The sequence below is a fragment of the Triticum urartu genome, chromosome 4 (genome assembly GCF_003073215.2).
Source record: "Triticum urartu cultivar G1812 chromosome 4, Tu2.1, whole genome shotgun sequence".
Lineage (NCBI taxonomy): Eukaryota > Viridiplantae > Streptophyta > Magnoliopsida > Poales > Poaceae > Triticum > Triticum urartu.
Window position 1 is genome coordinate 223,439,039 of NC_053025.1, and position 61,331 is coordinate 223,500,369.

Sequence of the window (61,331 nt, forward strand, 5' to 3'; positions counted from 1 at the left end):
GGCTTCTGACAGGAGACGGTTTAGGCGTTTACACACTACTTGTCCGACTGCAGGAAGCATTTCATAGTGCAAGGCGGCAAGTCCTCGGGCCAACTTGTCGAGCCCGGTGCCAAACGGCATAAAAAGGAGTAACATACTCGCAGTCATAATTTTTATCATACAGACAAAAGAGGGCAGTCCCCGAGCTCGCCTCGGGGGGCCCGAAGTCTTGGTACTTTAATACAAAAGGTAGTGTGGTACATACTGCATCAACTATAAAATCTTCGGAGGAGATTTGCATTCCATGGCCGCTCTATCTCCTTGCCGGAGTGGTCCCTCTTGCGTGCTTGGGGCTTCTGAGCATCGATCAGGTAGTAGGAATCGTTGCCCAGTACTTTTGCTGATGATGAAAGGGCCTTCCCAAGGCACCGACAGCTTGTGCTGGCCGGCTGTTCGCTGGATCAGCCGGAGCACAAGGTCGCCTTCTTGGAAAGATCTTGGCCTGACCTTCCTGTTGTGGTATCAGCGCAGGCTCTACTGGTAGATGCTGGACCGGCTGAGTGCCAACAGCCGGCCCTCTTCCAGCAGATCGACGTCGTCTTGTCGTGCTTCTTCTGCTTCCTCCTTGGTGTACATGGTGACTCGTGGGGAGTCGAACTCTATGTCCGTTGGGATGACGGCTTCGGCACCGTAGACGAGGAAGAAGGGCATGAAGCTGGTTGACTTGTTTGGAGTCGTGCACAGACTCCAGAGGACGGCTGGCAGCTCGTCGAGCCAATAGCCAGCCGAGCGCTCTAGAGGTTCGATCAACCGAGGCTTGATGCCGGACAGGATGAGGCCGTTTGCTCGCTCCACTTGGCCGTTTGACTGCGGATGGGCGATGGACGCTAGGTCCAGTTGGATGCTCTGTGTTGCGCAGAAACGGGCCAAGGCGCCTTTGGCGAAATTTGTGCCATTGTCGGTGATGATGCTATGTGGTATGCCGTACCGAATTGTGATATCGGAGATGAAAGTTACGGCAGTCGGACCGTTCAGCTTCTTGATTGGCTTTGCTTCTAGCCACTTGGTGAACTTGTCCACTGCGACAAGTAAGTGAGTTAAACCACCTCGTGCTGTTTTGAATGGTCCCACCATGTCTAGACCCCAAACTGTGAAAGGCCAGGCAATGGGGATGGTCTTGAGTGCAGAAGCTGGCTGGTGCGGCTTGGAGGTGAACTTCTGACACCCTTTGCATTTTTGGACCAGCTCCTTGGCCTCTTCCAAGGCAGTTAGCTAGAAGAAACCGTGTCGAAAGGCTTTGGCGACGAGTGCTCTTGAAGCCGCATGGTGGCCGCACTCGCCTTGATGGATGTTTTTGAGAATCGCTTGGCCTTGCTCTAGCTCTACGCAGCGCTGGTAGACACCAGTGACGCTGCGCTTGACCAGCTCTCTATTGACTATGGTGTAGGCTGCCGCCCGGCGTTGTATTTGCCGAGCTGAAGTTTCATCCATCGGCAGCTCTTTGTTCACCAGGAATTTGAGGATGGGCTGGGCCCATGAGGGTGCTGCTACTTCTTCGACTGCTAGAACTGCGATTTGGACGAGGGCGGTTGGGCTGGGAGGCGGGGGGGTGGAGTCAACAGCTGCTTGCTGGGTTGTTGAAGTCCCTAGGCCGACTGGCGTGGTCCTTGGACCGAGTTCTGGAGTTTTTGAGTCCGCCACCGCAGTCCTCGGGCCGGATTTGGCTGTGGCAGCTTTGGGGTTTTCCGCCAAAATCCTCGTTCCGGCTACCGGAGCTCTGGAGTCGGATCCTACGTCTTCGGGAGGAGCTGGCACAAAAATGGAGTCTGATTCTGGTGAAGGCTTGACAGACGGCTTGAGGAGGCGTTGAAGGGCGACACCAGATGGTATTGCTTGGCAGGTAGAGCCGATTCGTGCTAATGCATCTGCTTGGTCGTTGTCATTCCTTGGCACATGGAGGAACTTGCACCCTTCGAAATACCCGCTGAGTTGCTGCACGAGGAAACGGTAGCTCGCCATGTTTGCATCTTTCGCGTCCCAGTCGCTAGATGATTGCTGGACCACTAAGTCCGAGTCGCCATAACACAAGATCCGGTGGATGCCAAGCTCTTTGGCAAGCCGGAGCCCGTGAATGAGCGCCTCGTACTTGGCGACGTTATTGGAGGCGGCAAAGTGGATTTGCAGCGCATACTTGAGCTTGTCGCCTTTGGGAGAGGTGAGGACGACGCTGGCTCCCAAGCCAGTGCGCATCTTGGAGCCGTCGAAATGCATCCGCCAATGGGTGGAATCAGGTGCTGGAGGTAGGTACTGGGTCTCGGCCCAGTTGACGAGGAAGTCGGCCAGTACTTGTGACTTGATGGCGGTGCACGGCTGGTAGTGGATGGTGTAAGGACCCTGCTCTATGGCCCATTTGGCCACTCGGCCAGAAGCATCTCGGCTACCAATGATCTCGGCAAGTGGGGCCGTGCAGACCACCGTGATTGGATGCTCTTGAAAGTAAGGCTTCAATTTCTTGGCAGCAAAGTGTACGCCATAGCACATCTTCTGGTAGTGGGGGTAGTTCTGCTTGGAGGTCGACAGTACCTCGCTCAGGTGATATACCGGTCTCTGGACAGGCAGCGCCTTGCCTTCCTCCTTGCGCTCTACTACAATGACCGTGCTGACTACTCGGCTAGTGGCAGCGATGTACATGAGCATAGGTTCCTTGGGAGTCGGAGCCGCCAGGATGGATGGAGTAGTTCGCATCTTCTTCAACTGGTGAAAAGCTTCGTCCGCCTTATGCTTCCACTCGAAAAAAGTGGTCTTCTTCATGAGTTGGTACAAGGGGAGAGCTTTCTCGCCCAGCCGACTGATGAATCGGCTGATGGACGCTAAGCAGCCGGCGAACTTCTGCACATCCAGCAGTCGGCTAGGTACCTCCATTCTCTCAATGGCCTTGATTTTTACTGGGTTGCATTCTATGCTGCGTTCAGAGACTAGGAAGCCAAGGAGCTGGCCGGCTGGTACTCCGAAGACACACTTCTCGGGGTTGAGCTTGATCTGGAACCGGCGCAGGTTCTCAAAGGTCTCCTTGAGGTCTTCCAGCAGTGTCCCACGCTTTTCCGTCTTCACCACCACGTCGTCCACGTAAACGTGGGCGTTCCTGCCGAGCTGCTTGAGGAGGCACTTCTGCATGCAACGCTGAAAGGTGGCGCCGGCGTTCCTTAAGCCGAACGTCATGGTGAGGTAGCAGAAGACTCCAAACGGCGTGATGAAGGCGGTTTTCAGTATGTCGGCCGGGTTTAACTTGATCTGGTGATATCCTGAATATGCATCCAAAAAACTCAACAGCTCGCATCCGGCTGTGGAGTCTATCAGCTGATCGATTCTTGGTAAAGCAAATGGGTCCTTGGGGCAGGCCTTGTTGAGGCTCGTGTAGTGAATACACATTCACCACTGCTTGTTCTTCTTTAGTACCAGGACCGGATTTGCTAGCCATTCTGGAAAGAACACTTCCATAATGAAGCCGGCTGCTAGGAGTCGGGCTATCTCTTCTCCGACAACTCTTCTCTTCTCTTCTGATAAGCGGCGCAGGGGCTGTCTGACCGGCTTTGCATCAGATCGGACATGTAACTTGTGGTCGGTGAATTCCGTCGGTACACCTGGCATGTCCTTGGGGGACCATGCAAAGGTGTCTCGATTCTCACGGAAGAAATCAACGAGCTCGCCTTCCTATTTGCTGTCGAGGTTTGCACCTACGACGGCGTACCTCTCTGGGTGCTCCGGGTCCAATGGTATCTTCTTTGTCTCTTTCGCTGGCTTCAACGAACCCTCAGTCTCCGACTCTTTTGGGTTGGGTGACACCTCAGGCTGCTCGCCGGCCATCGCCACAACTCGCTCAAGGAGCCGCTTCTCAGCCGCGATTACCAAGGACTCGGCCAGCCGACTGCTCTCTGCTGCGCAAGCAGACGACTTCTGGTAGTCGCCAGCCATAGTCAGAATTCCCTTGGAACTGGGCATCTTCATCTTGAGGTAGGCGTAGTGGGGGACCGCCATGAACTTGGCCAAGGCAGGTCGGCCAAGCAGCGCATGGTATGGGCTCTCAAGATCCACCACCTCAAACCAAACGGGCTCTCTACGGAAGTGATCTTTGTCCCCAAAGAGGACGTCCATCAGGATCTTGCCGATTGGCGAGCAGGAAAGCCCAGGAACAATGCCGTGGAACACAGTTCAGCTGTTCTGAAGCTGTCTTTGCTTGATTCCTAACTTCTCCATGGTGTCCTTGTACAGGATATTGATGCTGCTGCCCCCGTCTATCAGAAATCGCGAGAAACGCGCGGCTCGTCTGTCCATAGCAAAGGTGGCGTTCAGTACCAAAGCATAGGAGCCCGGACTCGGCATCACTTCTGGGTAGTCAGCCCTGCTCCAGCTGATGGGCCTCTCAGACCAGTGCATGAACTCTGGCATCTCCGACGCTACCGCGTTCACCTCTTGTCGCTGCAGCCGCCTGCTGCGTCGATCATCAGCCACACTGGTGAACACCACATAGGCTCCATGCTCTTCAGGGTATTCGTCTTGTACTACGCCGACTGGCCTGACAGCCGGCTGCTGGGGCAGAGGTGGAGGCGGCTGCCCAGCAGGCGGGGGAGGCAGGAGGCCGTCTCCCTTGGTGATCCTGGTGAGCCAGTGGCACTTCCGGGTGGTGTGATTTGACGGCTTTGCACCACTGTGGAACTTGCAAGGTCCATCCAAGGTCTGCTCGTAGGAGAAGGCCGGCAACCAGTTTGGCTTGCCGCCTTTCTTTCGCTTGGGCGGGGGCTGCTCTTCTGGCTGCTGGGCTTCAACGATCGCGACCTGCCGGCTGCTGGAAGCCGCCTGCGTGGCCTTGCGCTTGTTGTCGCCCTGCTGTTGTCGCCGGCCGGCGTCTGCCGCCGGAGTTCTTGGAGCTTGAGGAGCCACTTTGCCAGTCGTGCTGATTTGAATTTCCGCCTTCATGGAGGAGTCGGCCGTGGCGTACTTGTCCGCTATGATCATCAGCTCGTCAAGGGTTTCTGGCTCATCGCAAAGGAGCTTGTGCTTGAGGAGGGTGCCTTCTCTGCACCCGGCCGTGAAGTACTCGATGGCCTGCACCTCGTGCACGCCCTCGCAGGAGTTTCGAAGCTCGGCCCAACGCGTGAGGTAATCGCGAGTCGACTCGTTGGGGCCTTGCACGCACAAGGAGAGCTGACGAGGCTTGGGAGGACGCTTGTACGTGCTGGTGAAGTTGCGGACGAACGCTTCGGTGAAGTCGACCCAGCTGTTGATGCTGCGGGGCTTTAGGCTGTTCAGCCATGTCCGGGCCGTGCCCTGGAGCATGAGCGGAACGTATTTTACGGCGACACGCTTGTTGCCGTTTGCTATGCTGACAGCCGTGGAGTAATCGACTAGCCAGTCTTCCGGCTTCACGGAGCCGGTATACTTGGGCGTGTCTCTTGGGAGCGTGAATCCTCTGGGAAAGGGCTCGTCCCGAATGCGGGGGCCGAAACAAGGCGGACCCAGCTCGTCTTCTTCTTCCAGTGCTAAGGATCGGTGGAGTCGGTCGATCCGATGGCGGGCGTCGTTCTCTCCAACTCCTTCTCGGCGGCCAAGGCGGTCACCGAGAGTCGGATGGTCAACAGGCGGCGGGGAGACTCGCCTCTCCTTGCGGGGAGGGGGAGGCGGACAGTCGTCCCGTCGTTCCACTGCCCTTGGGCGGCTGTCTCGGTCGCGCTCTATGGTAATGCGAGTCCGACTGTGGCTGACAGTCAGCTCCTTGTCTCTTCTTCCTCGGCCGCCGCCAGTCGGCGTCCGAGATGTCGCGCCTTGGTCTCGGTGAGGGTCGTCGTTGGGCCGTTGAGGCGCCTCCGCGCGGCAGCCGGCCTCGTTCTGCGCGGCGGCCGCGTCGAGAAGCCGTTGGACTCGCTCCATCATGAGGTGGCGTTCTTCACCCTCGAAATTGTCCAGCTCGTCCGCCGCTGCCTGGGCGGCTCGGATGTTCTCTGCTGGTGTAGCGTACACAGGGCGGCTTGCCCCAAACAGGTTGGCGATGGCTACGCCGCGCTGCCAGACCGCGCCAAGGCGGCTGGGCTCCGCCAGGGCCGGCGAGACGCCAACGGCGCGATCCATCTCCCGCTGGTAGGCTTCTGACAAGCGCCTCATGCTGGCCAGCTTCTTCGTGCCTTCAACGAGCTGAAGGCGGCGCGCCTCCAACGTCTCTGCGTCAACGTCTTCCGGAATGGGCGCAGTTAGGTCTTGCAGCGCCACGCCGAGTGAGTCAGGCGCTCCTCCGCCGGGGAACTCGTCATGACTGATGACTAGCACCTCAGTGATAGTGCTTCCGTCGCTCTCTGCGTGGGGGAGAAGTTCGTCGTAGACCACCACGTTGGTGGGGAACGCGTCGAGCGACGCGGTGTCGGAGTCGACCAGCATCGGGTCGGTGGAGCCTACGGACTCCAAGTCTACGGCAGGCTCGCCAGAAACGTGGAGTTGATCGAGGAGGCCCGCGAGGAGGTTCTCGGGGCCATCCGTGCCTGCGTTGGATGCAGGTTCGTCGGAGAGGCGGACCTCGCTGACGAGTTCGGCCAAGGAGCTGACCGCGCAGGCGATCTCAACGCCGCTTAGCGCGTCGGCGCAAACTCCATCGGGCGTGCCTGGCTGGCTGCGCTCACTAGGGAGGAAAAGGGTTCCCGTCCAGAACAGATCTCCAGACGGCGGTGCACCAGGCCCCACGGTGGGTGCCAAATGTCGGGGGTTTGGTGCGTCATATGCCAACGGATGGCTTATCATGGTGGGGGCGAGTAGAACGTCGCCGGTGCCTGGAAACGGGATGAGGCGAAGACATGCACGCCGGCGAATCTTACCCAACTTCGGGGCTCTCTGGGGAGATAATACCCCTACTGCTGCTCTGCGGGGTCTCCGCATGATCACTATGGTAAAGTGCTTACATAGTTGCTCCTTGAGCTGTTTTCTGGTGGTAGGAGAGGGCAAGACTAGCTCTCTCCCTCCTATATGATTTGGTCTAGAGCTAATGGGTTCCAACCCTTTGCATGGGTGCCCTGGGGGGTTTATATAGGCCTACCCCCCAGGGGTACAATGGTAATCTGGCTGGGCGCGGGCCCAGCCGTCAGTGTCTCTGGCCTCCGTCTTCTCTGCTGACCGCTGGGGCCCGCCGACTGCGGGCCCCGCTGACTGGCCGAGTACGAAGCCGACAGGCCGCGTCCGCCGCGGGCGGGTCTTGCCGGCTGCTGATTACTGTAGCCGTACTTCTGATGACGCGGGATCGATCATGAGGTCATGGCAACAGCCCCGCCGCCTGGCGGGCGATCACTGTTGCCACTCCCCATCTCATCTTCATTAATGGCGCGTGGGCCCCGGGGGAGGGCTCGGCCGACTCCCCCGGGCCGACTCCCGACGGGTCCGACTGGTGGTTCTCCCGCCGTCTCCCGGGGTCTCACTGACCGGTGGGCCCTGCTGCCTCCAGGCCGTACAAACAAGCCGTCGTGGGTGCAGGATTCGGCCCTGCGGTGCTGATGTCAGGGCCGACATGGCAACAGGGCCACGCCGCACGGAGATCTTCCGGGGTACGGCGTGTTGTGGCCATGCCTGCCCTTGGTGAGGGGCGGGGGTGGGCTTTGCTGTAGCCACGCCCCTGCCTCGTCCCCTTTGATGAGGTCATGGGGTTTGTTGGAGTCGCAGGCCGACTCCCCAAAGCCGGCTTCTCTGGAAGTCGTCCCTGGGACTCGGCCATGAGCGGGAGTCGTCCGCCTTGCCGTCGACTCCTCAGGAGGCAGCTCTTTGTCCTGGGGTCTTGAGGGGCGCACCTGCCCCAATGTCTTGAAAGGTTATGGGACTCGGGTTGGCCTACCTGTGGCCCATTACTCCGACAATCGGAAACCTTAATACATGTGTGAGTACATAGACAAACACTATATCCCAAGTGGACCTCTACTTGACTAGCTCTTTGATCAAAGATGGTTAAGGTTTCCTAACCATTGACATGAGTTGTCATTTGATAATGGGATCACATCATTAGGAGAATCATGTGATGGACAAGACCCATCCGTTAGCTTAGCATAATGATCGTCCAGTTTTATTGTTATTGCTTTCTTCATGTCAAATACATATTCCTTCGACTATGAGATTATGCAACTCCCGGATACCAGAGGAATGCCTTTTGTGTTATCAAACGTCACAACGTAACTGGGTGATTATAAAGATGCTCTACAGGTATCTTCGAAGGTGTTTGTGAGTTGGCATAGATTGAGATTAGGATTTGTCACTCCGAGTATGGAGAGGTATCTCTGGGCCCTCTCGGTAATACACATCATAAGCTTGCAAGCAAACGACTAAGGAGTTGGTCACGAGGTGATGTATTACAGAACGAGTAAAGAGACTTGCAGGTAACGAGATTGAACTAGGTATGAAGATACCGGCGATCGAATCTCGGGCAAGTAACATACCGATAGACAAAGTGAATAACGTATGTTGTCATAACTGTTCGACCGATAAAGATCTTCGTAGAATATGTAGGAGCCAATATGAGCATCCAGGTTCCGCTATTGGTTATTGACCAGAGAGGTGTCTTGGTCATGTCTACATAGTTCCCGAACCTGTAGGGTCCGCATGCTTAACATTCGATGATGATATTGTATTATATGAGTTATGTGATTTGGTGAATGAATGTTGTACTACCACAGTATTCGGACACCAAAAGTGTTCCCGAGTGTATCGGGTATTTATCGGAGTACCGGAGGGGTTACCGGAACCCCCGGGGGGAACATATGGGCCACATGGGCCATGGGAGGGGAGAACACTAGCCCACAAGGGGTGGCGCTATACCTGGCCATCCCTCGGGCCGGGCCGGGCTTTGGGCCGGGCCAACCAAAGCCCGACGCAAAAAAAACAGGCCCGAGCCCGGCCCGGCCCGGCCCGGCCAGACTGCCGGGCCTAAAAATCGGTCCCGAGCCCAGCCCATCATGCTAAAATCCCGTCAGGCCTCGGGCCACGGGCCGGGCCTCTTCCTTAAACGGCAAAAATGACGGGCCCGGGCCCGGCCTGGCCCGGCCATCGGGCTCAAAACCTAGGCCTGATCCCGGCCCGTGGACAAGGTCGGGCCGGGTCGGGCCGACCGGGCTAGGCTGCCCATGGCCAGGACTAGGTGGCGCGCCCCCCTTATGGCAGGAGGCCGAATTGGAGAAGGGGAAGAGGGGGTTCAACCCCCTTCCTTATCTTCTTCCCTCTTCCCTTTTTCCTTCCGGCAATCATGGCAGGGGGAGGCCGAATTGGGGAAGACCCCAAGTAGGATTCGGCCTACTTGGGGCGCACCCCTTGGCTGCTCCTCCCTCCCTCCACCTATATATATATATATATATATATATATATATATATATATATATATATATATATATATATATATATCTGTGTGTGTGTGGGGGGGGGGGCATCCCTAGCACACCCCAGACAATTGCCTAGCCGTGTGCGGCGCCCCCTTCCATCGTTTACACCCCCCTTCATATTGTCATAGTGCTTAGGCGAAGCCCTGCGGAGATCACTTCACCATCACCGTCATCACGCCGTCGTGTTAACGGAACTCATCTACTACCTCTACGTCTTGCTGGATCAAGAAGGCGAGGGACGTCACCGAGTTGAACATGTGCAGAACGCGGAGGTGCCATGTGTTCGGTACTTGATCGGTGGAAGCACGAAGAAGTTCGACTACATCAACCGCGTTGTGAAACACTTCCGCTTACGGTCTATGAGGGTACATAGACACACTCTCCCCCTCTTTGCTATGCATCTCCATGGATAGATCATTGCGTGTGCGTAGAATTTTTTTGTTTTCCATGCAATGATTCCCAACAGCTAGTGTGGTTATGGGTATCCCCAACCGCCCGTTTAGGGATAGACATTTTTCTGTTTGGTTGATGTGTGAGGTTAGCCATGTTTTGTTTGATTTGGATGATGAATCATGGTTGGGGATAGCCATTTCTAGAAGAAAAACAAGGATATCAAAGATATGTCCCCTCACTCCCCGGCCCCCTTTGCCCATTGAGCTGTTGTTGCACAAAATCAAACAAAGGATCAAATTTTTGGAGAGAAAAATCAAGGGGAGGTAGTACACACCAGTACACCACGCACACACAACATGGCATGCACAGACCACACACACCACACCTAGTGAGTACATCATGCATGCGCATACGACACACACCACGCCCCGCTGAGTACATCGCGCATGCCCTGCCGGAGAGAAACCGCCTCCATCCACAGGGCTCCGATGGCCGCGCGCGGTATTGACTTGTGTCTACCGCCTCCATGCCCTATGCTGGGTTAACATTGCAACCCCGATGCGATAGATGATCGATAGAGGAAGAAGAGATGGAACGACAAGTAAACAACGCAAGGAGAGACCCATACCGCCGTGTCTCACCTCTCAATTGTCGCGCTTCGATCTATAGCCACCACGGTAGAGAAAAGAGAGATGGAAAGCGGAAAGAGATAGGGTTGGCCTTTTGTTTGAGAGGTGAACAAAATAAAACCGAGAAAACGTTTCACGGCCTGCCTTTGCGTCGTGCATGCGCTCAGGATGCCCAAATCTATGAGATTTTCACGGACAAGTAGAGCCTCGTTTTACGGGAATATTACGAGTATCCGGCCATCCTTATTCCTACTCGCCCACCAACCAAATGACAGGTATCCATGCAAAAGTACGATTATCCCTATCCCAAACTGTGATAGCCCAGCATCTAAACACATCCCTATAGACTCTAGCTCAGAGACTCTCTACATGGATAAGCTCAGAGGTGGAGCTATGTGTACTCCAGGGGTCACTCCCCCCTCCCTGCGTGAAAAAAGATCATGAGTGTTTAGGTTCAAAAAAATTAGTCTTTGTCCATTCATCTTTGGCTAGTGGTAGGCGCCCGTCGACCGGCCCAAATTTGGGCCAGGCACCGCTCAATTGTCTGATTCCTTCATGTACAACTATTAGATTTGGCTTTCCCTTGAGTCATCTTCTTCCCGCATAGGTCGCAATAGAAAAAGGGAAATCCCCACGCTCCCCTGGCACGCCGCTTCCAGGCCCTCGCCATTGTGGTCGTAGCTCAGGAGCTCCGGTGAGATCTCCTCCGTGGCCAACCAAGCGATGTTGTACTTGCTAACAGCAAAAAAACGTAGTCATCGCCATGGATGTGGCTGCAGCAAAAAACTCGATCTACTTCCCCAACAAATCTTGCAACGCCCCCAACACCTTGGTTGAAAAACACCCCGCACTGACGCTGCACCTCGCCGCCATTTTTGGTTGCAGCTCTTATTTTCACGGGCGTGAAAGCAGCAAATGTTGACACCGATGGTAGCAAAATCGACAATGGTCGTAGCAAAAAAAACACATAGTTGTGGGTCTCAGTAACCTCATGAAAAAATGGATGTAACAAATCAACAAGGCGGTAGTAGCAAAAAATCAAAACGGTTGTAGCAAAAGTGATACAATGGTTCCAACACAAAAGTACATGGAAGCAAAAAATTGGTTAGTACCAGCAAAAGTCGAAGACAGTTGTAGCAAAAGAAATACACTGATTCCACCAGGGAAACAAGCATGGTAGCAAATTTTTTGGTTTGTTCCAATAAAACCCAAATACTTGGTACCAAAATCTGAAGTTGGTTCCAGCAAAATAAACACACACTTGGTTGCAACAAAAATAAACTGGCCGAGATCTCCAGCATTTTGTCGATGTACCTCCAACATCTTGAATGCATGCCACCACGGGGTCTCCCGCACTTGTATCCGTTGTCTCCGGCATCGGTGGGTGTTGGTTGCAACACTTGTCGCCGTCGCTAATCTCATGGAGAGGAGCATGCCGCCGCTGATGGACCCAAAAAAAGGAATGCACATGCCGAGCTATGTGGTTCTTCTCTCATGGCGAAGGAGAGGGGTAGAAAGAAAGAGATGAGAACATGTTGTGTGGACACGAAATGAGCAAAGAGGAAGGCCACGGGAATGAGGGGTGGACAACGCAGTAGAAATGATAAGATTGACCCTAAAGCGGTGCATGGGGCCCTGACATGCATTGTGATGTGTCTTGATCTAACGTGCAGTGCACGTCCGGCGTAACGCTTCGCCCGGCGGGCCGGCAGCAAATGTGTTTTTTAAAAGGCGTGGCCTACCCAGTTTTTTTGAGACATTCTTGCTAGACTTTATTCAAACTGCCACCATGTTTACAGGAATGAAACTAAGATCCCCGGGTTGGTCTAACCAAATATGGCGACCCAACCCGAGTGAAAGTGCATGTCTAGCGAGATTGTGAGCCTCCAAATTCGAGCTCCTAAACTCGTGGATTATATTACATGAAGAAAAAGCATAAGATCTAGCTATGATTTCATGTATAATAGCCGCATGGCCTGCCAACGACGACCCCTGCTTGATTTCTTCCACCACGCTCTTACAATCAGACGCAACGTAAATCTTCTGAACATATAAATCTTATGCCACTGCCAACGCTTCCCTCACTGCTAATGCCTCAAGTATGGTTGGGTTATGGATGTGCCTAAAAGTAATAGCCGACGCACCCAGAAAGACTCCATGTATATCCCTGCAAACGACTGCAACAGCCCCCACTGTCCCGTTTAAAACTGCTGCATCAGCATTCATTTTTACATGCTCCAAAGGCAGTGGTAACCACTGAGACAGTCTGCTACTCATGCTCAAGCGTGCCTGTTGGTTGGGCTTCACTAGTACCTGCAGGTCCCTCAAGTAAGCATTGATAAAAGTATGAGTCTGCAGCGGACTGCCAAAGATGTCCTCATGAACGGCTCTTCTCCTAGCTCTCCAGATCGCCCATAGTGTCACCACCAAGCGAGTGAACTCCTCTTCTGATAGTATTTCATGCAGTGTGAATATCAAACCTTTGGCGTTTAATTTCAGATTATTGCACATCTTCTCAACTAGTTCTTCTGAAGACAGTGACCAAATGCACCTGGCCATAACACAATCAACAAGTGTGTGCTTCCATCCATCATGAGTTGAACAAAAGGGACATGCAAACGTAGTTGACATGTGACGGTGATGCAATACATCCCCCATAGGGATTGATTCATTACACGGTCTCCAAACGAAATTCCTCAGCTTCGAAGGCACCTTGATATGCCATATTGCTACCCAGGCCTTCATCTCTCTATCAACAACAGACGTCCCCCCGGCGCCCTCAAGGAGATGCGCTTGCTGAAATTTCAGATTGTACAACATCTTGTAAGATGATTTCACAGAAAACTTGCCTTGGTGGTCCTCTCCCCAGGCCCAAAAATCATTGATCCTCCTCGTACATAGTGGTATCTTCAATATCTCCTCCACATCAATAGGAACAAAAACTCTTCTTAACTCATTCTCTCGCCAAGACGATGATGAGGCATCGATAAATTCCGAAACTAATAAAGGCGGCTGGGATACTAGTGACGTGATTGACCTTATTAGTCCCGAATGCGGCAACCAATTATGTTTCCAGATACTAGTACTCTCTCCCATTCCAATTCTTCTAATAATGCCCTTGGAGACCACATCACGACCATCCAATATCGCCCTCCAAATCTATGATGGTTGGGCTCCCAGTTCAGCCTCAAGAAGTGAAACCGATGGGTAGTATACTACCTTTAATATCCTTGCACTCAAGGTGGCTGGACCCTCAATCAACCTCCATGCTTGTCTGGCAAGGAGGGACAAGTTGAAAATCTCTATATCCCGAAAGCCGAGACCTCCCAAAGATTTGGGTTTAGTGCATATGTCCCAAGAGACCCAACAAGGCTTCTTCTTACCCTTTTTACTACCCCACCATAATTGTCGAATCATAGATGTCACGCTCTCACAAATGCCACATGGTAATGTGAAGCATGCCATAGAATAAACTGGGATTGCTTGAGCAACCGCTTTTATCAACACTTCCTTCCCTGCATATGGCAATAACTTTTCCATCCATCCCTTGATCTTTTCCCAAACTCTGTCTCTCAAGTATTTAAATGTACCATTCCTTGAGTGACCTACATCTGTCGGCATGCCCAAGTACCTCTCATTGAGTTGTTCATTGTGCACATTAAGGGAATTCTTTATACCTTCACGAACAGACTGAGGACATCCCTTACTGAAAAAGATGGACGATTTCTCATTGTTCACCCTCTGACCCGAAGCGTTACAGTAAGTAGTCAACAGGTTTGATACTTCAGCCGCCCCCTCATCACTCGCCTTAAAAAGCAGCAGACTATCATCAGCGAAGAGAAGATGGTTGACAACCGGAGCTGTCGGGGCCACCTGTACTCCCACAAATTGCGATGATTGAGTTCCAGATTTCAAAAGGCACGAGAGGCCCTCCGCTGCTATCAAGAAGAGGCAAGGGAAGATTGGATCTCCCTGTCGAATACCCCTGGTGGGTTTAAACTGTTCTAACTTTTCTCCTTTAAACAAAACTGAGAAAGACACTGACTTAATCATGCCCATCAAAATATCAATCCATGCCCGTGCAAAACCTAGTTTGGTCATGACATCCTCCAAATAATCCAATTCTAGCCTATCATAGGCTTTCATCATATCCAATTTTAGCGCACGGTGACTATTGGATTTGGCCTTGCTCCTCTTCATAAAGTGTAGACATTCATAAGCGCAAATGATATTATCCATAATTAATCTTCCTGGAACAAATGTTGATTTCTCTTGAGATATAATGTCTGGCAAAATCTGCTTTAATCTGTTTGCCACCACTTTTGACGCAATTTTATATAGAACATTGCACACGCTTATAGGCCTGGATTGAGTGAGAAGGGTTGGGTTCATTACCGTTGGTATTAAGACCAAAAAGTATCATTAATGCAATCCACACTTTCTTCTCCCTTGACAATTCGCAAGACCGCATTTGTCACCTCCTCTCCACAAACGTCCCAGTGCCTTTGATAAAAGTGAGCAGGAAACCCATCCGGCCCTGGGGCTTTGGTAGGGAACATCTGAAATAATGCTATTTTCACCTCCTCCCTCGTGTATGGAGCACACATAATCCCATTCATATTTGTCGTGACTTTGCGGGGTACATGTTCCAAAACAGCCTCCATCCCTGTTACACCCTCCGAGGTGTACAATTCTTTGTAAAAGTTTGAAACCAATTACTTTAGATCCGTTGGATCATCCACCATAATGCCCAAAGCACTTGAAAGTGACTTGATCATATTCTTCTTTCTCCTCAAGCTTGCTCTCATATGAAAAAAAATGGTGTTCTTATCACCCGATGTAAGCCATTCAATTCTCGACTGTTGATGCCACAATATCTCCTCCCTATGGTACAATTCAACAAGTCTCTCATGGACCTTCTGTTCCTGATGGGTTGGACTGACGCGCGCCGGATCATCTCGCAGCCTCCCCAATTCTTTCTTAAAATGTTTAAGTTTTGTCCTAACCGACCCAAAGGTGTCCCTGTCCCAAAGTTTCAGATTTTTCGAGAGGTTGGCTAGTTTTTGTTTAATATTCTCCATTCACAAGCTTGGTTGGCTAGCTGACCAAGAATCCTGAATCATATCTCATAGATTTTCATGCGTCTCCCATGCCACTTCATACCTGATGATCTTGCTTGCCCCTTTCAGTATTGATTGTGTACTGTTTAGTTCAAGCAAAATCTGGCAATGATCTAATGTAACTGCATCTAGATGGGTCAAACTCGCATTGGGGAATAGCGAGCACCACTCAGCCGACCCTAGAGCACAGTCCAGTCTAACTCTTGTATAAGATCCACCTGTTACTTTCTTCTCAAAAGCCCCAAACCTTCCTTTGAAACCTATGTCCATCAGCATGCAAACATCCACTACATCACGAAATGCTTGAATTTGTGCATTACTCCTCTGCCCAATTCCCACATGTTCATCTGGGCAAAGGACCTCGTCGAAATCACCTATGCACAGCCACAGAAGGTTGCTTGTGTTGCTGATGTTTTTGATGGTATCCCATGTCTGGTGCCGTAAGTGAGTTTGGGCCTCACCATAGACAACTGTCATTCTCCATAGATCACAACCTAGATCACTTACAGAAATATCCACATGATAGTCCGAGTACCCGAGAATATCAATCTTTATTGCATTATTCCAAAAAAGGCCAATGCCTCCACTTCTACCAACACTGTTTATAGCATAAGCATTATCAAAAACCCACTGAAGATGCTAAGTTTTCTACCCTTGCCTTGTCGATTTGTGTTTCTAAAATACAAAGCATGGTAGGGGCAAAGTTCTTCATGATATTGCGAAGCTCGCGAACTGTCGAGGCCTTGCCCGCGCCTCGGCAGTTCCAGCATATGTAACTCATTGTGCCCGGCGGCGCCCCCTCGGGAGCCCGCCGATTGAGTACTGGCAATAGTTGTCATGTCTTCCCCACCTTCCAAATCTTGCTGATTGGTCAGTTTTTTGGGGCTCTTGTTGGTCTTCCTTGGTGACACATACACTGGGGTAAGGGAGGAACCCCGTGTAGTACCATCCCAGTAGTAACAAGGGCACTGCTAGCTCCCGTAACGGACGCCATGGCAGTCCTTTCGGTGGCCGCTACATGATTCTCCTGCGACTGGCGCTTGTTGGGGATCCTGCTTGTTTCCCCCACCACCCCTATGTCTATCTCATTGTTCCCAGATACAGTTTCAGCAAGCAATCCCTTTCCTGATCATTTCTCAAGCATGGTTGTCCCCCCTTGTCCGGGCTGGCTATCTCCTCCATTACTGGACCAGTTTCAGTTTCCTCAACCCCCACCGGGAGATCATCCTTGTTTGCCTCCTTGCCTGGGAGTTTGCATCACCAGATTCAGTACGAGATGCTCCAGAAGTAGCATTCCTGGCCTGTTCATTCACCACACCTCCTCCTCTGGTAGGAACAAAACCACGGCCAAAACCGCCGCGGCTTCGGCCCCTGCCGCGAGATGAAAATGTTGGGGAACGTAGCAGAATTTTAAAATTTTCTACGCATCACCAAGATCAATCTATGGAGTCATCTAGCAACGAGGGAGAGAGGAGTGCATCTACATACCCTTGTAGATCGCGCGCGGAAGCGTTCAAGAGAACGGGGTTGATGGAGTCGTACTCGACGTGATCCAAATCACCGATGACCTAGTGCCGAACGGACGGCACCTCCGCGTTCAACACACGTATGATTGGGAAGACGTCTCCTCCAACTTGATCCAGCAAGGGGGAAGGAGAGGTTGATGAAGATCCAGCAGCACGACGGCGTGGTGGTGGATGCAGTAGGATCCCGGCAGGGCTTCGCCAAGCACAGACGGGGAGGAGAGGTGTTACGGAGGGAGAGGGAGGCGCCAATAGCAAGGGTGCGGCTGCCCTCCCTCCCCCCTCTTTATATAGGGGCCTTGGGGGGCGCCGGCCCTAGGAGATGGATCTCCAAGGGGGCGGCGGCCAAGGGGTGGCTCCCCCCCCAAGCTAAGTGGGGGGGCGCCCCCACCCCTAGGCCTCCCCTGCGCCACTAGGGGCTGGTTCCCCTCCCAATTCAGCCCATGGGGCCCTTCGGGATAGGTGGCCCCACCCGGTGGTCCCGGTACAATACCGGCGACCCCTGAAACCTTCCCGATGGCCGAAACTGAACTTTCTATATATAAATCTTTACCTCCGGACCATTCCGGAACTCCTCGTGACGCCCGAGATCTCATCCGGGACTCTGAACAACTTTCGGGTTACTGCATACTAATATCTCTACAACCCTAGCGTCACCGAACCTTAAGTGTGCAGACCCTACGGGTTCGGGAGACATGCAGACATGACCGAGACGACTCTCCGGTCAATAACCAACAGCGGGATCTGGATACCCATGTTGGCTCCCACATTCTCCACGATGATCTCATCGGATGAACCACGATGTCGAGGATTCAATCAATCCGTATACAATTCGCTTTGTCAATCGGTACGTTACTTGCCCGAGACTCGATCGTCGGTATCCCAATACCTCTTTCAATCTCGTTACCGGTAAGTCACTATACTCGTGCCGTAATGCATGATCCTGTGATCAACCACTTGGTCACATTGAGCTCATTATGATGATGCATTACCGAGTGGGCCTAGAGATACCTCTCCGTCATACGAAGTGACAAATCCCAGTCTCGATTCGTGCCAACCCAACAGACACTTTCGGAGATACCTGTAGTGTACCTTTATAGTCACCCAGTTACGTTGTGACGTTTGGCACACCCAAGGCACTCCTACGGTATCCGGGAGTTGCACAATATCATGGTCTAAGGAAATGATACTTGACATTCGAAAAAGCTACAGCAGACGAACTACACGATCTTTGAGCTATGCTTAGGATTGGGTCTTGTCCATCACATCATTCTCCTAATGATGTGATCCCGTTATCAATGACATCCAATGTCCATAGTCAGGAAACCATGACTATCTTTTGATCAACGAGCTAGTCAACTAGAGGCTCACTAGGGACGTGTTGTGGTCTATGTATTCACACATGTATTACGATTTCCGGATAACACAATTATAGCATGAACAATAGAAAATTATCATGAACAAAGAAATATAATAATAACCATTTTATTATTGCCTCTAGGGCATATTTCCAACAGAAAATCCCCGCCCCATAGGCTGCGAGTACATCACAGTTCGGCGTTGAGCTATCATCCATTTGCCCCACTTTTTATCTTCATCCTTCCACACACTGTTGCCACATTGCTCATGGCTATGACCCATGAAGCTGCACACCTGATAAAAGAACGGGATCTTTTCATACTTAACAACGAGCATGCGTCTGCCTTCTCCTTCCACAATAAGCAGGGTAAAGCGAGTCAAAGGTTTTGCAGTGATTATCCTCGCTCTTACCTTGACATAATCTCCTTCATAATAGAGGGTGGGGCGGATCTGCACCACGCGGACCTTGCCAATTCTGCGAGCTAACTCATCAACAATTGATTCATGGCGATACATATCAGGTATCTTATGTATTTTCGCCCAAACATACAGGCCATCCAGAGCCACCAATTCTGGGTCTGTCTTGCCATCATAGTCCTTAATGATCACCCCAAGCCCCCTGAAGAGCCATGGGCCTCCATGAACAACCCTTTTCTAGTCCCCAAGGCAAAAGAGCTGGAAGATGAACAAGTTCTCACCCGCCTCTCTGAACTTAGGTGTCTGGGCCAGCCCCCATATGAATTTCATGTTCTCAAAAAACGCAGAGGAGCTGAAGGATCTATTGGTGTTGACACGGGCTATCGCCATCCACCTGGCCTCCGCCTCAAACTTCTGGGCATCAGCCTTCCCAATGACCACATCATCCAACTCCTCCTCCAGCAGCTCCATATTCTTCATCATCTCCTCCAGATCAGTCTCTAACTTCTTCCCCGCCTGCAATGAAGGGCCTCCTTCCGCCGCCATGGCGGCGAGTTTCAGCAAAGCGCACCTGAGTCTCCAGTAATCCCCCTCACCGCCTCCAGTGGGGGCGATGATTCGGCAGCAATCACAAAAACCAGCTTCCCTCGCCGACGATCGCAATCGCCAGAGGCGGCGCTAGAAACCCTAAGCGTGAGGGTACTTGTATAGGCTACCCAGTTTTTTTCTTGAGACACACCTACCCAGCTTTAGGGAAAAACAAATCGATATCTAGGCCCAGCACTCACTAGATGGCTGGAATGGATGCAGCCCATGGCCCAGGAGCTCACTCCTCACACGCCACGCAGAAACGCAGCACTCGACGACTCAGCAGCCGCCGCCGCGGCGCCACCCACCGGCCACGGGGACTGCGGCACACATCAGCCGCCGCCCACGGCCGGACAGGCCACCGGCACACCGCACACAGCAGCAGGGCGAGTCGGAGTCGGCCAGCCTACGACTCCACGCGGCCACAAGTACACCCAGCTACCACCGGCAACACAGGCAACTCCCAAAAATGAGCTCCTTCTTGAATTTGATCCTATCGTACCCTCAATTTCTCCAATTCTCCTGAATGACTACAAGCTTCACATATAACTTCTTTGAATCATTCCCAATTTTCGTCCCCTATTTTTTTTTTACGGCGTTCTTCTTCCCCTAAATTTCACTTAGGTCATTATCTGTTCATGTCGTTACCAATATGCTAGCATAAACAATTCACTCAATTGTTGTTTACAGATTACAAATTGTAGTATATGTAGCTATGTGCAAGGCCAGTCAAAATTGTAGTGCCTGGCAAATTATCATATGCTCCCACGCGTCCTCTGTACAATGTAAGGGAGTAGTAAATTTTGGCATAACTTCTTTTGATCTGCTCACTTGATCTTGTAACAAATAAGAAGAGAAGGTATACTGATTAATGCGAATGATCTAGTTTGAATATTTTGTGTGTTCTTTAGCTTGGCCCGCCCAGCAATTTGTGTGATGCTCCACTACTGTCCGTGGGGTAACGGGGCTAGGCAATGGCACTGAAGGTGCTATGTTTATCTCCAATTAAAAACATTTCCATTACTGGAGCCCTGTCTAGATATTCCTGTGGTAGTGCTCCTTCGCCTCCATTCTCCCCAACTGTGCTAACCAGGGTGCCGAAGACCTCCCCACTCAGCCCAGCTTCCCCTCTGGAGCTGGCCGGCTCTCCAACCCATTCGCCGATGAAGAAGACCAGGACTTCCTCGACGTTGGTGGTGCCGCTGGAAATGCAAGCCATGTGAACGGAGAGCTGCCTGGCTACTAGAAGATGTCTTTCCGCCTAGCACTGGGTTTCATATGCTTTAATTTGGGTGATAGGCTTTGAATGTTCTAGTTGTCTGCTACTTTTAGCTACTTTAGCCTTTCTAGACGTTCTTTCTGTAGCTTCCGAATCCTCAAACCTTTGTTTGGAATTTGTGGTTTCACATATACCGGAATGGCTTTTTGAGCCTTCCGGATGATCTAAAAATTATAATGTAAAACGAGATTGGAAGGAAGTGAATGGTCAAGCATCATTGATTTCACTGATACAAAGGATATATATGCATGCCTGCGGGAATGCATCCAAAGGATGACATTTACATGTTAAGAGAGAGAGAAGGGATGCGACTTCTTGGGGTCGGACTTCGCTATCGACGTTTTACAATAGATATGTGCTAATTTATCCCTAACAATTAGATCATTGTGGCGGAAGCTTTCCTTCTAGGAAGGATGAGAATAGCGCTAGGGCCCTGCGGGGCTGATAAAAAGGGACCATGTGCCCCGCTCCTTTGACTGTTGCAAACACCAGGCCCTTGTACCCAACCACATAGCCAGCAACCTGCCATTTCAGGAAGGAACCAGTAAACAATTTTTAGCTTCATTCGCAGGTGCACATAGCCATGTAGCTATAGGAATTAGGAAATAATAATGTAATCTGAAGTTCTCTACTGTTCAGCGTTAGTCAGGTGATCAGCCGTGGATTCTTTACCTCATTGTTGACGCGCCATGGGCGCCAAGATGTTTCTGTGGGCAGGTCAAGAATGTCCAGTGCGTATTGGGTCGAGGTCACAGAACATACTGCATCCATATCACCACTGGTACACAAGGGTGCAGTTGATTAGGGATTAATAAGACATTAACAATTGATTGCTTCGGTACTTGAGAAACAGAATCCGGGGGCTATATATATAGGAGTACCTGTACAGCCATACCCTTGTGCCACTTGAAATGAGTTTCCTGATCGATGGCAGCACGGTCTCGGGTGAATCTTTCCAGTTATCGAATACAAGTTGACTGCTTGAGTGAGACATTGAAATCGATTAGAAACATATTCTAAGTCTAATACAAGTTGATTGCTTTCCGGTTATCGAATTTTCCTTGATATTCCTTTAGTACGAGGTTGCTTGATACCGAAGACTGAGAAAATTCCCAGCAGTAAAAAAGGTTTATGCATAATCTCAGATTGATGCACCTGCACAAGCAAAAGTATAGTCTGTATAGGCTGAAGAATCTTATGGAGATATGCCATTATGCCCTCTTTATTGTTCACTTTTTAATACCTACCATGGTCTGTGGTTCACAGAGTCTTAATCTTTGATGGCTAGCTTATATAGATTATAGGTACCTTTTTGGCAGTAAAGCAAATCAGAAGTGAGTGATGGGAGGCTTACAAGTACTTCTCTAGTGATGAAGTTCTTAGGGTCAGTCATATAAATAATTTGTGATTTGTACTTAAATGTATAGATTACCTTTTCAGATAGCCCTAAGAAAACAAAAGAATGGAATTATTTCTGGGAAATAATTGTGCCCAAAATTGGCTGCAAAATTTTGAAACCTACTTGGGTATTCCAATCTTTATACCTGCAATCCGTCCATGGGTAGTTCAACCCTGTGGTGTTTGCGTGTAGGGCTCTTTGGACCTCAGGACGATTTAGATAAGATGAAACATAGTGATTTGTGCAGGGATCACCGAACACCACCTTACATTACATTGGTCAGCCACAAATTCAGTATCCCAAGAGGCATATATGTAACAAATGAAATTTGACAAGTATGTGGATTAATGTGTTTAATTGTGTATACCGGGTCACTTGATCTGAGAGGACTGGAGGCATCACGGCATATTGGTGCATAGATGTTGTAGTCATCAACATTACCCTTCTCCTTTATGGCCAAGTTCATGGCATTATCACAATCTTTAGTATATGTCCCGTTGAAGCCACAGTTGGCCTGTACAGTTCTGTAGGTTTTTCCAGAAATCATAGCATGCATCCAGAAGTAGTCAAATGTCGCTCTTAGAGTCAAATTGTATTGCAAGTCTGCGTTGCCGATCTGACCAAATTTGAGAGTGGCATCATTGATTAGAATCTTACTGGCATTAGAAGCTTCAAAACAGTTATTGTTAAGCACTTACAGCAACACCTTTAAGCTTGACATTAGTCGCACCTCTGGCTCTGTTGTTAGAAATAATCAAATTAGCTAGCTCTGGTACATAGTGGCCAGCATAACTCTCGCCGGTTATGAAGAAATCACGGTCTCGGTACTCGGGAAATCTCTCCAGCCAATTGACAAGGAAGGTGTACGCATCATCTGTACTTCTTTTGTCACCAGTGTTGTGATAGTCTGATGTCGCGTTGGAGTATGAGTACCCAACACCGGCTGGGATCTCAACAAACAGCATATTTGCTACTGCATTTGTGGATGAAGGCTGATAAATTCATCTGGGTATAAATGTGACCTCTTTGTTAACAATTAACTGTGGGCAGGGCTGGAGTGAATTTACCTGTGTTCCAAGCATGTTTTTTCTTGTACAGTGTCTTGTTATCACTATGGACAGAGAAGGGTCCAAGTTCTAGCATGGCTCCAGCTCCAAAGGATGAACAACCAGGGCCTGCAAACCTCATTAGCAATAGTTCTCAAAGAAGGTTTGTAACATCATTCAATCTCAAGTGCACATCTGCATCGTTGCTGGTCTCACTCACATAGTTTTATGGTTAAATTATACTGCAAGTTTATGGATAAGCAGAGCACATATAACATACCTCCATTCATCCATAGGACTAGTGGTTTGTTGGAAGGATCTTGAGGAGCCTCAGCAAAATAGTAGAACAAAGCCCTTCCAGCATTTGCATCCACAGTGACATACCCTGCATATTGTGTGAATTCCGCTTCCTCCATCTGGCCTGGCATTGCTATAATCTTATCCCTCTTTCGCTGATAATCTTGTGAGCCACCATGGACTGAAGAACTAGAAGGGCTCTTGCTCGCAGATGCATGCTGTTTTGCTGGAACATATTTCCTGGATATTTCTAATTGATCAAACTCAATAGGGTGTTTGGGCTTGTTGCCAGTAGCTGTGTTTGCCACACAGAGGCAGAACAAGGACCAAAATACTACTAGTAGGCCTCTTTTCATCTTGATAGGAAGCGTGTGCATGTGTGTTTGGGGTCCTGTGCTGTGTTGCCATTGGCCAATCTTCATTTATAGCGGGACATTCTGTTTGCAGTATAGTTGTGGGAGTCCTCCAAGGAAACCATAATCTTGTTGATTCTTTGACCTTTCCCCCCTCCAAGTTGGCCCTCAAAGGCGCTTAATATTCTGTCTTTATCATGGCATCTATGTTTGTGTTGTCATTTGTCAATGGTGTTCTTGTTCAATTAAACTGATGGTTCCTTTTCGTCGACTGTGATATAACAAAATCAGCATGATTCCCGGAGGACATATTCCCAGCTCAGGCCAGATTGGGGGTGTTTCATCTATCACAATATGTATTAAGTGCATTGTCCACATCATGGTGGCAATGTCACCCTCTTTTTTTTTATCAACAATAGCACGAGTATGTCTGACCTTCACTGAAGGAGATCTCTCATACACCGTCATAAGCTTCTTGTACACTCAACTGTATCCTCAAGATTCCCGGGAAACCTTTACCTTTAGTTTACTTTTCTGATGTGTTGTGTATTCCGGCCCAACTAAAATTGAGTTTAAAAAGAAGGCTGTTTCATTGCATAATTGCCCCATAAAGCTGGAATACATAAATTTCTCATGTCATCCAATTCTGGCTTAGTGCAACTGGTCATCATCATACATACATTGTATTGCATATCATATTTATGTGTGACAAGGCTTCCCGGTCACTTTTCTTGGTGCGGATTACGGGTCCGCTGGCTTGGATCCCGTTTGCTCTGCGTTTGATTTGCCAACGATGATGATGGCGAACAACGTTGGGTTGCGGCATGGCTTGGTAGTCAGCTTTCTTGCTTGTCCGTCGGTTCCCTACTTCTATGTGCTCTGTTTCGCCTTGTTACCATTAACTCAGAACTTCCCTGTCATGAGGTCGACCAAGTGGTGACGATGACACATGAAGGGTGGTCCAGTTTCAGCGGATCTGGTCAGCGCAGGCCTTGCACATTTCTCCTGTGAGGCTCATCCTCAAAATCAGAGTTGTCTTCTCGCTGGCGTGTTGGTTGGCTGCTGTGGCTTTTTGATTTGTGGAGCTTTTGTGGTTAGCTATTCTTTTGTGGTCACCTATGGTGAAGTCGGAGTTGCCGAACAGTGCGCGTTGAGTTTGTGCAAGTGTGGCCATGTCTGTCGGTGGTGTCCTGGGTAGACGGTTGTAATCTGCTTTGTGCTTGGTTTTTATTTAATTAACTGGGCAACTCTCTTCGACATAATTAGTAGATTGACAGAATCTGGAGAGTAAGAGTGACTCGAGCACTGTAGACATGGACTGGCACCTTATGAATTATGTTACCATGTACTAGAATGTTGATTCCTTCTCATGCATGTTTCTTAAGAACTGCTGTTTGCAGTTTGATATGACTTATGGATACACCATGGAATTGTTTGCGCATATTCCATTTTGTTCTTTAGGTATGACTTTCAAGCAAGTTACCCTTTCGGTCTGGAACTTTTCTGTGATAAAGTAGATGCTAAACTTAAGCAGTGAGTATAGCACAATACTTTCACCAACGGTTACTGATAACATTGGCTGTTCACAACAGCCCTGTCTGGCCTGAGATATTTCTTTTGGGGAAATACACTCTTTTAGGTAATATAAGAAAAAGTCTGCTTGGTCATGGTTACTTTCTCTTTCCAAATATTTTTTCAGTTTTGTCCGTTTGTCGTCTTTGAATTGGGGCATCATACTACCATTTTGTTAGTGTGCTTCATCTCTTTTTCCCTTCTTTTTGTTTTGTTTTTCTAGTAGGTCGTTATGCACTCAGGGATGCCACTTTGGGGCTAGAGTTGAAAGACGAGTTCTTGGGCAGGAAGCATAAACTTTGGCAGAGAATCCCACCTTTTACTAGTGTACATATATGAAGAATTTCCCCAAAGACAACTCATACTGACAAAGAAGTTAGTGAGAGCAAGGAAGATGTGCATGCCACAAGGACTACAAAGGGAGCAAAGAATATTTCTTTCTGCTGGTGCTCTGGTTCCTTGCAAAATCAAATTTTTTTTAGCATTTTGAATAAAGAACAACTCTTATGCTCAAGTCAAGTTTTACTTGGTACAGAAAGCGTTCACGATCATGAACGGTGGTCATGCAAAAAGGATTATCCAATTCTCAGTGGGGCATTTCAGCATCCGTGTATGTTTGTTTGACTTCTGCGGGATGATTTAAATTGTGCAGGAACATTCCTAGCTTGTTGCGCAAAATAAGGCGCCTTCTAGTGTTGGATGGGCTGGGCGATTGGGATGGCGATGTGCAGAGAACGTCAGATAATTGTCTTGTCGTCAATTGAAAGGCACAACAGCTAAGGAGGTCCTTCGAACACAACGAAGTATGTAAATCTAGTCAGCAAATGTTCGGCATGGTGGTTTAGGGAGATAATTGCACGTTCTACAAAGAGAGCTTACTTTTCAACTTGTTTTTATGAGATAACCTTGCATTTCATCCAACTGAATATTCTGCAATTACCGAAAAAGGCTTTCGCCTCGCTTTATAAATAAAGCAACCACGAAGCACAAAGTATCAAGGTAACAACAGAACACACCACACATCAACACAACGCCACCGCAGACAAGGTCCAACACTCACACACACAAACACAAATAGACCCAAGTTCCTCTGTGGGCACAGCACAACAAGCCCAACATAGATGCACGACGAAACACCCCTAGACGGCGGTGGCGGAGGCGTGAAGACGACGATCTAATCTGGTTCCGGTGGTGGCGGGGGAAGCGGTGGCGCCAACCGGAGAGCCATTGCAATTACAAATGGTGAATTGTTGTATGTTCCTGTTATTCCTCTGTTTAGGCCTTCTTTAGTTTGGAGGAATCTTGTAGGATTTTTAGAGGATAGGATTTTTATAGGAAAAATTCCTATGAAGCCCTTTGGTTTGTAGGAATGGATTCCTATTCCTATATAGGATAGGAATCAATCCTTCACATTTTAAAGAAAAAAACATTAGCCTAGACTCAATGGAAAAAATCCTATCCTATGAATCAAGTGACATCTCTTTCCCTATAGGAAGTGAGATGCATGCCACCTTATTTCCTATAATTTTCCTATTCCTATGATATTCCTATGAAGTACCACTCTTTTGAGAGCAGTGATTCGGTGCGCAGGCTCATCTGCACCTGCGATAAAGAAAAAAAACTCAAAACAAATATTCAAAATATTCAAAATATTTTTTGCATGGTAGATAATTTGGTGCGTGAGGTGTGTCCTAAATTTCACATCATTTGGACATCTGAGTAGCTTTCGACAAAAAAGACAAATTTTGGGTCTGTAAAAAAGTTTACTTGTTCATGTATTGTTAACGCACTCTTTTGCGTTAATGCGGAACTTAAAAAGATCTCAGCATCCTAATCAGACGCACATTTTGTACAAAAGTAGCAAAATTTGGAATAAGCAGATTTGCTTTAGTTTAAATATATTGGTAGGAATAGGCGACTACAGTCTGCAAAGTCATGTTTGGACCTTTCTAAAACTGCAACATGTTTGAGTCTACAATTTCATGTGTTTCCGGACCAAGCTGAGGGGGCTTTGCTGTTGGGTATGAAGATTAACTAATCCAAGAGCGAGGTTGTAACCCTGGCGGTGCAACACACTGATGTCGTTTGGGTCATGATTTTGCTCAATTGTTGGCTCATCAACTCCCCTATCACATACCCGGCCTCCCAGCCTCCGACAAATATCTCATCAGCTTTGACTGGGACCCAACTGTATGTAAGTTATCAAGTGTGGCAAAGGCAAGATTATGTCTTCTGAGCGAGACTTACACTTGCCAATGCTTATGTATAAGCTAATCCCTCTTTCTCCATGGGGCTATTTCTGTTGGGAGATGAGACCCATCGTCAGCTTGCCAAAGTTCTTGTGCACTTATTTTGGGAAGCGAGACGCCTCCAAACAGAAGTATCTCATGGTCAAATGGCAGACTTATGTAAACCTAAATGCAAGGGCGGCTTGAGGATTACAAATTCGAGGAAGATGAACCTATCATTGCTTAAGAAACGGATATGGAAGACTTTGAAAAACGAAGATAGTCTATGGGCTCAGATCCTCAAGGCGAAGTACTTCCCCAACTCAATTGTCTGTGCAGCGAAAAAGAGTGGTTCTCAATTATGGAAAGGAATCCACAAATGACCTATACATTTTCCTTGTGAGTGCTAAGTTTGAAGTGGGTAACGGCGCCAACACCAAATTTTGGTTATCCAAGTGGGCGCTTAACCTTCGCTTGTTTTCCAAATACCAAGATCTCTTTTCTCGTTGGCTCAGATCCCGACATCATGGTTCAAAATGTGTTTCTAAATGGCAACCCCAACATTACTTTCAAATGAAATCTTGCCTCCATAGTGAGATCATCGTGGGAGACGCTTCTTTGGGATTTGGGGCCCTGTCAATTGTCTAACAACAGGGATGTCATTACTTGGAATCTTGAAGCTTTGGGTAACTTCTCAGTCAAATCGACTTATGTGAAACTATTTCCCAGGTCTTGGATCTGCTTTGCTAAAGCATTGTGGGCTACTACTGTTCCTCTCAACATTTGGGTCTTCCTCTAGCAGGATGCCAGAGATCGTCTCCCCACCGTTATCAACCTTCAAAAGCGCCACACCCTTGGGAACGACATGTGTGCCCTGCGTGAAGATCTTGAAGACGGCAACCACATCTTCCATTGTGCTCCAGCTAGATTCTTACGGAGTTGCGTTTGAGAGTGCTTCAGTTAACGACATTCTATTGTTACTAGCTAGTAGTCACGGGAAACATCGTAGCCTAGCCTACCGTGCTTTTGTGGCTTTAATCCGAGCCTTGTGGACTTGCCGTAACAAAACTGTGATGAGAGGCAAAATTCCAAGCCAACCTGTTGACTATATCTTCAAATAGTCTCTGTTTGTTTAGCAGTGCAGCCCGTTGGGCAAAAAGAAGGATATTGCGTAAGCTAGGACAGTCTTGTCCAAGATCAAGGGCTTCCACGTGATCAGTAGAAACAACGCCGCCTGACTTGTGCTCCTCTAGATTTCTATTTGATGCTTACTTGTTTTGAGCTGTCATGTTTACCTTTGGTTGTTCTGTAATATGAACTTTATTTGTATGACGTTGGCGTTATTTGTTTTATTAGTTTAAAGTCGGGTACATATTGTGCCTTTTATCTAAAATGATGTTTGAGTGGACGAAAAAAAATTTGCGGAACTAAATGCAAAGGAACCTACAGAAAAGTTCCTAAAAATCCAATATTGTGAATACAATGACCTCCGATAGGAAAAATTCCAAGGATTCGGGCACTTCAAAACCCTTTGAAATCCCTTTTGAGTTAGAGGATCCCTTAGTTTAGAAGAGTAGGGTCATCATCAAGATGAAATACCAATGACAATATAATGGCAGATATACATGGACTCTCTCTCTCTCTCTCTCTCTCTCTCTCTCTCTCTCTCTCTCTCTCTCTCTCTCTCTCTCGTCCCTTGTGTCGCCTCCTCCAGGGCGACCGGGGGCGCAAAACCTTACCCCATCTACCGCCAACCCCTCCGCCCTCCCCTCTCCCCTTGTCATCCCCACACAGGTGGCCATCAAGAAAGCCGTGCGCTGCCGGTGAAGGGGGTGGCAGGGATCTAGTGTCCCGCGACCGTGGCTGTCTAGAGGCGCAGTGCACGACGTCTGCTCCTCTCGGTGGCACTCTGGTTGAATCGTGAGGATGGCAGACTCGATGAGGTCAGGGCAAGCAACCCTGATCAAGACCACCATTATCATCAAGTTTGAAGGTGGTGTGTCTTTATTGCCTAGAGGGTGGAAGAAGGATCGATGTTTTATCTTATAAGGCATTGTTGAATAATATACTCCCTCCGATCCAAATTCATTGATGCAACCTCTATATAAGGCTGAGTCAATTAATTAGAATTAGAGGGAGTAACAAAAATGATTGTGTGCATCACTCGATGCAGAGGCGGGGGGTTCAACCTTCTTTTCAAAGAAAAAAAGGAATATATAATGACTGAGGCCGAGGGCGTTCCCCTGTTTTTGGAAAAAAGGACACATATAATAAATACTAAATAAGTTTTATATGTTATACATAGGTTTCTTGCTCTACATATGTATACATGGATATGGATAAGTATTAAGTACTACACTGCAACAGATCGATCATATGGTGAGATCAAGAGTGCTTGCCCTGATTGCATATTGCACTTTCCCTATCTTATCCACATTGACATCTAGACCTAGTGCATGATCACTAGCACTACTCCCCTTTCGATCAAGAGTAATAGGACTAGGAGAGAGTAGGGATAGATACAGTCTAGTAGCAGTGCTCTTCAATTCTTCATTGACATCAACCTGATCGTCATCATCTTCTTCTGCTTGTTTCCCCCATCTCGTGCAGCCTCTCTTGCTCTTCATCTCTAGCCGCTGTCCACCACCGATATCGAGCGAGAGATCCAGGTTTATATCACGACCATGGATCTGATCATCGTTGTCCTCCGTCGTAGCAGCTTGCAGCGGCCGTCTTTCATAGTGGTAGCGATTCATGGCGTGATAATCATTTCTCGATGAAGAGGATTCTTGGACTATCAAAGCTGGGTTATAGCCAGATACATGTTGAGCACGTGCTCTAAGGAGAGCCTCGTCATGATGAGCTGCTGCTGATGATGAATAGTATGGTTTTGATCCAAGTAAACGGTGGCCATGGAGCCAGTATGGTTCATGCCAGCTCCCCCTCGATGGAGGACATGGTCTAGTGCCAAACCTAGTTCGCCATCCAAGGAGATTAATTAGTCAGTACTCAGAACTAACAAATTAGGATTATTGAATAACTTTGCTAGTCGTTTTATCTCATAATGCAGAGGACGAGGAAAATAAATTTATCCCCAATTATCCAAAATATATAGTCAATCGCTTAACAAAAAACTTGAATGTGTAGAGGGCAATTTAGTAGATCCAATGAACTACCTAGAGAGCATTGTACCGGCACCACTGACACGATGATGGAAGGGGAGATAAGCATAGTTATAGACTTGTCCTCCCTGTTGCAAGTGACCTATGATGACTGCACATAAGAGTCGACCAGATCAGGGCAAAATATACTGAATCCAAAGGAGGGCTGTGAAATTCATGAGTTCGTGGACATACCCTGGCCGGAATCGTCAATCTTCTTGCTTCTGTACATCTGAAGGCCCATCGTCAATTAATTGCAGAATTAGCATTGCGCATGCAAAGGGGAATCAGTGAAATATGAACGCACAGCAAAAGACGACGATGCAAAAATAAGAAGTAAAGTGATGCGTACCTGGAGATGGCTCTTGACATGGCCTATGCTAAGCCCTCTAACGTTCATCAACTGAAGGACCAGCTTAGGAGTTGCAACTGCACAAAGATGAACATCAAGTTAACATGTCGATGGATGCATATATAGCTAGGATTGTGGAAAATGAGAGTAGGCTTACGATCTTGGCCGCCGAGCCTTTCCACGGCGCGGACGAAGCAGTGGTGGAGCTCTGGCGTCCAGCGGAGGCGGGGATTCTTGGAACGAACATAGGGGCGCACTGACGACGACGAGTCGCCGGCCCTGGTCATGTCCTGGCCGCCTTCCTCCTCCACCGTGCTGTCATCGTTGCTTGCGGCTGAGCTCCCTTCATTGCCCATGTTGCTTGTCCCCATCGTTTAGCCGATGGTGATCTCGCTAGCTACTTGATGATCGAGGCGCTTGAGACCTGATTTGAGGCTGTTGTTGTTGTGTTGCATCGATCTCATCTCATTATCATTTAATCAACTCTGGTGGAAGATATAGATCAGGCCAAATTAAAGGAGGTCGCCATTGAATTCTATCTATCTGCATGTGAAGCTAGCTGGCGCGTGGGAGACAACAGAAGTGAGCTCATGCATACTCCTACATTATATGTGGACTTTGGAAGGAAGCATACTAATGCATGGGAGATCCAAATTAAAAGTGAGGTGGTGAAAGATTGAGTTAAGTGTAACCTTTACACTTTACAGTACATGTACTAGTCCTGTATACCTAAGGAGAGAAGGACAGTTAAGTGCTGGAAGCAAGCTCGTTTTTTTACTGTTGAAATTAATTAAAGTTAGTCCAAAGTCGCCCGTTCTGACTAGCTATCACTTTGGTGTGTGTGGCTTTCACTTTCTCTAGTTGGTTTGGAAAAGAGAGATCTAAGGCCAGCACTGAACACTAACTAAAAAGTCCAGCTAGGTCCTTGCACACGCAATGAATCTTAAGTACACGCGTGCATGAGATTGCATGAGTTTTCACGTAATACACTAGTGTGCAATCGGTGGGTCCTAGAAGAAGCGCGGTACATCACAAGCGCACGTTTCATTATGTTTGTGCAAAAGCAGATCAGTGCCGACCTTTTAAAAAAATAGTCCTTGAATACTCAACATCCATATTGGCATCCCTCACTGCCTGGTGGGCCCACTACTAAACTTTTGTTCTTTTGTACAGTAGACATCACAGGGTAGACATCATTATAGGTCAATCGTTTGCTTAGTAGTAACAGTAATCATGATTTCTTCTTGTAAGACACATTAACTAAATTTCTGGTTGAATGTTATATGTTAGCACTTTAACTTTTTGGTACATTGTGCAATTAAAGGTTACCTGAGTTTCAAGAAAAAGTTGTGCTTCTTTTTTTTAAGAAGAATTTATTCTTCTCTTTTGACTCCTATTCTTCTGTCCTGGCTAAAAGAATTAACATCTGCCATGAAATACTACTATTTGGTCGTGCAAATAAATGTTCCTTGACTGTGGTGAGTTTTTGGTTCTCTCTCTTTGCATAGCTATAGATACTTCTGTATGCAATTTGAACAGAGTCACCTTGCGGCACTTCTGTATTTTTTTTTACTGATCGTTCTACGTTCAGTTGTGTATTCATTGTACTGGCGTTTGTTTTCCTTGATGTTAATCAAATCTAAGATGCTTTTTGGGTGTTTTATTAAACAAAAGATCAGATTGATCTTTTTTTAACATGAGACAGGTCCAATGCTTTATTTACTAGACGATGGTGCTAGTTGAAAGCTCATATAAGGACCTGAAGAAGAAAAATACAACTAAGTACATGACTTTTGCAAATACCCCAACCAAGAAATAAGATTGCAATTGGGCCCAAAAGCAGATCTACAAAGATGGAATCACATCATCGCCGAGGATGAACCACTTGGGAAGGTGTAACCTCCATAGCATCCATCCAACAGCAGATTTGTCGGAAGAAGACATCAAGGACTCTTTATCAGACTTGAACTGCCTTGCTTTGGTAACTAGACCGGAGGATGAAGAAGGTCATGATACGTCTCAAACATATCTATAATTTTTAATTGTTTCATGCTATTATAATATTACATTTGTATACTTTTTATAGCATTTTATATTATTATTTTTGACTAACCTATTAATCTAGTACCTAGTGCTAATTGTTGTTTTCTGCATGTTTTTGGCTTTGTAGAAAATTAATATTTAATATGATTTTTTCCGGGACACGAAGGTTTAAAAAAGCACCGGAGGATGAGGAGACCCATAAGGCCTCCACACGGGCATGGGGCCTGACACGGGCACCGGAGGATGAGCATCGCCTTTCGTCCATTCTTCCATCTATAAATTTCATATTTCGCGAAACCCTTTGCAAGATTTTTCTTTGTTTTTTCTGCCGCCACGAGTTTCTGTTCCGAGGAGATCCATTCTGGAGGTTTGTTCCGGCACTTTGCCGGAGGGAGAATCCGCCACAGAAGGTGATGGTGTCCTGGACTAAGGGGTACTCACCACGTCGTCACCCAACCATGTCGTCCTCGCGCTCGCGGCCATGCGCGATAGGCGCCACTGGTACTCGTGCTCATGGCCATGCAAAGCTGGCACCGCTGCTCCTCGTGCTCGCGCCCTTGCACCTCAGGTGGTGCTCCCGTCACGAGGATTGATCAGCACTGGAGCACCGGCTACCGGAGCAGCAGCTGTGGTGATTCTCCCGTGTGCCCGTGGTGGTGCCCTTGTCACCGGTGCAGCGATGTGCTATATAAACGGTTTTTAACCCCTTTTCACGACAGAGTTTTAAACCATCGCCTTGGTTGTGTGTGGGTCTTTCCTACATGATCTAGAAACCGTCGGCGATAGAGAGTAGGAATGCATACGTTCTGCAAAACTAAGCATATGCTATGCCTGCATCTATCCAAAACCTGAGTCATCACACAACTGTTTGTTTGTGATATATCAAATGTCCTAAATGCTCCATCCTTGCTACTTGTGTGGGTTGACATTATCATCACATGCGTTATTCTGTGATGCAACGCTTACTATGTGCATCTCATCACAAACAATTCACGATTGTAAAGCGTATACTATAAAGAGACTATCACACACATTTACTTATCATGCACCATATGCAATTGGATGTAAGAGTGCATACATTTGTCCCTATAAAACTGTATGTGAAGTTTCACACGTTGCTCTATCCATAAACGTTTGTGATATATAAAATGTCCCAAACAAATTATCCGTAGTACCCGTGTCGGACAAAGGTCTACCGTACGCATTCTTCTGTCGATGCGGAATTCTAGCGGCAACAACTTAGGTTAAACATCAGCTTGGGAGGTCATCTACAGCGTTCTTCCAACAAGCAAACTTGTGTAATTGCGGATGCACTTCTTCGCGAGCTAAACGCGAAAACAGACAGGCCATTCAAGTTCAACGGTGTCATGCATCAATTATCACGGTGAGGTATCAAGCTCGACACCACATTTTCCAAAGGATCTGAACTGAGCTCTAACAAGTCGGTGCATACGAAAATCAGTAATATTGCTTTAAACCCCAGCTCAGTTTACAGTATAACTATATAAAGTAACTCACTGGAAAGATGGGACACGAGATGATGTCAATTCAGAGGGAATCCTTTCAACGGAAGTAGACAGATACGAGTGGGATGTCAACGTCATTGTCATCATCATCCTCGCAGGCCACCACAACATCCAGATGGCGCCGATACGATGGCACCTCCATCTTGGCCACCTCCCTGGCAACGTCGACCACCTTCCTGTCCAACCGCTCCTTGTGCCTGGGGAACATGGAGTTGTACAGCAGCGACGTGCCGCACGATATGCTGTATGCGTTCAACCCCTTCTCCTTGAGCCACTCCAGGAGCTCCCGTAACGTGATGTTGCCTGTTACGGTCCACCGGTCCCAGACCGTCCAGGACAAGTCCTTGTGCTTGATGGTCTTGGGTGGGACCGGCTCGGCAATGGAGAAGAGGGGGATTGCCAGGTTTGCAAACGTGTTGCGGTAGTCTTCAACCTTGTGCCTGCCGGCAAGGACTTTGTAAAGCTCTAGACAGACAAGGCCAGTGGCCATTGCGGTTGCTGTGGCAATGGCAGGGATAATCCTGCCGGCTATGAATTTAGCCTTCAGTTTGTCCACTTCAGGAATGCTGTAATTCCTCGCCCTCATGTTGGCAAAACCAGCTATCACGTCCATATGGAAATTGGTGTCATCATCCTGCACATACAGAAAAGCATATCAGTAATTCTCAAACTTGTATGCAAAATTGCAAATCTGGATTACATTTCTGTTCATTCTAGAGGGTAGATATTTAGCATAAGTTCCATCGTATACAAGTGCAGGCAAACACTACTTCCGAGGAAGAATTAGAGACGAATAACACTGACCTTCTCAAACTGTATTGGGTTCATGTGGAACCCCGGTGGCAGTGTTTTGGAGATTTGTTCTAGCTTCGTGATAAGCTCCTCAATGACACCAGCATCATCAACAGATGCAGACGATATACTAGTTGCCTTCTCATCTGTAACTATCTTAACCCCCTGTTTTGGTTGGAATTCAGGAACAATCACCTTGTCAACAGCTTCAGCAGCCACTTTGTTTGGAGTTTTGGCCCAGTCAGGTATGGGTATTCCAAATGTCTCTGCCCTTAGTATCGAAGCAGCTAAAATAAAGTTAAGCTGACTTGGATCCGTCGACGAGAATTCAAGAGGTCGTGGAAACCGCTTTGGTGCAGACCAGAATGGAGCACCAGAGCTAGTCATCGAGTCTTCTGGGAAAGTATACGTCAGCTGCTTCACACGGTTGGAGAAATAATCCTCAAACCTAAGTTACACCATCAATAAAAAATAGTGTAGTGAGTAACATGAAACCTATGAAGCATAGTCAAAAGCAAATACTTTTGTCTGCAATAGTTTTGTACAGTTCAACCATATTAAAACGAAGCAGGTATACAAAGAGTATGGACAAACAGGGTTAAAACTTACTTAAGACGGGCCCAGGTAATACAATCTTGGAATGTCTCACACTTGTCTCCATGAAGGCATTCAATAACACGTTCAAGCTGATCCCTAGCTTGTGCATCACCAGCAGTTCGTGCTGCAGCTACATATGCGCTAGGATTTGACAGGAAACCATTTACTTCAGTGGGAGTCTTCTCAAGTAAACCCTCAAATTCAGACCTAGCCCAGGTCAGGCAGTGATCAATATTATGAGGAAATGAATGTACAGTGCACATAGGTGCCTGCTTTTCAGGTGGATCTCTGGACGCCCCATAGTTCTCTGTCAAGTGAGGTATGACCATTTGTGTATTGCATTTAGCACCAAGAGTTCCAGATTCTAGAAGTGGCTTCTGGAAATATACACATCGGGAGTCTATGTACATTCTTGCAGTCACATTGTCAAGGGCATTGACAACAGCATCAAGGTTTTCCCAAAAGGCATCATTAAAGACATTTTCGGTCTCAGGGCTTGCCCTGTTCTGAAGGGCCTCGACATGAAGCTTAGGGTTAATTGCCATGGCAGCCGTAGCAGCAACAGTCGACTTGGGCTGCCCAATGTTCCAGTCACGGAAAAGGAACTGGCGACTGAGATTGCTCTTTTCAATAACATCATCATCTGTCACAGTCAGCTTTCCATTCTGGCTGCAAGAAATGCCCATCAGTGCCAGGTTCTTCAGAAATTCACACCCGAGCGCCCCAGAGCCGACCATAAAGATTTTTGCCTGCTCCAGTTTGTTTTGAAGCTTAGATCCAAACACACTGATCTGTGCATCATATCTTGTGTTCTCTGGCTTCAAATCACCAGGCTCCAAAGGCTCAACAGGGAGAGACTCGACAGAATCGAAATAGAAGAACTGTGAAATCAAGACGACTAACATTACATATCTCTGAAACAAATTGGAATGGATATTGAATAAAAGAGACGGCAAATTCTAACCTGATAAAGCGGATGAAATTTCCCCGAGCATGCTTTCACAACCTCCTGACCTACAATACCACCAAACATTGCAGCCATAGGATTCAGAACAGCCCTGGAACCACTTGCGAAATGTTGCAGGAGCTTTTTGTCAATTTCTTCGAGTTTCCCATCACCCAGAGATTCATTAATGCTAATAGCTAAATCTATCAGCCTTTGCACGTCATCAGTAGAACCAGCGACAGGGAATCGTCTCAATTCATTCCGGAACTTATCCAAAGCTTGGAAAGCCAAATGCAAGAGAGGGGGGCGGTCAAACTTAGAGAAATCACTCATAAGAAATTCTCCTGGTTCTTTCATGGCCTCTTTCAAGGGTTTAAATTTAAGAACCTTTGGTGGCTTGACCTGTGTGACAATCCCACCTCTGACGTATGTGCCAAATGAGGAAGTGTCTTCTTCCAGAAAGAAAGAGTAAGGCCTGGCGTTCTTAACCTTTCTTGGCTTTCCATCATTCAGCTCAGTCATTCCATGAACTTCAGAGAATACAACTAAGTCACCATCCTGGAACTCCAGTCGCTCATCATCGACACAGGAGACTAGCGCTGGGTTGTCATTACTGATCGATGCCACAATTCCTGTATGTGGTTCCTCTCCATCGACATCCAAAACAGTAAACTCAGGACCAAAATCACAAAAGACACTGCCAAAAAGACCACGGACTTCAGACTTAATGAAAGCAATGGGTGGCTGATGGTTGTGGCAGTAATCATCAAACTCAACTGCCTTTTCTAAGGTGATATCAGTAAAGACTACAGCCTGTAAGATCATACGGAAATGATTATTCCGAGAAGAAATAATAAATAGAATTGTAATAAACAAGAATACATAATTTGTATAATACTCCTCAAAAGCTAAAACCATGTAAACTTGTATGCAAAGCAAAAACCACACTGTCAAAAGCAAGAAAATGGGAACAAAACTCATTGCGGGCCATGCTAGCATCAAATATATGTCCACAAAATCAAAGCAAACAGATAACATGTCTACAGAAATGCTAAAAAAATATAGTTGTGTACTTGTTCATCTTTTGGGGGTTTTTTCTCTCTCTTGCTTTTTGGTCTACATATTTTTCTGTTGGGTTTCATATCTAGCTACACTACCAAAACTTGCTGGGACAAAAGGCTGCTGCTGTTTACATTTCTGCTGGGGTTCCATATGCTGCTGCTGCTGCTCGTCTTCTCACCAGTTTGCGCGGTTTTGATTGATATATGGCTGTGGTGAAGATATTACTAAGAAAAGTTGATTGCATTTCTATGTCACATGCAACATTGTATAGGTTGTAATCATGGTGGGTTTCAGGACAAGGGCGTACAGCCTTTGCTGTCTGGGTTGCTATGGCAGAAAATGCAGCTAGGGCAGCACCTTAGGGTTGGAGTCTGATCTCCCTTTTGATATGTGGACTGCATTATAACAGTAGTACCTCTTTTTATAGAGGTCGTATAGGTTAGGAAAAGGTTGAACAAAGTCATCTGGAGAAAGCAAAAGACTAACCAACTAGGAAACAGATCAACTCTAATCAAAAGAATCTGGAGACATAACAGTATAACAAAGCTGCCTAGGAGCCTAATCCACCTGCCCTAGTGGCGCCTTGAAACGACGCACATAGGGAGGCTCTACATGGAATTATACGATACACGTTGGCAAATACAAAACACAGACGAAGCGTGCCATTTCAGACCAAAACCACACAACTAAAGTAGCAAGGAAGAAGACACAGAAACCCAAGGGTATATGAATGTGAATTACTTTTAAGCTATTCCAAGTTCCAACTCACATGGACACTCTGTTGTTACAACTCACATGGACAGAAAGTACATGCAGAATACCGACATAAACTTAAATGGAAAGCGCACAGGAGTAGGAAAAAACAGCAAGGAGATCACACATCAATTTTCTGCTCACATACCTGGAACTTAGAAAGGTGCTCCTTGGTCAAATCACCAGTTAGAGTGGAGATGACAACTGCATTGTTAAGATCTTGTAGCTTCAGAACACAAGCTTGAGCACGGTTTTGCCCAACATCCTTCTCTGAGAGGAAAAAGTTGCTTGACAAGTCCCATAGCTCCACATTACCATCATCATGCAAAGTTACAGACTTGACACCCGCAAGCACAAGGTTCTTTGCTGCAACACATGGATATTATAAGTAAATTATTTGTAAGACAAACAATTTTAACATCTAATGACTTAGATACTGGAAAGCCAATTCAAATTTCAGAACGAGAACTTAAACAGTAACAAGACTAGTGCAGAAACACAGCGAGACAAAAAAAAATCGGTTGATGGTTTGCAGACAATACAGAAACACAGCGAGACAAAAAAAATCTGTTGATGGTTTGCAGACAATCATAAGGCAGAATAAGATGAGCACATCTAGGACCAGGAGTGTTCTAGGACTCAAATAATAAAATCAGTCCCTCCAGATGAGGCATATCACTTGGTTTGATGGGTCAAACTACGAACGCAACCAGTAGAGGCAGAGCTGAGATAAGAACGCTGTACAGGACATCCTGGCGCATCCCATATCAGCTCACAATAGCAACCGAGGATTAACACTATTAGTACTCTACTTAAAAACATAATAATATATCCAATCGAGATAGAAGTGACAACTCATAGTGCTGCCCACGGTATAAGTTGAGAATTGAAATTGTGGAAAGAAATTAAAGAAGGGGGGACTGAGCAGTTGTTACCGATTTCGGCGCCGAGGCCCTGGAGCCCGGAGACGAGGACGTTGGAGGCGAAGAGACGCTTCATGGTCTCGCGGCCGTACACGGCGAGCTGGCGGCTGTGGAGGTCCTCGTCGATCTCCGTGGGCCTGGCCATGGCGTCGTCGGCGGCAGCGGGGCGGGTTTTCTTCTGCAAGTTATCGACCTCGCTGGCGACGACCTCCCGCTTCCGAGGAAGCATATAGTGCGCGACGCCGCCGATGAGCCCAGCCGCCGCCGCGAAAAGCAGGCAGTAGTAGTAGGCGGCCGGCGGGAGCTGCCGCGACAGATCCAGCGTGCGAGGAGGGGCCTGCAACTGGCCGCGGGCAGCTCGTCGTGAGGCGGGGAGAGCGAGGGGGAGGAGGATCGGAGAGAGGGGGGATTGGGCGGAAGCACGGAGCTCACCAAGGATTCGTGGAGTGCAAGGAGAGCCTCTAGGGTTATACGAGGAAGATGAGAGAATTAGGAGGTCGACTCAACTATACAAACGTTGGCGATGTTCGCCTATCTGGGGGTGGGGGTGGCTTGACAGGTGGGGCACGGGGCTTGTGGGCCCGCTTGGCAGTGGAACTGGAAGTGTACGTGTGCTGGACTGCTGCTTTCCTTCTAGGCAGAGAGAGAATCTGGTTCTTGCTTTATTTATTTATTTTAGGAAATCGTTTGTTACAAACTTCCATGTCATCCGAATTGATCTCAACGTTCCTACAATCAATAGTTCGTGCAAGATTTATACCGAATCTCAAAGCCAAGGTCTCTTATGTGAGAGAGTCATAACAAATCTCAACTTTTTCATTTGTTGCAGTTATGAACTTTCCATTTGTGGTCTCGGCTGATAGCCCCCCCCCCCCCCCCCCCCCCCCCCCCCCCCCCCCCCCCCCCCCCCCCCCCCCCCACACACACACACACACCTCCCCTTCCCTTTGAGCAAATAACAAATCCAGCATCAACATATAACTTCATGTAGCCAGACTGCGGTTTTATCCATGCAGAGGATCGAGCTTTAGCCTTTGGCACGCAAGCAATGCTAGAAGTTCGCCACACACCGCAAGGCTAATCTATGAAGAACTTTGGATGTCTTCTCCATGATAAACTTTTATGTGATCAAACCATAGATACCGTGTCGTGGTAGCCACTTATTCTCTCAATTTTGGCATGCCTAGGATTTGAACTTCATTGTCCGCCATGCGCAACAAATGCTCCAGTATGGCTTCGCCAGCTAAGTCAATTGAACATGCTCTTTTGATAACATCATACAAACCTAGATGTCGTCAAACATTCACCAACCATGAACATTCAAAAAGAAAATGTCTAATATTGTCTAGACCAAAATTACAATCAGAACAGTGCGCTTTAACCTTTATGTGTTACCTGCTGAAATAGCTCGACAAGGTATATTACTGTGTAATGCCCTCTAAATAAATATTATGATTTTTGTTGGGCATAAATCCCAAACTGAATTCTCGTTCATTAGGAGCTAGTGATCTTGTTGGGGCTTGAATCTTATGTCCAAATTGGCTATACCATTCCAAATCCCAGGCTGAGTGAACCGGGAAAAATACCGATCTTTGTAGGAGTCCAAGCAGTAAAATCCATCATTTCATGTAAAGGGAGAGGAATGGCTAGTACCCTTTGACCATTAACTTGACAAAAAGTTTGATTTACCAATTGTGTGTCCCAATCTCCTGTCGAGGGATCAATAAAATCACATACACGAGAGAGAATATTATTTCCTTTAGTTGTTAACGCTTTTTCGAAGGCGATTGGGGACACAAGTCCTACCAAATTTAACCATCTCACTAACGCTGATCCTCCATATATGACCATGCATCAGCGTGTCTACCCTTGCCACAATGCTCTGTGAGATGTCTGATGCTTTCTTCTTATTTAATGTAGCACTCATAAGGTCCCTTTCCGAGAAACATTTAGCCTTTAGAGTAGTTTCACATAATGAGTCTGGATTGTCAATGAGGCGCCCACTACTGAAATCAGGATCTTTACCGTCAGCTGGCTCTTTGCCGTCAGCTAGCTGATGGCAAAGAAGGTATTTGCCATAAGGTTAAATGAAACTGACGGCAAAGATATTATTTGCCGTCAGCCGGCTCTTTGCCGTCCGCTAGCTGACGGCATAGATGCACGGCAAAGAGGAAGGGTGGCCCACTAGCGACAGCCACCTAACGGCCACTTTCTTTCTCGTCCGCTGGCAGACGGCAAAGTTTTTTGATGTCTGCCAGCAGACGGCAAAGAACCGTGCCCTAACTAAAAATCAAACATGCCCGCGCCCGACCCCTCTCTCTGTCCCCTCTCTCCGCCCCCACGCCAACCCCGTTGCCCCGCACCCGCGCCGCCGCCGCCCCGCGCCACCCACATCGCCGCTCCGCCCCGGCGACCCCCTCTACGACCCCGCGCAAACCCCGTCGTCGCACCGCCGCCGCCCCGGCGACCCCCTCCTCCGCCCCGCGCCACCCCGACCTCGACCTCGACCGCTCCTCGCCCTCAATTAAGTTTGTCATGGCAGAAGTACTTATCTCTTATTTTGTTGCTGATTGAAGCCATGGCAGAAGTTGTGTGCTGCTAATGTAAAGGAATCACTGGGAAACAGAACAAGAAACAGATAGGTTAAGGCTTGAGAGAAAATTAAGAGATAAGTACTTGGAGATTATAGTATTGTCGTGTGTTGTTTTAATAAGGGTCCAATTTGACACGGTAAAAAAACAGTTATATATGATTTTTATTTCATGAGCACCTTGATTGGTCTAGGACATCGAGGTCTCAAGTCAATACGATCCATCATTACCATGTGAGAGCTTTGCCTTCAGCAGCTAACCATGTGATAGCAACTTAGCAAGTGTGCTCATAGAAAAATGCACCCAATGTCTCCACTTGCAGTTAATTAACCTGTGCCCATCTTCAGACCAAGATTAAGATATTTCTGGCACTTGTAGCAAGAAATAGTTATTTATTGATGCAAATATCGTTGTTTCAGTGTCCAATGGTTTTTGGGTTCCAGGAAATTATTTACGTTCCAGGAAATCAGTTAAAGCATATCTATTAGCAAAATTTCCACTAACTAACTGCCCAAAGTAGAGTGCCAGCACTAGTGCTTGTTATTCTCTCTTCAAACTTGTTTCTCAGTTTTGTAACACATATCTGAGCAATATCAGCCCCTTGCATATTATAGTTAAATTAAAACCAAATGTTACTCCAAGTAACTGCAACTTGTTAATTTGGTTTACATTTTCAGTTTTGTTTCATGTATAAAGAAATCCCTAGTTTTGAAGGGTTCAAGTTATTGCCACATATGTCCACAAGTGCATTGCTTTTTGAATGTGAAATGATAACTTCGTGTAGTTGATTATCTTCTGCTCAAAACTTCTGCTGCTATAATGTTGTAAGGGTAGTAATTGGTCTCTTCTGCTGCTTATCAGAGATGGGGGGAGGCCACCACCGCAGGCTGCGCTCTGCCACACTGGAGTACGAGTTGGATGTTGGGGAACGTAGTAATTTCAAAAAAATTCCTACGCACACGCAGGATCATGGTGATGCATAGCAACGAGAGGGGAGAGTGTTGTCTACATACCCTTATAGACCGTTCGCGGAAGCGTTATATCAACGCGGTTGATGTAGTCGTACGTCTTCATGATCCGACCGATCCAAGTACCGAAAGCACGGCACCTCCGAGTTCTGCACACGTTCGGCTTGGTGACGTCCTCGCCTTGTCGATCCAACAAGAGGGGCGAAGTAGTAGATGAGTTCCGGCAGCGCGACGCGCGTGGTGACAGTGTTGGTGAATAACAATCTTCGTAGGGCTTCGCCTAAGCACTACGAAAACTATGATGGAGGATAAACTAGAGGGGACGGGGTTGCCGGCACACGGCTTGGTGTTTCTTGATGTGTCTTTGGTGCTAGCCCCGCCCCTGTATTTATATGTTGAGCCCTGCGGTCGAAACTTGGAGCAAAAGCCTCCTCAAAGTCGGTTTTGCCCAAAAGGTAAGAGTCCCACTCGGACTCCAGGACCAAACGCCACAATCCTTGGCGTCTGGCCCAGACGCCATGGGCCTCGGCATTTGGCCCAGGGCCAGACGCCAGGGTCTCCGGTGTTTGGCCCCCTGGCCTCCGCAAAACTCCCTTTGCACCGACTTACAGCCCCATGGGCCTGACCCCTTGGCCAAACCATATCATCCAATATATGAATCTTTAACTCCGGACCATTCCGGAGCTCCTCGTCATGTCCGTGATCTCATCCGGGACTCCGAACAACATTCGGTCACCAACATACATAACTCATATAATACTATATCGTCAACGAACGTTAAGCGTGCGGACCCTACGGGTTCGAGAACTATGTAGACATGACTGAGACACCTCTCTGGTCAATAACCAATAGCGGGACTTGGATGCCCATATTGTCTCCTACATATTCTACAAAGATCTTTATCGGTCAGACCGCATAAAAACATACGTTGTTCCCTTTGTCATCGGTATGTTACTTGCCCGAGATTCAATCGTTGGTATCTCCATACCTAGTTCAATCTCGTTACCGCCAAGTCTCTTTACTCGTTCCGTAATACATCATCCCGCAACTAACTCATTAGTTGCAATGCTTGCAAGGCTTATAGTGATGTGCATTACCGAGTGGGCCCAGAGATACCTCTTCGACAATCGGAGTGACAAATCCTAATCTCGAAATACGCCAACCCAACAAGTATCTTCGGAGACACCTGTAGAGCACCTTTATAATCACCTAGTTACGTTGTGACGTTTGGTGGCACACAAAGTGTTCCTCCGGTAAACGGGATTTGCATAATCTCATAGTCATAGGAACATGTATAAGTCATGAAGAAAGCAATAGCAACAAACTAAACGATCAAGTGCTAAGCTAACGGAATGGGTCAAGTCAATCACATCATTCTCCTAATGATGTGATCCCATTAATCAAATGACAACTCATGTCTATGGTTAGGAAACTTAACCATCTTTGATCAACGAGCTGGTCAAGTAGAGGCATACTAGTGACACTCTGTTTGTCTATGTATTCACACATGTATTATGTTTCCGGTTAATACAATTCTAGCATGAATAATAAACATTTATCATGAAATAAGGAAATAAATAATAACTTTATTATTGCCTCTAGGGCATATTTCCTTCAGTCTCCCACTTGCACTAGAGTCAATAATCTAGTTCACATCTCCATGTGATTTAACACTAATAGTTCACATCACCATGTGATTAACACCCATAGTTCACATCGTCATGTGACCAACACCCAAAGGGTTTACTAGATTCAACAATCTAGTTCACATCGCTATGTGATTAACACCCAAAGAGTACTAAGGTGTGATCATGTTTTGCTTGTGAGAGAAGTTTAGTCTACGGGTCTACCACATTCAGATCCGTATGTATTTTGCAAATTTCTATGTCAACAATGCTCTGCACGGAGCTACTCTAGCTAATTGCTCCCACTTTGAATATGTATCTAGATCGAGATTTAGAGTCATCTAGATCGGTGTCAAAGCTTGAATCGACGTAACTCTTTACGACGAACCTTTTGTCACCTCCATAATCGAGAAACATATCCTTATTCCACTAAGGATAATTTTGACCGCTGTCCAGTGATCTACTCCTAGATCACTATTGTACTCCCTTGCCAAAAACAGTGTAGGGTATACAATAGATCTGGTGGCATACTTTATAGAATCTATGGCTGAGGCATAGGGAATGACTTCCATTCTCTTTCTATCTTCTGCCGTGGTCGGGTTTTGAGCCTTACTCAATTTCACACCTTGTAACACAGGCAAGAACTCTTTCTTTGACTGTTCCATTTTGAACTACTTCAAAATCTTGTCAAGGTATGTACTCATTAAAAAACTTATCAAGCGTCTTGATCTATCTCTATAGATCTTGATGCTTAATATGTAAGCAGCTTCACCAAGGTTTTTCTTTGAAAAACTCCTTTCAAACACTCCTTTATGCTTTGCAGAATAATTCTACATTATTTCCGATCAACAATATGTCATTCACATATACTTATCAGAAATGCTGTAGTGCTCCCACTCACTTTCTTGTAAATACAGGCTTCACCGCAAGTCTGTATAAAACTATATGCTTTGATCAACTTATCAAAGCGTATATTCCAACTCCGAGATGCTTGCACCAGTCCATAGATGGATCGCTGGAGCTTGCATATTTTGTTAGCACCTTTAGGATTGACAAAACCTTCTGGTTGCATCATATACAACTCTTTCTTTAATAAATCCATTAAGGAATGCAGTTTTGTTTATCCATTTGCCAGATTTCATAAAATGCGGCAATTGCTAACATGATTCGGACAGACTTAAGCATAGATACGAGTGAGAAACTCTCATCATAGTCAACACCTTGAACTTGTCGAAAATGTTTTTGCGACAATTCTAGCTTTGTAGATAGTAACACTACTATTAGCGTCCGTCTTCCTCTTGAAGATCCATTTAATCTCAATGGCTCGCCAATCATTGGGCAAGTCAATCAAAGTCCATACTTTGTTCTCATACATGGATCTCATCTCAGATTTCATGGCCTCAAGCCATTTCGTGGAATCTGGGCTCATCATCGCTTCCTCATAGTTCGTAGGTTCGTCATAGTCAAGTAACATGACCTCCAGAACAGGATTACCGTACCACTCTGGTGTGGATCTCACTCTGGTTTACCTACGAGGTTCGGTAGTAACTTGATATGAAGTTACATGATCATCATCATTAGCTTCCTCACTAATTGGTGTAGTAGTCACAGGAACAGATTTCTGTGATGAACTACTTTCCAATAAGGGAGCAGGTATAGTTACCTCATCAAGTTCTACTTTCCTCCCACTCACTTCTTTCGAGAGAAACTCCTTCTCTAGAAAGGATCCATTCTCAGCAATGAATATCTTGCCTTCGGATTTGTGATAGAAGGTGTACCCAACATTTTGTTTTGGGTATCCTATGAAGACGCACTTCTCCGATTTGGGTTTGAGCTTATCAGGTTGAAACTTTTTCACATAAGTGTTGCAACCTCAAACTTTAAGAAACGACAGCTTAGGTTTCTTGCCAAACCATAGTTCATACGGTGTCGTCTCAATAGATTTAGATGGTGCCCTATTTAATATGAATGTAGTTGTCTCTAATGCATAACCCCAAAACGATAGTGGTATATCGGTAAGAGACATCATAGATCACACCATATCTAATAAAGTACGGTTACGACGTTCGGACACACCATTACACTGTGGTGTTCCAGATGGCGTGAGTAGTGAAACTATTTCACATTGTTTTAACTGAAGGCCAAACTCGTAACTCAAATATTTTACTTCCGCGATCATATCGTAGAAACTTTTATTTTTGTTACGATGATTCTCCACTTTACTCTGAAATTCTTTGAACTTTTCAAATTTTTCAGACTTGTGTTTCATCAAGTAGATATACTCATATCTGTTCAAATCATCTGTGAAGATCAGAAAATAATGATACCTGCCGCGAGCCTCAATATTCATTAGACCACACACATCAGTATGTATGATTTCCAACAAATTTATTGCTCGTTCCATTGTTCCGGAGAACGGAGTCTTGTCATCTCGCCCATGAGGCATGGTTCGCAAGCATCAACTGATTCCAAAAGCCCATCAGTATGGATCTTCATGCGCTTTACACCAATATAACCTAAACGGCAGTGCCACAAATAAGTTGCACTATCATTATTAACTTTGCATCTTTTGGCTTCAATATTATGAAAATGTGTATCACCACAATCGAGATCCAACAAACCATTTTCATTGGGTGTATGACCATAGAAGGTTTTATTCATGTAAATAGAACAACAATTATTCTCTAACTTACATGAATAACCGTATTGCAATAAACATGATCCAATCATATGTTAGATAGAAAAAGTAGCGATATATGCTGTATTCAAACTTCTATCCTTTCTCCCTCTCGTGTAGTTCTCTGTTTCTTCTTGTGTAATCCTGGAGAGTCCTAGTGACCTCCCAAAACTTGTAACCCACGACATATTGTCAATATAAACAGCGGCCCGAGACCAAAGGGTTCAACGCTTCCTCCAATCTTTACATGGTCATCACAGCCAATCCTCATCGCATCTAGCAATCCATGAGAAAGCCTTCAACCCCGAGAGGAAAACCAATCTAGCCACCGCAGGTCGAAGCCATGGCAGGAACCGATGCATCCACCGCCGCCGCCTCTACCTTCTCCACCCTTAGCACATCCACCGCAAGCACCCTGACTACCCAATTCGCCGGTTCCTCCTATGCCTCTTCTTCCACCTCCAGCAACAGCGCTAGCTCCCTCGGGTCGCCTCCGTCAGAGAAGCCGACGAGGACGAATTTCCTTCTCTGGAAGGCCATCGTGCTACCCCAGATCAAGGGGGCACAGATGGAGCACTTCCTGGATGCCACAAAGACGGCGCCCTCTGCCACCATCACCATCAACAAAGATGGGAAGGAAGAGCAGGTCTTCAACTACGCCAGGACGATCTGGTACGCCCAGCAGCAGCAACTACAAGGTTATCTCACGGGGTCTCTATCACGTGAGGTGCTTGCACAGGTCGTAACTCTCCAGACGTCGGCCGAGGTGTGGAACACCATCCACGCCTTCTTCGCTGCGCAAACACAGTCGCAGATCGTCAATACTCGCATCGCTCTTGCAAACCTCCAGAAGGGCAACATGGGGATGCCCGAGTATGTCGCCAAGATCAAAGCTCTGACGGATGAAATTGCCTGCATCGGATCCCCGCTTGGCGAAGGCGAGATCGTCTCCTTCGTCCTGAAGGGCTTGGACATGGAGTACAATGAAGTCGTCTCGGCTCTCTCTGCCCGCGTCAAGCCCGTCACCGTCACTGAGCTCTACAATCAGCTTCTTAGTTTTGAAGCCTGCATCAATCTGCTCCAACAGGGAAATCTGTGTCAATCTTCGGCAAACGCTCTGACTCATGGTCGTGGCTATGGTGGTCGAGGCCGCGGTCACCAAGGTCAGCAAGGGCGCGGCCGAGGCGGAAACAACAGCGGCTATGGGCGTGGCGCTCCAACAACAACAACAATGGTGCACGCTCCAACAACAACAACAACAATGGAGGCCGATCTGGTGGGCGGCCTCGACCCTACTGTCAACTCTACAAGAAGCCTGGTCATGAAGTACTTGAGTGCTGGCATAGGTATGATGAGGACTTTGTGCCTGAAGAGCGCCATGTCCTTGCTGCCCTGAGAGAACAAGCAGGAGAAGGAGAAACCGTGTGGTACGCTGACTCTGGTGCAACCGATCATATCACAAGTGAGCTTGAGAAACTTGCAACTCGTGAATGATACTACGGCAACGATCAAGTGAACACTGCTGAAACCGGTGGAGGTATGTATATACATCATATTGGTCGTGCTTTCATTAATTCCCCTACCTCTAAACGTGACCTTATTCTTGAAGATGTTCTTCATGTTCCTCAAGCTAACAAAAATCTTGCATCTATGTCTCGCTTATCAGCTGATAATAATGTCTTTTTTGAAACTCATCCAAAATATTTTTTCATCAAGGATCGGGCAACGAGGGAACTTCTTCATCACGGTAGATGCATCGGTGGTCTCTACCTCATTACATCAAAGTTTCTTAGCCGCAAGCATCATCGTCAAGTTTACTCCGTCGTTAAGCCCTCCTTGGCAAGATGGCATCAAAGATTAGGACATCCGTCTTCTATTATAGTTGAGCAAGTAGTTAATAAAGACAATCTTCCATTGTCAGGTAGAGAAAATAGTGAGTTTGTTTGTGAAGCTTGTCAATGTGCCAAGAGTCACCAACTTCCCTATCCGAAGTCTAGTAGTGTTTCTCATGCTCCTTTAGAGCTTATATTTAGTGATGTATGGGGTCATGCAAGATATTCTTTTGGAAGAAAGAAATATTATGTTAGTTCCATTGATGATTTCAACAAGTTTACTTGGATATATCTTCTTAAACACAAATCTGAAGTCTTTTCTGTTTTTCAAGAATTTCAAAAGCTCGTTGAACGTCACTTTGACAGAAAAATTCTTGCCGTCCAAAGTGATTGGTGCGGGGAGTATGAAAAACTCAACTCTTTCTTTCGAAGTATAGGCATTGAACATCATGTTTCTTGTCCTCATGCTCATCAACAGAACGGTTCTGCCGAGCGCAAACACCGTCACATTGTCGAAGTGGGGTTGTCACTACTTGCTCATGCGTCTATGCCTCTCAAATATTGGGATGAGGCTTTTATTGCTGCCACATATCTCATAAATCGGCTTCCTAGTAGAGTCATTGGAAATTCCACTCCTTTAGAGCGCCTGTATCATCAAAAACCTGATTACAACTCCCTAAAAATATTTGGGTGTGCTTGTTACCCAAATCTTCGACCATACAATCGTCACAAACTCAACTTTCGGTCAACTCAGTGTGTTTTCATTGGCCATAGCAATCTCCACAAAGGCTACAAGTGTCTTGAAGTTTCCACAAGACGATTCTATATCTCTCGTGATGTTGTTTTCGATGGAACTCCTTTTCCATTTGCTCAACTTCATCCAAATGTAGGTGCTCTCCTTCGTCAAGAAATTTCTCTTCTTTCTGATCCTTTGACTTCTCCTGATCACGGGGGTGAATTAATTGAAACCGATCATGAGATTAATCCAACCAGAAAAGATTCAGATGAAAACAGTGCATCTAATGGCAGCAATGCAGTTTCTAGCCATGATTTTATGTGTGCAGAACAAGACGAAACTGGCGCTGGATCCAATGACGATTCAGCGCCAGCGCCAGCAGCAAGTGGCCCCGCTAGTCTGGGCGCGGGCCTGGATGCGGGCGGTCGCCAGCCGCCACGCGTGGGCTGGCCAGGCCCATGGGAGACAAGCCGACCGAGGCGGGGCCCCCGCACGAGGCGGCCTGCCGCACACCCGAGCGGGCGGCTCCAGCGGATGCCACGCAGAGTTCTCCTGCTGGTTCGCCCAGTACAAGGTTGGCATCCGACACGAGATTGATTCCCTCTGCTGATCTGGAGTTCTCGGATCCGGAGCCTGGATCCTCTCCGTGTGACGTGCCTGGATCTTCTGTGGCTCACCCGGCTGTCTCGGGATCTGCTACATCAGAGGCATGTGGTTCCGAAAACAACAACTTTGCTGCTACAATTGATGTACCTCAGGTGTCTCAGCGAACTACCAGGTCTCAATCTGGGATATTCAAGCCCAAGGAGTACAAAGATGTCACCATAAGGTATGACAAATGCAAACATGCTTTTCTTACTAGCGTTGGTGAACCAGAAAGTCTTAGTGATGCATTAGCACATAAAGAGTGGAAAGAAGCTATGGATGGAGAATATCTAGCACTCATGAAAAATAAAACCTGACATTTAGTTCCACCGGGTAAAGGTAAAAATGTAATTGATTGCAAATGGGTTTACAAGATCAAAAGAAAGGCAGATGGAAGCATAGACAGATACAAGGCTAGGCTAGTTGCAAAGGGTTTTAAGCAGAGATTTGGGATTGGTTATGAGGATACATTCAGTCCTATTATTAAATCAGCTACCATCAGACTTGTACTGTCTATTGCTATTTCTAGAGGTTGGAGTTTACGACAGCTAGATGTACAGAATGCGCTTCTTCATGGTGTTCTTGAGGAAGAAGTGTTCATGCGGCAACCACCTGGATATGAAAACAAAAATACACCATATCATGTTTGCAAGCTAGATAAAGCCTTGTATGGATTAAAGCAGGCACCTAGAGCCTGGTACTCAAGGTTAAGTACTCAGTTACAACGACTTGGGTTTACTCCATCAAAAGCAGATACCTCACTATTCTTCTATAACAAAGGAAGTATAACAATATTTGTTCTTGTTTATGTTGATGATATTATTGTTGGTAGTTCCAATCCAGATGCTACTACAAGTCTTCTTCATGATCTTAATATGGAGTTTTCATTGAAGGATTTGGGTAATCTTCACTATTTTCTTGGTATTGAAGTAAAACAGGTGAAAGATGGAATACTTTTGGCACAGGAAAAATATACTGCTGATATTATAAAACGGATTGGACTGGAATACTGCAAGCCTGTAAGTACACCACTCTCAACTTCAGAAAAACTTTCAGTTGAGGGAGGAGAGGCACTTGGTCCAGAGGATGCAACAAATTACAGAAGTATTGTTGGTGCGCTTCAGTATTTGACTTTAACTCGTCCAGATATTTCATATTCTGTGAACAAGGTATGTCAGTATTTGCATGCTCCTAGTACAGTTCATTGGACAGCTGTTAAGCGAATTGTGAGGTATCTCAAGTATACAATGGGGCTTGGAGTTAAGATTACTAAGTCACCATCTATGCTAGTAAGTGCATATTCTGATGCAGATTGGGCAGGATGTGTTGATGATAGAAGGTCCATAGGTGGATCTGCTGTATTCTTGGGATCAAACCTTATATCATGGAGTGCAAGAAAACAGGCTACTATCTCTAGATCCAGTACTGAAGCTGAGTATAAAGCACTGGCAAATGCAACCGCTGAAGTCATGTGGATTCAGACTTTGCTATGTGAACTTGGGATAAAAGTTCCACAAGCTGCAAGGTTATGGTGTGACAACATTGGTGCAACCTACCTTTCAGCAAATCCTGTTTTCCATGCACGAACAAAGCATATAGAAGTTGATTTCCATTTTGTCAGAGAACGAGTGGCTCGGAAGCTACTTGACATCAGGTTTATTCCAACAGGAGATCAACTTGCTGATGGGTTTACTAAGCCACTTTCCATGAGGAGGATGAACGAGTTCATATACAATCTAAATCTTGATAGAGTTTCATAGGTTTAGATTGAGGGAGGATGTTAGATAGAAAAAGTAGCGATATATGTTGTATTCAAACTTCTATCCTTTCTCCCTCTTGTGTAGTTCTCTGTTTCTTCTCGTGTAATCCTGGAGAGTCCTAGCGACCTCCCAAAACTTGTAACCCACGACATATTGTCAATATAAACAGCGGCCCGAGACCACAGGGTTCAACACTTCCTCCAATCTTTACATCATATTCATGCTCAACGCAAACACTAAATAACATTTATTTTAGGTTAAACACTAATCCCGAAAGTATAGGGAGTGTGCGATGATGATCATATCAATCTTGGAACCATTTCCAATACACATCGTCACTTCACCCTTAACTAGTCTCTGTTCATTTTGCAACTCCCGTTTCGAGTTACTATTCTTAGCAACTGAACTAGTATCAAATACTGAGGGGTTGCTATAAACACTAGTAAAGTACACATCAATAACATGTATATCAAATATACCTATGTTCACTTTGCCATCCTTCTTATCCATCAATTACTTGGGGTAGTTCCGCTTCTAGTGATCAGTCCCTTTGCAGTAGAAGCACTCAGTTTCGGGCTTTAGTCTAGCTTTGGGCTTCTTCACGGAAGTAACAACATGCTTGCCATTCTACATGAAGTTCCCTTTCTTTCCCTTTGCCCTTTTTATTAAAACTAGTGGTCTTGTTAATCATCAACACTTGATGCTTTTTCTTGATTTCTACCTTCATCGATTTCATCATCATGAAATGCTCGGGAATCGTTTTCGTCATCCCTTGCATACTATAGTTCATCACGAAGTTCTACCAACTTGGTGATGGTGACTAGAGAATTCTGTCAACCACTATTTTATCTGAAGATTAACTCCCACTTGATTCAAGCGATTGTAGTACCCAGACAATCTGAGCACATGCTCACTGCTTGAGCTATTCTCCTCCATCTTTTAGCTATAGAACTTGTTGGAGACTTCATATCTCTCAACTCGGGTATTTGCTTGAAATATTAACTTCAACTCCTGGAACATCTCATATGGTCCATGACGTTCAAAACGTCTTTGAATTCCCGATTCTAAGCCGTTTAAGCATGGTGCACTAAACTATCAAGTAGTCATCATATTGAGCTAGCCAAACGTTCATAACATCTACATCTGCTCTTGCAATAGGTTTGTCACCTAGCGGTGCATCAAGGACATAATTCTTCTGTGCAACAATGAGGATAAACCTCAGATCACGGATCCAATCCGCGTCATTGCTACCAACATCTTTCAACTTAGTTTTCTCTAGGAACATATCAAAAATGAAACAGGGGAGCTAAACGCGAGCTATTGATCTACAACATAGATATGCTAATACTACCAGGACTAAGTTCATGATAAATTAAAGTTCAATTAATCATATTACTTAAGAAGTTCCACTTAGATAGACATCCCTCTAATCCTCTAAGTGATCATGTGATCCATATCAACTAAACCATAACCGTCATCACGTGAAATGGAGTAGCTTTCAATGGTGAACATCACTATGTTGATCATATCTACTATATGATTCACGCTCGACTTTTCGGTCTCAGTGTTCCGAGGCCATATCTGCATATGCTAGGCTCGTCAAGTTTAACCTGAGTATTCTGTGTGTGCAAAACTGGCTTGCACCCGTTGTAGATGGACGTAGAGCTTATCACACCCGATCATCATGTGGTGTCTGGGCACGACGAACTTTGGCAACGGTGCATACTCAGGGAGAACACTTTTATCTTGAAATTTAGTGAGAGATCATCTTATAATGCTACCGTCAATCAAAGCAAGATAAGATGCATAAAAGATAAACATCACATGCAATCAATATAAGTGATATGATATGGTCATCATCATCTCGTGCTTGTGATCTCCATCTCCGAAGCATTGTCATGATCACCATCGTCACCGGCGCGACACCTTGATCTCCATCGTAGCATCGTTGTCATCTCGCCAATCTTATGCTTCTACGACTATCGCTACCTCTTAGTGATAAAGTAAAGCATTATAGGGCGATTGCATTGCATACAATAAAGCGACAACCATATGGCTCCTACCAGTTGCCAATAACTCGGTTACAAAACATGATCATCTCATACAATAAAATATAGCATCATGTCTTGACCATATCACATCACAACATGCCCTGCAAAAACAAGTTAGACGTCCTGTACTTTGTTGTTGCAAGTTTTACGTGGCTGCTACTGGGCTTAGCAAGAACCGTTCTTACCTACGCATCAAAACCACAATGATAGTTCATCAAGTTGGTGATGTTTTAACCTTCGCAAGGACCGGGCGTAGCCACACTCGGTTCAACTAAAGTTGGAGAAACTGACACCCGCCAGCCACCTATGTGCAAAGCACGTCGGTAGAACCAGTCTCGCGTAAGTGTACGCGTAATGTCGGTTCGGGACGCTTCATCCAACAATACCGCCGAACCAAAGTATGACATGCTGGTAAGCAGTATGACTTATATCGCCCACAACTCACTTGTGTTCTACTCGTGCATATGACATCTACGCATAAAACCTGGCTCGGATGCCACTGTTGGGGAACGTAGTAATTTCAAAAAAAATCCTACGCAGGATCATGGTGATGCATAGCAACGAGAGGGGAGAGTGTTGTCTACATACCCTTGTAGACCGTTCGTGGAAGCGTTATATCAACGCGGTTGATGTAGTCATACGTCTTCACGATCCGACCGATCCAAGTACCGAAAGCACGGCACCTCCGAGTTCTGCACACATTCGGCTCGGTGACGTCCTCGCCTTGTCGATCCAGCAAGAGGGGTGAAGTAGTAGATGAGTTCCGGCAGCGCGACGGCGTGGTGACGGTGTTGGTGAAGAACAATCTTCGTAGGGCTTCGCCTAAGCACTATGAAAACTATGACGGAGGATAAACTAGAGGGGGCGGGGTTGCCGGCACACGGCTTGGTGTTTCTTGATGTGTCTTTGGTGCTAGCCCTGCCCCTGTATTTATATGTTGAGCCCTGGGGTCGAAACTTGGAGCAAAAGCCTCCTCAAAGTCGGTTTTGCCCGAAAGGCAAGAGTCCCACTCGGACTCCAGGACCAAATGCCACAATCCTTGGCGTCTGGCCCAGGGCCAGACGCCAGGGTCTCCGGCGTTTGGCCCCCTGGCCTCCGCAAAACTCCTTTTGCACCGACTTATAGCCCCATGGGCCTGACCCCTTGGCCAAACCATATCATCCAATATATGAATATTTAACTCCGGACCATTCCAGAGCTCCTCGTCATGTCTGTGATCTCATCCGGGACTCCGAACAACATTCGGTCACCAACATACATAACTCATATAATACTATATCTTCAACGAAAGTTAAGCGTGCGGACCCTATGGGTTTGGGAACTATGTAGACATGACCGAGACACCTCTCTGGTCAATAACCAATAGCGGGACCTGGATGCCCATATTGGCTCCTACATATTCTACGAAGATCTTTATCGGTCAGACCGCATAACAACATACGTTGTTCCCTTTGTCATCGGTATGTTACTTGCCCGAGATTTGATCGTTGGTATCTCAATACCTGGTTCAATCTCGTTACCGCCAAGTCTCTTTACTCGTTCCGTAATACATCATCCCGCAACTAACTCATTAGTTGCAATGCTTGCAAGGCTTATAGTGATGTGCATTACCGAGTGGACCCAGAGATACCTCTCCGACAATCGGAGTGACAAATCCTAATATCGAAATACGCCAACCCAACAAGTACCTTCGGAGACACATGTAGAGCACCTTTATAATCACCCAGTTACGTTGTGACGTTTGGTGGCACACAAAGTGTTCCTCCAGTAAACGAGAGTTGCATAATCTCATAGTCATAGGAACATGTATAAGTCATGAAGAAAGCAATAGCAACAAACTAAACGATCAAGTGCTAAGCTAATGGAATGGGTCAAGTCAATCACATCATTCTCCTAATGATGTGATCCCGTTAATCAAATGACAACTCATGTCTATGGTTAGGAAACTTAACCATCTTTGATCAACGAGCTAGTCAAGTAGAGGCATACTAGTGACACTCTGTTTGTCTATGTATTCACACATGTATTATGTTTCCGGTTAATACAATTCTAGCATGAATAATAAACATTTATCATGAAATAAGGAAATAAATAATAACTTTATTATTGCCTCTAGGGCATATTTCCTTCATTGGATGCTTTCGAGTTCTTCAGTATCATACTTGGGAATTCCTCCAGGAGGCAGGTATATAAAAGGAGAGATCTCCCCTTCACCCATCTCATTATGATAACTCTGCTATTTGCTACATCACTCCTTGTCCCAAACTGCAGAGGCTTCCTGACACTTTTATGAAGATGCTGGACAGCCATCGGCTAAAGAATGTGAAGCTACGACAGGCCAGCGGTGGGCTTCGCAGGCATTGGGACGTGGAGGTGGTGATCAGGTACGGCCACATGTACCTGTGTCGTGGTTGGGAGCAGTTCTACCGTGCCTACAACCTGCGGCACGGGTACTTCCTTCTCTTGAGATACGGCGACGACGCCATGCTCACCGTGAAGGTGTTCAACACGACTATGTGTCTCATGCGCTACCAGGACGACGACGATGCCAGTACATTATGCCTCTTCTTCCTCCACATTTGGCTTTGTCTCACATCGATTGTTAACGTTCATTGTTGCATTTGGTCAGGCAATGGGAGCAGCAGCAGTGACTCTGGCTACAGCAAAAGCAGCAGCGAGGATGATCCGGAATGGAGTGGGGAAGAAGAGGAGCAGAGTGGGGATGAGGAGGTGCTGGCTGACGGTGGGCAAGAGATGGTGGTGGCTGAGGATGACCTAGCGATGGTGGTGGATGATGATGGGCAAGAGATGGTGGTGGCTAAGGATGGGCAAGAGATGGTGGTGGCTGAGGATGACCTAGCGATGGTGCCGCCTGAAGATGGCCTCGCGATGGTGGTGGCACCGGCGATCCCACAGTCGGGCGACATGACCATGCCAATTGTGTTAGAAGACTACATCCCACTGCCTCCACTGCCTCGCCGCTCTAAGCGCATCAGGATGATGGAGAAGGAGAAGAAGGAGGAGTGAACTATGTCAGGTATGTCAGATCTCCAAAATGATCTATACTTAGCTTTGTTATCTCTAATATGCTAAGTTATCTCTAATATGCTTAGTTACCTAGGTTTGCTCAATAATGACATACACTTGGCTTACTTGTGTAAAAAATGGCATAATTATGCTTAGTTAACTCAAAAATGGCATAATTAGTTAAGTTATCTCCAAAATGACCCATTTAACCTAGGTTAGCTCCAAAATGACCTATACTTACCTTATTTTCCTCCAAATTGACATAATAAGCTTAGTTAGCTAAAAAAATGGCATAATTACCTATGTAAGCTCTAAAATGACACAAATAAGGAATAAGAAGAAAAACAAGGAAGAGGAGAAAAAGAAAGAATAGAAGAAGAAAGAGAAGAAAAAGAAAGAATAAAAGAAGAAGAATGAGAAGGAAAAGGGTAAAAACCTTCTTCTTCTTCTTCTTCTTCTTCTTCTAGTCTTCTTCTTCTTCTTCTTCTTCTTCTTCTTCTTCTTCTTCTTATTCTTCTCCAAAATGACCTAAGTTAGCTCTAATATGCTTAGTTACCTAGGTTAGCTCAATAAAGACCTATATTAGCTGCTTTATATCAAAATGTCATATATACTTAGCTCCATTTTACCTACGTATGCTTACTTCTTCTTCTTCTTCATTTTCTTCTTCTTCTTCTTCTTCTTCTTCTTCTTCTTTTTCTAGTCTTCTTCTTCTTCTTCTTCTTCTAACTTTCTTGTTTCCCATTTTGCAGATTTCATTTACTTCACGAAAGCTTGCATGGATGGAGTGCTTCTTTTCCCTTTCTACTTTTATTTTGTATTGATGAACAATGTGGAACTTGTTATATGGATGGATGGATAGGTGTTGGATGAACAATGTGAAACTATTGTAATATGTATGGATGGAACTATCTGTTGGTTATGTATGTATATATGATGAAACTTGTGTGTTGGATATGTCTGCTATGGAATTTGTGTGTTCAAACTTGTGTGTTGAAATTGAATGAATTTAAGAAAAAAAGAAAAAACAGGGGCTATACAGGCTCTTTGTCGTCCGCTAGCGGACGGCAAAGAGCTTTGCCATCAGCCAGCGGACGGCAAAGCTGCCACATGGCACCTACCTATGCAACCTGGGGGCTAGCCTATTTGGTTACTTTGTCGTCCGCTGGCAGACGGCAAAGGTGCAATGGTCTTTGCCGCCTGCCAGCAGACGACAAAACACGCCGTTAACCCCCTAACGGACCTAACCCACCACGTGTGCCATCCAGGTTCTTTGTCGTCTACCAACTGACAGCAAAGACCGTTTCATCTTTGCTGTCCGCCAGCAGACGGCAAAGAGCCCTTTGCCGTAGCCTATTCAGCCAGACCTATTGTCGTCTGCTGGAGGATGGCAAAGGCCTTTGCCTCAGACAGGCATGCCTTTGCCATCAGCCATGGCGAACGGCAAAGTGCCTGATTCCAATAGTGGCCAAGCTTGTTTCGCCAAAAGTGTCATATTAAAGCAATAAATATCCCTAATGTTGGGAATAGTAGCATGGAAAACAAAAAAAAATCTACATGCACGCAATGATCTATCCATGGAGATGCATAGCAACGAGGGGGAGAGTGTGTCTACGTACCCTCGTAGACCGTAAGCTAAAGCATTTCACAACGCGGTTGATGTAGTCAGACTTCTTCATGCTTCAACCGATCAACTACCGAATGCACGACACCTCCGTGTTCTGCACACGTTCAGCTCGATGATGTCCCTCGCCTTCTTGATCCAGCAAGATGTCGAGGTAGTAGATGAGTTCCATCAGCACGACGGCGTGATGACGGTGATGGTGAAGGACCTCCACAGGGCTTCGCCTAAGCACTATGAAAAATATGACCGGGGGTGTAAACGGTGGAGGGGGACGCCGCACACGGCTAGGCAATTGTCTGTTGTGTGCTAGGCGCCCCCTCCCACATATATATAGGTGGGAGGGTGGGAGGAGCAGCCATAGGAGGTGCCCAAGTAGGAGGAATCCTACTTGGAGTCCCTCCCAAGGCATAACCGAGGGGGAAGGAAAGAGGGGGGAGAGGGAAGGAAGTGGGAATCCTAATCCACACTTTCCTTTCCCTTCCCCTTTTCCTTCTCCTCCTTTGGCCGGCCCATATGGGGGGCGCACCAGCCCCTTTGTGGCTGGTGCGTTTCCCCTCTTGGCTCATAAGGCCTGTATCTTTTGCCGGGGGTGTCCGGAACCCCTTCTGATGACCGATAAGTACCCGGTAACCCCCGAAACACTTCCGGTGTCCGAATACGATCGTCCTATATATCAATCTTTACCTCTCGACTATTTCAAGACTCCTCATCATGTCCGTGATCTCATCCGGGACTCCAAACAGCATTCGGTCACCAAATCACATAACTCATATAATACTATATCGTCATCGAATGTTAAGCGTGCGGACCCTACGGGTTCGAGAACTATGTAGACATGACCGAGACACCTCTCCAGTCAATAACCAATAGCGGAACCTGGATGCCCATATTGGCTCCTACATATTCTACGAAGATCTTTATTGGCCGAACCGTTATGACAACATACATAATTCCCTTTGTCCATCGGTATGTTACTTGCCTGAGATTCAATAGTCGGTATCTTCATACCTAGTTCAATCTCGTTACTGAAAAGTCTCTTTACTCGTTCTGTACTACATCACCTTGTGACTAACTCCTTAGTCGTTTGCTTGCAAGCTTATGATGTGTATTACAAAGAGGGCCCAGAGATACCTCTCTGATACTCGGAGTGACAAATCCTAATCTCGATCTATGCCAACTCAACAAACACCTTCGAAGATACCTGTAGAGCATCTTTATGATCACCCAGTTATGTTGTGATGTTTGATAGCACAAAAGGCATTCCTCGGGTATCCGGGAGTTGCATAATCTCATAATCGAAGGAATATGTATTTGACATTAAGAAAGCAATAGCAATAAAACTGAACGATCATTATGCTAAGCTAATGGATGGGTCTTGTCCATCACATCATTCTCCTAATGATGTGATCCCGTTATCAAATGACAACACATGTCCAGGATTAGGAAACCTTAATAATTTTTGATCAACAAGCTAGTCTAGTAGAGGCTTACTAGGGACACGGTATTTGTTTATGTATTCACACATGTATTTAAGTTTTCGATCAATACAATTCTAGCATGAATAATAAACCTTTATCATGAATAAGGAAATATAATATAAAATAACAACTTTATTATTGCCTCTAGGGCATATTTCCTTCAGTCTCCCACTTGCACTAGCGTCAATAATCTAGTTCACATCGCCATGTGATTAACATCCATAGTTCACATCGCCATGTGACAAACACCTAGAGAGTTTACTAGAGTCAATAATCTAGTTCACATCGCCATGTGATTAACACCCAAAAAGTACTAAGGTATGATCCTCTAGAGTCGACCTGCAGGCATGCAAGCTTGAGTATTCTATAGTCTCACCTAAATAGCTTGGCGTAATCATGGTCATAGCTGTTTCCTGTGTGAAATTGTTATCCGCTCACAATTCCACACAACATACGAGCCGGAAGCATAAAGTGTAAAGCTGCTCCCAATTTCAATACGTATCCAGATTGAGACACAGAGTCATCTGAATTGGTGTTAAATCTTGCATCGACGTAACCCTTTATGACGAACTCTTTATCACCTCCATA

At 46.5% G+C, this 61,331-nt stretch overlaps 3 protein-coding genes and 1 long non-coding RNA gene across 6 annotated transcripts; all 4 read right to left on the bottom strand.

Annotated features, from left to right (window-relative positions):
- Positions 1 to 10,044: 10,044 nt before the first annotated feature.
- On the bottom strand, positions 10,045 to 12,081 carry LOC125551348. Its single transcript, XR_007302449.1, has 2 exons — positions 11,708 to 12,081; positions 10,045 to 11,128 (listed from the first exon to the last, which is right to left on the bottom strand). It is a non-coding gene; the product is annotated as an uncharacterized LOC125551348 (long non-coding RNA).
- An 8,794-nt stretch (positions 12,082 to 20,875) lies between these two features.
- Positions 20,876 to 26,208, bottom strand: LOC125551349 (serine carboxypeptidase 1-like). 3 transcript variants are annotated; one of them, XM_048714554.1, is made up of 8 exons: positions 23,405 to 26,194; positions 23,146 to 23,253; positions 22,777 to 23,051; positions 22,446 to 22,694; positions 22,224 to 22,342; positions 21,561 to 21,656; positions 21,352 to 21,457; positions 20,876 to 21,201 (listed from the first exon to the last, which is right to left on the bottom strand). In XM_048714554.1, the coding sequence occupies exons 1-8, from the start codon at positions 23,841 to 23,843 to the stop codon at positions 21,061 to 21,063; spliced, it is 1,533 nt and encodes a 510-aa protein (XP_048570511.1). In that variant the 5' UTR covers positions 23,844 to 26,194; the 3' UTR covers positions 20,876 to 21,060. The 3 variants fall into 3 exon arrangements, 2 of the variants coding, with proteins under 2 accessions (XP_048570511.1, XP_048570512.1); XR_007302450.1 differs by lacking the exon at positions 20,876 to 21,201 and having other exon boundaries at positions 21,376 to 21,457; positions 21,561 to 21,834; positions 23,405 to 26,208; XM_048714555.1 differs by lacking the exons at positions 20,876 to 21,201; positions 21,352 to 21,457 and having other exon boundaries at positions 21,514 to 21,834; positions 23,405 to 26,208.
- A 3,631-nt stretch (positions 26,209 to 29,839) lies between these two features.
- On the bottom strand, positions 29,840 to 31,685 carry LOC125553775 (transcription factor HRS1-like). Its single transcript, XM_048717482.1, has 5 exons — positions 31,245 to 31,685; positions 31,088 to 31,164; positions 30,931 to 30,967; positions 30,751 to 30,847; positions 29,840 to 30,547 (listed from the first exon to the last, which is right to left on the bottom strand). The coding sequence occupies exons 1-5, from the start codon at positions 31,456 to 31,458 to the stop codon at positions 29,947 to 29,949; spliced, it is 1,026 nt and encodes a 341-aa protein (XP_048573439.1). The 5' UTR covers positions 31,459 to 31,685; the 3' UTR covers positions 29,840 to 29,946.
- Positions 31,686 to 34,580: 2,895 nt separating this feature from the next.
- Positions 34,581 to 40,291, bottom strand: LOC125551350 (ubiquitin-activating enzyme E1 2-like). The gene is made up of 7 exons (XM_048714556.1): positions 40,162 to 40,291; positions 39,742 to 40,072; positions 38,955 to 39,172; positions 37,010 to 37,804; positions 36,058 to 36,926; positions 35,461 to 35,896; positions 34,581 to 35,290 (listed from the first exon to the last, which is right to left on the bottom strand). The coding sequence occupies exons 2-7, from the start codon at positions 39,956 to 39,958 to the stop codon at positions 34,694 to 34,696; spliced, it is 3,132 nt and encodes a 1,043-aa protein (XP_048570513.1). The 5' UTR covers positions 39,959 to 40,072; positions 40,162 to 40,291; the 3' UTR covers positions 34,581 to 34,693.
- Positions 40,292 to 61,331: the final 21,040 nt, after the last annotated feature.

Excerpts from the sequence above, each read along its gene's own strand:
- LOC125551349 (XM_048714554.1), bottom strand. The coding sequence starts at position 23,843 with ATGAAGATTGGCCAATGGCAACACAGCACAGGACCCCAAACACACATG. Across the intron at positions 23,052-23,145 it reads AAAACATGCTTGGAACACAG|TAGCAAATATGCTGTTTGTT; the intron begins GTAAATTCACTC and ends CCACAAATGCAG. Across the intron at positions 21,657-22,223 it reads TACCCATGGACGGATTGCAG|TCAACTTGTATTCGATAACT; the intron begins GTATAAAGATTG and ends TCACTCAAGCAG.
- LOC125553775 (XM_048717482.1), bottom strand. The coding sequence starts at position 31,458 with ATGGGGACAAGCAACATGGGCAATGAAGGGAGCTCAGCCGCAAGCAAC. Across the intron at positions 30,848-30,930 it reads GATTGACGATTCCGGCCAGG|TCATCATAGGTCACTTGCAA; the intron begins GTATGTCCACGA and ends TCTTATGTGCAG. Across the intron at positions 30,548-30,750 it reads GCCGGTACAATGCTCTCTAG|GTTTGGCACTAGACCATGTC; the intron begins GTAGTTCATTGG and ends ATGGCGAACTAG.
- LOC125551350 (XM_048714556.1), bottom strand. The coding sequence starts at position 39,958 with ATGCTTCCTCGGAAGCGGGAGGTCGTCGCCAGCGAGGTCGATAACTTG. Across the intron at positions 37,805-38,954 it reads AGCACCTTTCTAAGTTCCAG|GCTGTAGTCTTTACTGATAT; the intron begins GTATGTGAGCAG and ends ATGATCTTACAG. Across the intron at positions 36,927-37,009 it reads AATTTCATCCGCTTTATCAG|TTCTTCTATTTCGATTCTGT; the intron begins GTTAGAATTTGC and ends TTGATTTCACAG.